Source organism: Hippopotamus amphibius, chromosome 17, assembly GCF_030028045.1.
Source record: "Hippopotamus amphibius kiboko isolate mHipAmp2 chromosome 17, mHipAmp2.hap2, whole genome shotgun sequence".
Taxonomy (NCBI): domain Eukaryota; kingdom Metazoa; phylum Chordata; class Mammalia; order Artiodactyla; family Hippopotamidae; genus Hippopotamus; species Hippopotamus amphibius.
The window spans coordinates 36,365,804-36,426,751 of NC_080202.1; the positions used below are offsets into that span (position 1 = coordinate 36,365,804).

General features: G+C 49.2%; 1 protein-coding gene across 5 annotated transcripts; it reads left to right on the forward strand.

The window, feature by feature from the left end:
• Positions 1-50,708: 50,708 nt before the first annotated feature.
• On the forward strand, positions 50,709-60,344 carry PHB1 (prohibitin 1). Of its 5 annotated transcripts, none has more exons than XM_057716888.1 (7): positions 50,709-50,791; positions 52,011-52,125; positions 53,420-53,581; positions 55,956-56,098; positions 56,240-56,356; positions 58,566-58,661; positions 59,989-60,344. In XM_057716888.1, exons 2-7 carry the CDS (start codon positions 52,038-52,040, stop codon positions 60,199-60,201), a joined length of 819 nt encoding a protein of 272 aa, XP_057572871.1. In that variant the 5' UTR covers positions 50,709-50,791; positions 52,011-52,037; the 3' UTR covers positions 60,202-60,344. The 5 variants fall into 5 exon arrangements, with proteins under 5 accessions (XP_057572871.1, XP_057572875.1, XP_057572872.1 ...); XM_057716889.1 differs by having other exon boundaries at positions 50,759-50,865; XM_057716890.1 differs by lacking the exon at positions 50,709-50,791 and adding an exon at positions 50,824-50,942.
• The last annotated feature ends 604 nt before the right edge of the window (positions 60,345-60,948 follow it).

Below are 60,948 nucleotides of genomic sequence, written 5' to 3' on the forward strand. Positions count from 1 at the left end.
TGAGAGGAGGGGCCGTGGCTTGCTCAAGTCTGCTCCCCTGACGGGGTCTAGGGCATTAGAGCTGTTCAATAAAGGCTTGAGAGAGGAATGCACGGCCCTTGTCTCACCTCTTTCTCCTGTCTCTAACGTCCTGTTCTTCTGGCCTTGCTGCCAACTTGAAACCATCCAGTTCAAGGAGTCTTGCTGGAAGGCAATCCTGGGAGTTGGCCATGGTCTGCATGACCTCTGGAAGTCAAGTACCTGATCTGTTTTTTTGTGGGTTTTTTTTTTTAAGAACTTTTATTGAGATACAGTTAACATACAAGAAACTGCATGTACTGAGAGTGTACAATTTGGTATCCCAATCTCCCAATTCATTCCCCCCCCAATCCTCCCCGCTTCCCCCACTTGGTGTCCACATGTTTGTTCTCTACATCTGTGTCTCTATTTCTGCCTTGCAAACCAGTTGATTTGTACCATTTTTCTAGAGTCCACATATATGTGTTAATATACGATATTTGTTTTTCTCTTTCTGACTCTCTTCACTCTGTATGACAGTCTCTAGGTCCATCCACAGCCTCTCCAGCATTTACTGTTTGTAGATTTTCTGATAATGCCCATTCTGACCGGTGTGAGGTGATACCTCATTGTAGTTTTAATTTGCATTTCTCTAATAATGAGTGATGTTGAGCAGTTTTTCATGTGCCTCTTGGCCATCCATATGTCTTCTTTGGAGAAATGCCTATTTAGGTCTTCTGCCCATTTTTGGATTGGGTTGTTTGTTTTTTTGATGTTGAGCTGGATGAACTGTTTATATGTTTTGGAGATTAATCCTTTGTCTGTTGATTGGTTTGCAAATATTTTCTCCCATTCTGAGGGTTGTCTTTTCGTCTTGCTTATAGTTTCCTTTGCTGTGCAGAAGCTTTGAAGTTTCATTAGGTCCCACTTATTTATTTTTGTTTTTATTTCCATTACTCTAGGGGGTGGATCAAAAAAGATCTTGCTGTTATTTACATCGAAGAGTGTTCTTCCTATGTTTTCCTCTAGGAGTTTTATAGTATCTGGCCTTACATTTAGGTCTTTAATCCATTTTGAGTTTATTTTTGTGTATGGTGTTAAGGAGTGTTCTAATTTCACCCTTTTACATGTAGCTGTCCAGTTTTCCCAGCACCGCTTATTGAAGAGGCTGTCTTTTCTCCATTGTATATCCTTGGCTCCTTTGTCATAGATTAGTTGACCGTAGTTTATCTCTGGGCTTTCTATCCTGTTCCATTGATCTATATTTTCAAATACTTGATCTGGACCAGAAAACAAATTGCAGTCAGGGAATCTGGATTTAGACCTGAACTACAAAACTTGAACATGTCATTTCTCTTCTGTGGGCCTCAGTATTCTTTTTGTTTCTTTTAATTTAATTTTAATTGAGGTCACATTGATTTATAACAGTATAACATTATATGAGCTTCATGAGTACAGCATTATATTTCTACTTCTCTGTACCCTGCAATGTACTCACCACTAAAAATTTATTTTCCATCTCTCACCATTCAGTTGATCCCTTTACCAATTTCGCCTTCCCCCTGCCCCTTCCACTCTAGGAACCACTACTCTTCTCTGTATCTACATGTTTCTTTTTGTTTGATTTGGTTTGTTCATTTATTTTGTTTTTGTTTGTTTGCTTATCAGTTTTTTATATTTCACGTATGCGTGAAATCATACCATATTTGTCTTTCTCCATTGGACATATTTCATTTAGCATAATACCCTCCAGGTCCACTCATGTTATTGCAAATGACAAGATTTCATCTTTTTACGGCTGAGTAGTGTTCCAGTGTGTTTGTGTGTGTATGTGTGTGTGTGCGCATGTATGCCACATTTTTTTATTGACTATAACATTGTTGATTTGCAGTGTCATATTAGTTTCAGGAGTACAACATAGTGATTCAATATTTTTATAGCTTATCCTCTGTTTACAGCAATTATAAAGTATTGGCTACATTCCCTGTGCTGGACATTACATCCTTGTATCTCGTTTATCTCATACCGAGTAGCTTGTGCCTCTTAATCCCTGACCCCTGTCTTGCCCCTGCCTTCATCTCTCCCCACTGGTAACCACTAGTTTGTTCTCTATATCTGTGAGTCTGTTTCTGCCTTATTATATTCATTCATTTGTTTTATTTCTTTAGATTCCACTTATAAGTGAAAACCTACAATGTTTGCCTTTCTCTGTCTGACTTATTTCACTAAGCCTAATAACCTCCTGGTCCATCCATGTTGTTGCAAATGGAAAATTTTTCTTATGACTGAGTAGTATTCCATCTTAGTATATACCACATTTTCCTTATCCATGCATCTTTTCTTTCCTTTTTCTTTAACTTCTTATCATACAATGCCATGCCAGTTGATTAACAACGCCATGTCAGTTTCAGGTGCACAGCAAAGTGATTCAGTTATACATATATGCATATCTATTCTTTTTCAAATTCTTTTCCCATTTAGGTTGTTACATAATATCGAGCAGAGTTCCCTGTACTATACAGTAGGTCCTTGTTGGTTATCCATTAAAAAAATTTTTTTTTGGCCATGCCACCCAGCATGTGAAATCTTACTTCCCTGACTAGGGATCGAACCCATGCTCCCCACAGTGGAAGCACGGTGTCTTAACCACGGGACCACCAGGGAAGACCCTGGTTATCCATTTTAAATATAGCAGTGTGTACATGTCAATCCCAAACTCCCTAACTATCCTTCCCCCTCCCCCACCGCCCCAGTAACCATAAGTTCATTCATGCATTTTTGATGGACACTTAGCTGCTTCCATATCTTGGCCATTGTAAATAATGCCAGGATGAACATAGGGGTCCAGCTATCTCTTCGGATTAGTGTTTTTGTATTCTTTGGATAAACATCCAGACGTGGGATAGCTGGATCCTATGGTACATCTATTGTTAGTTTTTTGAAGAAACTCCATACCGTTTTCCATAGTGGCTGCACCAATTTACACTCCCACCAACAGTGTTTGAGGGTTCCCTTTTCTCCACATCCTCGTCAACACTTGTTATTTCTTGCCTCCGTGATCTTATGTTAAGTGAGGGTATGAGTAGAGGGCGATGACATTTCTAAAGACCCTTCCAGCTCTGATGTCATATGAATTTATTGCTTTATGAATTTGTGGCTTGTGTAGGACCCTGAGCATTGGCATGGTGTGCGAATGAGGAGCAAGAGCTGTATCTTGGGGGTGGATCGTCCAGGGGGGTGGTGCCTAAGAGAAAGAGAGATCGGTTGGAGAGAAGGTCAGGGCAGACACACATTGAGAGGATGGCTCTAGCTCTTCTGATTCAGTTAACTGAGAAAATCAATGGTCTGGCGGGAGGCAGGAGCTGGGGAAAAGCCTGGGGGATGGAGACTCCCAGGGAATGAATGGATGGGGTGTGGCATCCTTTCTGCATCCTCTCCCAGGGCTGACCCAGGGGTTACTATAGACAGAGCAAGGTCGGGAAGGGCTGGAGTTCAGAGAAGGAGCAATGCAAGGGGAGAAGCCTGCTGTTAGAATTGGAGGGAGGCGGGGAGAACTAGGATGCAATAAAAATAGTCATCATATGCTAATTAAAGGGAATCTCATGGCCACACATTTAAATGGACACATGATGCTGGAGACAAGGCCTCCCCAGCCACCAACCCCAAATCCAGCCCTGGGATCTAGGCCTGGCTCTGCCACTGCCTTGTGGTTGTGGGACTTTGAGCAAGTTTCTATATGCCTTTGAGCCTCTGTTTCCTCAACTGTAAGATAATGGTGTGTTCTTCAAATGAACTTATGTACAAAATAGAGAGACTCACAGACATAGAGAACAGACTTGTGGTTGCCAAGGGGGTGGGGGGCGATGGGTGGAGGGGGAGGGATGGTTATCCACTTTAAATATAGCAGTGTGTACATGTCAATCCCAAACTCCCCAACTATCCTTCCCCACCCACCCCGGACCCATAAGTTCATTCACGCATCTTTTGATGGACACTTAGTTTGCTTCCATATCTTGGCCATTGTAAATCATGCCAGGATGAACGTAGGGATGCAGCTATCTCTTTGGATTATCTTTTTGGGATTAGCAGATGCAAACTATTATACATAGAACAGATAAACAACAAGGGAACTGTATTCAATATCCTGTGAGAAACCATAATAGAAAAGAATATGAAAAAAATATATATGTGTGTGTGTATAACTGAATCACTTTGCTGTACAGCAGAAATTAATACAACATAAATCAACTTTACTTCAATCAAATAAATTTAAAAAATAGTAATAATGGAGTGTTCTTGACCATCTCTGAGGGCCGTGGGCCTGGCACACGAACTACAGCATCCCACCAAGAATCCCGCCAGCCTCAGCCCCCAGGCCCACATGCTTTCCACCTCAGACCCCTCGAGCCCGGTGTCTACCACCAGGTCCTGGGTTCTTTCCATGCCTGGCTGGCTTTTCCGGGCTCCTCCCCAAAGCAGTCTCTGCCCTGCCCCCGCTTCCCTACTTCCTCCTTCTAAGCAGACTTTCTAGCCTCTCCAAGATCCTGGTTTTAAATCAGTCAGCCAGCACAGCCAACTGATTTTGATTTTCACAGTCAGGCTGGTGGAAGTGCAGGTTGTTATTGGCCAGTCTGACCTCCTACCTTTCCCCTCCTCATTTCCCCACTGATGGCACCCTGATCTTCTCTCACTCCGCAGGAGGAAAGGACAGCGCTGGGTGTCCTGGGGGAGTGGGGAGAGGTGACCCCTGGTGGTGGCGGGCGAGGAGGAGGAGTAAGGAGTGGAAACAAACCACTCTCCTTCGATGGGAAGCCTCAGGATGAGATACTCATTTGGTGGAGCAGAAAGGAGGTGCCAGTGATGACCCAGAACCTGGAAGGAGCCATTCCCCCCCGCAGGAAATCCCTGACCCACCACTTTGATCAACCCTCACCCGCTCCCTCAGAGGCTGTTAACATCCTTCTTTATGGGCCTGGGGATGTAGCCAAGACTCTCACCTCATCTGGGGCCCCCAGCGGCTGCCTTTGTACTTCTCCCCATGCCTGGCGCCTGCCAGGGTGAACCAACTTGGCCCCCCTCCACAAGGACTGCAAGTGAACAGCCCTCAAGCTTGGAGCAGTTAGGTGATCTGATGGGAGGAGGGAGCTCCCAGTCTGTTGGGGGCAGGCGGGACTCCCATCTCTGCTGACAGATGGAAGAGACAGTCCAGCAGGACAGAGCTGATGAGGGTTCAGGGTGGGCTTCCTGGAGGAGGTGGCAAGGAGTGGCCAGAGGAGCAAGGCCAAGGAAAAGAGGAAGGGTCGATGGTGAGACTGGGAGAGGGAAGAGGGGACGACCGGGGAGGTACGCGTGGTTTGTCCGTCTGGAGTGTGGAAGGGGCGGTGGGGCAGGAGGGTGGGCGATCTCAGGCGCTGAGGCGGCACTGCTGAGTCTCAGTTGACTCCTCTGTGAAAATGGGCCTAACACCTGCCTCCCCAGTTGCTGTGAGGATTGCCCGAGATCCTTTCTATAAAGGCCCTGGCTAGAGATCACGCTCCCTCCCCCCTCACTTCCTGTCCTTCCTTCACCCTCAAAGGGGCCAGGCCCCTCGCTGTTTCTCAGCATCTGGCCTCATCTGGAAACATCTGAGGTCCCAGTTAAGGCTCTGAAGGAAGAGCCAGCGGAGGCCGGGGCTGAGGTGAGGGCAGCAGCTCGAAAGAGCAGGAGGTGCATCTTCCTCACCCCCACTTCCCCGGGGGCTCATTCAACACAGATTTGCCCTTAATCTCCTGTTCCCTCGCTCGCTCCCGCTGCCCCCAACACACACCTGTTTTCTCTCTCAGCTCCTCCTGTGGCCCCTGGTAGGGCCTCCGCTTTGCTTCCTCCAGCTTTTCTTTCGGTGGCTGCCACGCGATGGATTCTGCAGTTTTGTTTCCAAAATTCTAGCCAGTTTTGTATTCTACTCCATAACATATCCATGTTGTTCTGAATGCAAATATTTTATTTTCAGTTAAATTACTAAACTTTCCCCTGAAAAATCTTTGACTAAGAAGCAGTGCATTCTTCACCCCTTGGTTTTGCCCACTCGAGGCACCTGACGAGGCCCCGTGCCCCCATTTGAGCCATGCTGCAGGGCTCCATGGGGGCACAAATGCCCAGACAAAGGCCCCTGTCCTGCCCCAGGAGAAGAAGGCAAGGACTCAGGGGGTGGGAGGGGTACCAGGAACAGCAGGACTTTAGCCTGATGGGGGGCGAGGGCGCTTTGGGGAGAGTCAGAGTTAACATTGCAGTGGGCGGGTGTCACCTGTGGCGGGAGAGGGAGGTGGTCCTCCCGTGGTCTGATCTCACTCCCTCCTGCTTCAGGGGCAGAATCTCAGGCTCATAAAATGTCCCCAAAGAGAACTTTAGGGATCCTGCAGTCCCATCCCCTGATTACAAATGGGACCACACAGGGGTCTCATTTGAGACTCCAAAGACCTTCCCTCTTCCCAAACTGATCCAATCTCAGTTTTCAGGGTGTGGTGGGCAGAATAATGCCCTCCCCTGAAGATGTCCATGTTCTAATCCCTGGGACCTGTGCATATGTTACCGTCCATGGCAAAAGGGACTTTGCAGGTGTGATTAAGTTAAGGATTTTGTGATTGGAATTATTGCAGATTATCCATCCAAGCTCAATATGATCACAAGGGTCCACATAAGGGAGAGAGGGAGGCAGGAGCGTCACAGACACGTGACGATAGAAGCAGAGGTGGGAGTGATGTGAGGAAGGGGCCATGAGCCAAGGAATGCAGGCAGCCTCTAGATGCTAGAAGCGGCAGGGAAACAGATTCTCCCTTCCGAAGGATGCAGTCCTGGTGACCATTTAGACGTCTAACCTCTGACCTGAATTTATACTTTTTAAGCAACTAAATGTGTGCTGATTAATTACAGCAGCACTCGGTAACATTGCTAATTAATTACTAATTACACAGGGCTTTGTTGGCTCAAGCAGGGACTCTGATGAGCCCTCCCCTTGAGTTCTTTCATCCTTCCTCCCTCGGCATTAATTGCACGCCTCTTTTGTGTCAGGCACATAACAAAGTCACTGTCCCAGCCCCTGCCTTTGAGCATCTTACAGTTTAATAGGACTACAGACAAGCAAGCACATGAGAGTCATTGGTGAAAGAGTGGAAACTTACAGCTACCAAAGGGGAGGCGCAGCGGGGAGGGACAAATTAGGAGCGTGGGGTTAACAGAGGCACACTGCTATACATGAAATAGATAAGCAACAAGGATTTACTGTACAGCACAGGGAATTATACCCAATATCTCATAATAACCGATAATGGAATATAATCTGCAAAAAACAAAAAACAGAAAACCAACAACAATCACTATGCTGTACACCTGAAAGTAACACAATACTGTAAATCAACCATACCGCAATTAAAATTTAAAACGAGTGGCTTTTAGGGAACAGGGGGGCGAACACAAGCTGCAACCCGCATGGGGACAGGAGCTGCAAGAGAGGAGGGAGCAAGTAAGTTCCAGGCCTGAGCGCTCAGCTTTGCGACCTGGGCAACCTGCTCGTCCTCGCTAAGCCTCAGCTTCCATATCTGCAAAGTAGGATCAATTATAACACTTACTCCTGGGATTGTGAAAATTAAATAGTGGTGGACAGAGAGCACTTGGCACAGAGCCCAGCACATACATAGTAAGTGCTCAGAAAAGGGAAGGCTTTACAGGAGAGTTAGAATTGAAGGCCAAGTAGGAATTTGTTGGGTAAGCCAGCTGGAGGAAGCTGTTCTGAGCAGAAAAATAGATGGTGGGGTGGGCCATGGAAATTTTGGGGGCAATTGCAATGAGATTTAGGAGGCTGGAACCTAAAGTGGCTGAGACACAGAAGAAATGCTTGGAGAGTAGGCAGGACCTGAATGGCCAAGGGCTCTTTATGCCATTTCTAAGGATGATTTCATCCTGAAGCCAATAGGAAGCCACTGAAGGTTGTTGAGGAGGGGAGTGACCCAATCAGATTTTATGGTGGAAAACAAACTTGTCTTCTGAGTTGGTTCTAAAGAAAGAAGAGAGATTGGAGGAGGGAATCCTGTTCAAATCCAGCCTTTGAGCACAGGAAAGAGAAGGAGTTTTCATTGCCCCCAACTGTGAACTCAGAGAACACCTCCTAGGAGGCTTCAAGATCTCAGCAAGTCAGAGGGCAAGACCCAAATACCCGTTGTCCTTGTGAGGTCCAAGGTACCCCTAACAGCCATGACAGCTGGACGACTATACAAGCTGGATGCAGAGACTTAGGTAGAACTGTCGGTCTCCCACATCAACTCTTCAGAGGGATGGTGAAGGGAATCTTTGTTCTTATCCAGTTTTTCTGGGGACCTGGTCACTGCCTGACCTGCCTGGGGAGGGGGGTGCTGCATTAGCCCATTTCCACATAACTGGAGCTGCAGAGCGGGTGCGGGACAGGGCAGAGGTGGGGAGAGAGGAGGATGCCAGTAGTACTATGTTCTGCCCCTGAGCCTGGGTGAATCTAGGCTGTCCTCAGTGCAAAGGGATTGGAACTTTGACAACATGATAGACTAAAAATAAACTAGGCATTGCAGCTTAAACCTTGGAACCAAGTGTCCTGACTTGAGCTTCAATGCCCCAGTAAGGTGGTAAGCTGATCCCATGTTACTTTTGGGGATGAATGCTGAGACCATTTTTCACCCATCAATGAGGGCAGAAAAACAACAAAGAACCACCTGACTTAATCTCAAATAATTTATTGATTCTTGAAAAGAGGAAGGAGAGGAAGCCAGCCAAAGCCAAGAGCTGCCATTTGAATAAGTCATCAGGACCCTTCTTGGACTGGAGATGTGGTTCACTTTGTGCACTTAGCATCTTCCGCCCTAGAGGAGAACTCCTGATGGGACCTCAACCTCCTGCACTTGACTGCAAGCTCACTGAGGACAGAGACCTTGGTTTGGCATGGTGCCTGGCTGGCAGGAGGGCTCTGCTCCTCTTTCACACACTGTTTATCCAACCTCCTAAATGCTTTCCCTGCTTCTATCTTGGCTCCTCTAGTGCACCTACCAGTCTTCCCTAAACACAGCTTAGATCCTCTGACTCTGCTTAAATGCCTACAGGGACTTTCCACAGCTATAGCAATAATTCCCAAAGTGTGCCCTGGGGCATATCAATCCCAAGTGATGCTCCTGAAGAAACAGTCTGGGAGCCAAATAAGTTTCGAAAATGCTCTTTACTGGAGCTTCCCACCCTTTCAAGATTCACATTCCACATGAGCATAATAAAGGCTCTGAGAAGTCCTGCAAAGTTAGCGTGTTTGACACAGCTTCACGCACAATATGTTTTGCAAGAAATACCTCTAAATAGCCCAAGAAACAGTTCCATACTTTGAGAAGCAGTGAACTGAATGGTAAGTCCATTTGGGGAGGGAAAGGGCAGCTGTGACATAAGTTCCTGCCCGAAGGAGTTGGGTCTGTAGGAGCATTTAGGGAGCAGAGCTGGCCCAGGATGACAAAGGGAAGGTGTGGCTGTGGGTGGGTGTGACAGACACCGTGGGTCAGGAAAGTCCATCAACAATTCTCTTCTCTAGGTTTTTTCCTCATCTGAACATGGATGTTCTGGGCACATGTGTCACCTGGCACATCCCAGATAAATCACGGCCTCTTGTTGGACCCAGAAGCCCCTGACCAGGGAGTCACTGAGATGGTATGCAATTATGAGATCTCTACTCAAAAGAATAGTCCAGCTTGTCAAGTAGATAGTCATAGGGGCCATGTCCCAGTGGATCCACTACTGCAGGAACCTTCTATGGAAGGAAAAGCACAGGATTTGGAGGCAGAATCCCAGCTTCCCAACCTTACTAGGAGCAGTGAGGGCATGGGTAAGTCACCCAATCTCTCTGAGCCTTTTTCATCATCTGTAAAATGGGAAATAGCTGCTTGCAGCAAGTTAAGATTCAAATGGAAATCTTGATGTCTCCAAAGCCAGTTTGGTTCATTGCCCTGTGGTTTAAGTCTCATCATCTCCAAAGTTCTAGACATTCCCAAGGGTAGGATTGAGTTTCATCATTCATTCATCCACCATTCACTCATCAGGTACCTCCATGGTGACTGGCACTGGACAAAGCACCAGGAAGAACAAGCCAGGTCTCTGCCTTCATGGAGCTCAGTCTGCTGGGGACGGAATCTCTCATGCATTTATTTCACACCGAGCCATCACCGTGGGCCAGGCGCTGCGCTGGGCTCGGTCCTGTTGACTGTGTTTATAGAGGACACTCACCGTCACCCTTTCGTTTGTTCCCCATGACAGCTTGATGACAAAGGAATTACAAGGATTACGACCCATTTTGCAGACAAGAACTACAGATTCAGGAAGACCAAGTGGAAACCCGAGCTGGGAACCAAAACCTCTTCTCTCCACAGGGATTCACTGAAGGCCCGCTCTGGGCCGGGCACTGTGTCACAGGGCACTGTGTCACAGGGCCGTGCAGATGTCCACTCTGGCTGCCTTTGTTTGCCTGTGTGTCGTCATGGTCCTTATTCCTCTTGAGACTCTGCCTCTCCCCTGCCAAGCCCTCAGCCGTGGACCTCCCACACAGCAGGGTACACACGAACCGACTCCTCGAACTGCAGCCCAGGAAATCCTTCTAGATCTTGAACATCCATATCTTACAGGCCAAGGCTGGTTCCTCCTGGGGGCCTCCTTAGAGTGGAGCAACGCTCAGGGAAGATCAGGATCTTCAGTTCCTTCCCAAATGCCAGCATGTGAGCCGAAGGCTGAGCAGACCCTGCACCGTCAGCCAAGTGGGTGCTCACTCAGGGGCCCCCTGCGGGGGGAGAAGAAGGGTGGGAGCAGGGAGCCAAGCGTGCAGATCTGCCAAAGCCAGTGGCACTAGCAATGGCAGTGGGAGAGAAGGAAAGCGTAATGGGGGAGGGGCGCAGAGTAATGAGCCCACCGCCATTTTACTGGGGGTCTAGAAACTGACAGCAAGATGGGATCCCGGAGGGAAGCACTGCATGGAGCGGGAGGCAATATCACCTGACACCCAACTCACTGTGAACTTAAATGAGTACATCCCAGCTGCACCAGAGAGGGCTGACAAATCCAGCTGTCCCAAAGCCCCTTCTGAGTGCCCCTCCTCCTCCTCCACATCCACCTCCTCCAAGAAGACCTATCGGATCATCTCCACCTCACCAGGGTGTTCCCTGTGTGTCTGCCCAGCTCCTATACCTACACGTTGCATCTCTCTATTTCCTGGGTGTGCTCTGCCTCCGCCAAACACAGGCGCCAGGCAGTGGGCTAATGTCCATGCCCAGTGAACCTGCGGAGGTTTCTGGAGAGCATCTCCCCTGCAGGTATAGAGTACAGGATCTCCTTTGAAGCTGTGTCCTGGGCCAGCGCCAGCTTCAGAAACCACCGCCTCATCTCCACCAGATCCTGACTGTTCTGCAGGTGTCCACAGCCTCTCTCCCATGCTCCTGGCACATAGCCCTCTGCCTGGATCCTGTCTCTTTTCATCCCCTGCCCCTGGTTCTTACCAACTTTCCTCTAATCTAAATCATGCTGACTGTGGTTTAAGGTGCACATTTTCTTATCTTCCAGGTTCTGAAGGATTGGGGCTGGACCCAAGGCACAACTGTCTTGTTGGAGGGAGTAAGCCATGCTATTCTCAGAGCTCACTCTAATGCCTTCCTGAGAAGGAGAATTTTGGTCTCCATTAATTCACTTATTACTGGGAGAAGGTAGAGCTGCTTCTTTCCTCTTCACAGGTGGAAAACCTTGCAGGCAGGAATCCAGGAGTCTTCCTTGTCACCACCCTCCTCCCCTTACTAATTCCCCACCAACTCCTAGTTCAAGCCGGCTGGACCACCTAGTTCAGCTCTTGCCTGGACCACTGCCAACACCTTCTAACAAGTCTCCCCACATCCATCCTCATTACCCCCAGTCTGCAGCCAACCTAATATGATTGTCTCACCCTCCAACACAGCCCCAAAGCGCTAAGTGGCTGCCACTGCTCTTCAATCAAGGCTTTAAACATGACCCAGAAGGCCTTGCATGGTCCGTTTCTGCCCACCTCTCCCTCTACCTGTCCCCCTTGCTCTTTGAAATCCAGCCACAACTACTTTCTCACAGCCCCTTTTACGTGCTCCCTCCCACCACAGGGCCTTTGCATATTCTGTTTTCTCTGCTTGGACTCTTCTCCCATTCCTTCAGTTTTCAGCTTGGGCATCACCTCCTTAGGGAAGCCCATGTTTTCCTGGCTGATCAAATGCTCCTTGTATATTCTCAGGGCATCGTGCTCTACCTTTTCTTTGCACTGCCCGCATTTGTCATCTGGATTGCCTCTGCATGGCTATTTAATGAATATCTGCTCCCCACTAGACTGCAGCCTCTGTGAGGGCTGGAGCCCGGTCGGCTTTGCTCTGTCTGTATCCCCACAGCTAGCACAGTGCCTGGCACATAGGAGGCTCTCAATATATAGTTGCTTTTTAAATGAGTGAGGCCTGGGCTTCCTAGGTGGCGCAGTGGTTAAGAATCCACCTGCCAATGCAGAGGTCACGGCTTTGATCCCAGCTCCAGGAAGATCCCACATGCCGCGGAGCAACTAAGCCCGTGTGCCAAAAAATAAATAAATAAATAAATGAGTGAGGCCTGGATGAATGATGCACCCAGCGGAAAGTCACCCAGGGAGGCCTTAACCAAGTCAGGACTAGGAACTCAGAGCCCTCAGGTTAACTTCTAGGGGCTCATTGGGGAAGCTACAGTGCAGTGCCCTACTGGAAAAGGACACCTCCAACTCTCTGCTTGGCCAGGAATTAGTTGCTATTTGAAAACAGAGTTGGCTACATAACTAGCAGTCTCCCAGGGACTGGTGCAGAGGAGGGTACCAATTACAGTAATGAATCCCACCACAGTCTCCTCTGCTGCTGCCCCTCTCGGTGCTCTGGTTCTTGGCCTTGGGAGCCCAGTGCTTGCTATACCTTTACCTTTGAAACAGTTATCTCAGGCCCATCCCAAAGCAGAGAAGTGGGGGGCTTTAGTGTCTTCCTTAAAGGGTGGAGACCTACTGGGAGGAAGAAGGATAAAGAAGGAAAGGGAAGACAGAGCATCCATGAAACACTCAAGGTGACAGGAGGAAGGCTCATGGGAGGCAGGATGTTGGCTGTTTGGGGAGACACTTTGGGAAAGTGACTCACCCTCTCTGGTCCTTGGGTTGCCCGAGGGGGAGCATCACAATCTTCCTCTTCAGCATCTCTCCCTTGAAAAGGGAAGAGACTGAGAAAAGGCCATCTACTGTATAGACAGAGCCAGGCAGGCTCCTCTGAGCAATCCTGGGGGGCTTCCTGGAGTAGAGGAGATTTATAGGAGCCATAGGCAGACTGGGAGGGTAGCTGAAAAGCAAGAGGCAGCAGACAAGGAAAGGCAGTGTGACCAGAGTGAAGGGGAGGGTGCGAGGGAGGCAAGAATCACTCCGTTGCATTAATATGTCTAGTCGTGTCACTCTTTGCTCAAAACCATTCAGAGGCTCCCATCACACTCAGGGAAAAGCCAAAGACCTTCCTTACTGCCCTCACCTCCTACTCCCCTCCCTCCCTGACTCTCACTGCTTAGCTAGGCTGGTCTCCTCCCTGCTCCTTGAACACATGGCCAGCCTCAGTAGGCTGCTTCCTCTTCCTGGAACCATTGCCTCAGCCCCACGGCTCACTTTTTGCTGGAGTGCCGTCTCCTCAGGGGAGCCTCCCCTGCTGGTGTTATTGAAAATCGCAGCCCTCCCCCAGCCCTGCCCCTGGCACTCCCCCCTCCCCCTACCTTGCGCTCTCCCCCTCCTCAGAGCACTTATAACCGTCTAACTGCCCCACCATTTACTTATTCTCTCTCATGAGAAAGTGAGCTCCATGGGGTAAGAAAAAAATGTTTTTTGGGCACAGGGAGGTGAGCTCGGTGCTTTGTGATGATCTGGAGGGGTGGGATAGGGAGGGTGGGAGGGAGGCTCCAGAGGGAGGGGATGTGAGGATATACGTACACATATAGCTGATTCGCTTCGTTGTACAGCAGAAACTAACACAACATTGTGAAGCAATTATACTCCAATAAAGATATGTATTAAAAAAATTGTCTGTTGGTTTGCTGACATATGATCAGCACCTGGGACAGTGCCTGGCACATAGTAGGTGCTCAGTACACATTAAGTAACGCACTAAGAATGTAAAAGTAGGGCTGGGGGCCTGAGAATGGAGTGAAGACACATTTTTCCAGGCTTCTCAGTCAGCTAGGGGTGAGGAGGCCCAGAGTGGGTGGCCAGCTCTGGAGTAGTCACCCAGTATACCAGGAACAGAACTGTCCCCCCCCCGCCCCCCCCCGCCCCGTTGTCACATCTGTCCTGGCTCTGCCTCCTCCCTCCCTTCAGGGTCTTCTCTGGGTGATTGTGCTCCTGGCACCTGGCATCCATCAGTCCCTTCCAGAAGCCTCTGTGAAACGAGAGGGTTGGCTAAAGTGATCCCAGACTGGGGACAGGCAGCCGTGTATAGGTGAGCCGTCCCTGTCCGCCCCAGCCCTGCCCAGAGCTGCCATCCCACTGGCTTCACCGCCCCTGACACCCCATGAGCCTGGAGGAGGTTTTTGCCAACCACACGCAACTCCTGGCTCCAGATTTGAGGGAGGAGGAGGGGAGCTGGCAGGAAGGAACAAGGGCAAGCAAATAGGACCTGACAGGGGCCGGGCACCTCGGGCAAAGAATGTAAATAAAAATCAGTAAATATTTAGGGGAAATGGAACAGGAAGTGGGAGAGGGAGGGTGGAGGGGATGTGTTGGATTTCCAACAACATCTGGAGGGCAGTCCCCTGCACCTCCTCCCCCACAACCCATCCCACCCCCCATGGGGGCCGCAACGTGAGAGAGGTGCTGGCTCTCGGGTGTGTATGTTTGCGCCCGACCATCTGGATTTGTGTATATGTGCGGGTGAGTTTGATGGTCTGGAGTGTTTTCTTGGCCAAGTGCACACAAGGCTGGCCTCATAAGTCCCAAAAGGAGTGCTTCCTTCTGGGTCACTCGTGTCTTGCCTTCCACAAGGCCCTGCTGTGAACCAGGCAATGGGCACTCTGGGATGAAAAGATAGTATCCCGGGGACTTCCCTGGCAGTCCAGTGCTTAAGGCTCCACTGCAGGGGGTGCAGGTTCAATTCCTGGTCAGGGAACTAAGATTCCACATGCTCGGGGCAACTAGCCTGCACACCTCAACTCCTGAGCCCGCACGCCACAACATAGAGTTCATGTGCTGCAAGGAAAGATCTTGTGTGCCGCAACTAAATAATAACAAATAAATAGAAGAAGAAGAAGGGGGAGGAGGAGGGGGAGGAGGAGGAGGAGGAGGAGGAGGAGGAGGAGGAGGAGGAGGAGAAGGAGAAGGAGAAGGAGAAGGAGAAGGAGAAGAAGAAGAAGAAGAAGAAGAAGAAGAATTAGCGTCCCTATGCTTAAGGAGCTTCTAAGTGAAAGAATGATGACAATACATGAAGAGGGCCTTGACAGACGTCAGCTCAGGGACAATGAACCCAGGCCAGGGCACAGTGACATGGAGATCAGGGAGGGCTTCCTGGAGGAGGGGGATTATGAAAGTGCAGAGAGACATGGGTGAGAAAGGAATGGGTGAATAGGAGGGGAGGTTTACCTTTAGGGAGAGGTAGGAATATGGAACATCTACGTCAAAGTGGCAAAGGATGATGGTGCAGGGGACAAAGAAAACTGGCCCAGCCCCAGGAAAAAATCCAAACCAAGGACCCAACTGTGCAGCCAAGGGCATGAGAGGGGACATTGCCAGGCTCCATCTCACCATCCTTCCCTTCCATAACTTCCAGATGAACCTTTCCCTGGGCAGGGATTTTGTCTCTCCCTTTCTCTGTAGCCTCCCCTGGCAACTGACCCCAGGCTCTGTCCCTGCCCCTGCGCGACCCTGGGAGCACAGCTCAGAGCCCCAGAGCCTGGAGTGTCTCATTAGTCCTATTCCATCCGTTTTGCAGGGGAGGAAACTGAGGCCCAGAGGAGGGAGGTGACGTGCCCAGAGGTGAATGACAGCAAGTGGCAGAATCGGGGCTAGAATCCTGGCTCACGGGGGAGGATGAGGTCAGGGTGGTCCTCATTGCTCTGCGCCACTTCAGGCTCTGCCTTGGGAACGCCATCTGTGTCCGGGCTGTTGGCAGATTCTGTGTGATGACTAGCGTGCAGCCCCCCTGCATGCTCTCCCCCGCTCTGCTTGCTACTTCAGCAGACACCATTGATGTCCCCCGCTGTGGCCCTTCTCACGTGGACACTGGATAATGCTGGCAGAATCAAGAGGGAGTCCCTGAACGGGGGACAGACATGCCAGGATACTGAGTATGCCTAGAGCAGGGGGAGGTGGGAGAGGCCCCAACCCAGGCCCTTAAGAGGATTGAGAACAAGATCTCATAGCCCATAAATGAGGGAATGGAGACATCCATTTACTTACTTAACAACTAGGTGTTAAGAACCTACGAAGACCTGGCTCCTGGATGCGCAGGGAACAGCATGGAGCAAAGAAGTCTAAAGCAGTGGTTTTCAAACCACGCTTTGTGGATGCCCCCACCCCCAAGATGCTGCCGTGTGGGGAAGGGAGATGGGAAAGGGGCTCGAGGAGGCCTCTGCTTCCCACCTCACCAGTCCCACCACTTCAACCCAAGTAGCTCCCACTGTCACCTTCTTTACTAATCACACGTCTAGGAAGATTTCATTTGAAGGCTCCCAATGCTATTGGAAAAGAAATATTGAAACCACTGTTCTCCCAGGGAATAGCAGACAAGATCCCACCTGCTTCCCCTCCCCCCAACAGAGGTCAGTGCTGGAACGAAAGAAAGCAGAGAATGTCTGCTTCTAAGTTCAGAGCAGTGACTCCAGTGTCCCAAGATTGAGACCCTAGGAGGGACTTCTTAACAGATATCGTAGGCTTTGCTCTTGCCATCCAAATTGGGTCAGCCTCGCTCCGCAGGGCCTGTCTCGCTGCACTGCTGAAGCAGCATCAGCTAAACGTGCAGGGTCTTTAAAAAGGGTCCAAGGATTGGAGTGTCATCCTCCCGCCTCCTGCTTCCGGGCCAAGGAACAATTGGGCCCTTTGTCCAACAGGAGGATGCCCAAAGGCTGAGGTCACCCCCAACATGGCTCTCTTTGTCCTAGAGCCAAGGAGGCACCAAGGCTAAATCCAGGCATCCTTCCCCTGTCCCCTGTCCCCAAACCCTTGGGTACCCCGCCCCCGAAGAAGGGCTTCCCCAGGGGCACAGGAAGGAGCACTAACAAGGAGAGAGGCTAGTGCAGCAGGCACTGGTAGAGGTGCAGAAGGTTCGGGGTAGGTACACCCAGGGAATGGAGCTGAGGAAAAGTTCCCAGCTTAGAGGATGACCTCTCCTCACAAGGATCTTCAGACTCTCGTGTGGCTTGGTCTACTAAGATCGTTCCAAACCCAAAAGGAAAACTGAGGGGTCTGATCCTAGAGGACCCAGTAGCTTGCCTCAACCTTTGACCAAGAGGCTTTTGGGAACGGGGTGAACTGGGAGTCACACAGGTACAGTCAGGGGAGGCTTTGAGTGGAGCAGAAGACGTCTGGAGCCCAGAGCATAGGAAGAGCTGGGGATGCAGAAGGCAGGGGAGAGTGTCCTCAGCCTGAAAGAGCAACAGAGCCAGAGTCTGAAGTACTGAGGTGAGAGCAGCTGAGGTGGGAGGCCTTTCAGAGGCTCTCCTGTCAGGATGGGGTGAAGACAGATAAGAGGGACAAGAAAGCAGGCCAGAGGAGGGGGTGGCCTAAGTGGAGTTTGGAGGAGGCGTCCTCGTGGTGTCACTGGGCACTAGACTGGCAGTCAGGGGCGCTGGGGTCTAGTCCTGGCTCTGCCTCTAACTCACCCAGGAGCTCTGGGCTGGTTTTCTTTTCTGGGTCAGTTTTCCCCATCTGTGCAATGAGATCCTTCCAGAGCCAAAATTCTAGTAATCCAGATTAAGAAGTTTCAGGAAGTGGGGTACAGATCTGGGGCTCAAGCCAAGGGAGCCCTTGTGGTCACTGGATGAGACATGGTGCAACCTGGCCGGGCAGGGAGGTGCCCCCAAGGGCTTCAGCTATGGGAGCGGCTGCCTTGGGAGGGAGCGGCAAGGCTCGGCAGGAGCCAGCCGTGACTGATGCTGGCCGGGAGCACCGTGGTGCCACTGGCGGAGAGGGTGGCTGTCCAAGGGCCACCAACGTTGGAGGCGTGGAGGGGTGGGCCCATCCACAGGGCTGAATGTGCAGCCAGGGAGGGCCAAGAGCAGGCTGGGTGCAGGAGCCAGTGACAGTACAAGGAAGGATTCTCAGGCTTCGGGAGCACCCTGCCTCCCTGCCCCTCCTCACCCGATTCATTCCAGTCCGGGCCCTACCCCATATTGGTGGAATGTTGTGTGAGCTGAGAATAGTCACTTCTGGGGTCAAGACAGGGAGGGTCACCAGGGACTAATTGCCCTAAATAAATGAGCAATTAAGGCTGTTACAGGAAGTATCCAAACCCCCCTCCACCCACCACCCTGAAAGATAACCATGGCAACCACTGCTGGCTCCACCCCAGGAAAGTCTGAGCCACTTGGTTGGCCCACATGGCTGTCATTCAGACAGGGGTAGAGAGGTGTGGCTTCAGCCAAGGAAAGCGCAAAGGGTAAAGGTAGAGAGTGCACTGGAAGGGAGGCAGAGGGGTGGCTGGGGTGACCTCTGGCTGAGGATTCTTGGTGCTTCCTCCTCTTCAGTGGGGAAGAGAGAAGTCTGGCGCACACTCCATGACAACAGCCTGCAGATCAGTTGCCCCTGTGGTAGAGGCAGGGAGTGAGATGGAGGGCGGTTGCCAGAAGTAGACCTTGGCCAGGCCCCCATCTCCTCTCAGCACCCTGGCCCCTCCCCCTACACTTCCTGTAATGGCGTCTCCAATGGGGAGGCCATTAGTCCTGCTCAGGGCAGCACCTAAGTACTGTGGCTGATAAATATAACATGAGCTCATCGATTAGAATGCTCTAGTCCTGCAGCAACTCAGCTCCCTAATGGCTCCCCCTCCCCTCCACACACTGACTACCCACCCCACCTCCACCTGGGGCTGCTTTTCTTGCTTACTCCGGGGCGGTGAGGCAGCTGACGCTAGAGGAGCAGAGTAGGTGATGGAGGCAACACCCAGGGCCCAGTCAGAGGGGCTGCTACTTGGAGACAGGCTGGACCAGTCTGGGCAAGTCTGGGCCCCAAGGCACTTTGGAAGCCCCTCTGTCAGTTGGGGGAGCAAGGAGAGGTGTGGCCCTGGCCCAGCACACAGGACACAGTGAGAAGGCAGAGGGCTCTGCCCTCTCTGGGGTAGATGGCACAGCTCTCCTGAGATGGGATCTCCTGGTGACCATTGAAAAAGGTCTGCAGTGAAACCAAATTACACCCTGTCACCATGCTCTCTTCTCCCTGGCATCTGCCACCACCACCACCCCTGTCACAACTGTCCCAACCCAGCCCAGCAGTCCCCTCCCTGTCTCCCCATCCTGATGTTCCCATCTTCATTTCACCCATCTCCAGAGGTGTCCATACTCCCTTATCAGATTGGGAGCCCTGAGCACAGGGGCTGTGTCTCCCCAATCAGTCTGGGACCCTCTGAGCAGCCGAGACTTTCTTCTCTAGGGTAGGGGGGTCTGGAAGTCTTGAGCTATGTCCCCAAACCCCCAAATCCAGACTGGGAACTGCAGATGGTCGGGTGCGCTCCGTAAGGTAGTCAGACCAATTAGACCTTTGGGCTTCGTTCAGCATAATTGCCAGGAGCTGAGACAGCAAAGCCAAGACAGTTCTGCACACCTCCCCCTACCCAAGACCCTTCAAGTCTCTGGCCGGCTGCTCAAAGACATCTGGAAGACCTTGGCAAGAGGCACAGGAACAGCTCCTGTCTGGGTGCCAAAAGGGGCTTTGGTGGGTGGGTGGGGGCCCAGGCCTGGGAGGGGGGCTGTGGTTTTGCAGAGCCACATCTCTGGGCAGAGGCTGCCCACAGAATCCTCTAACAGGAAGGCTGAGCCAGGCTGGCTGCAGCCAGGAAGTTAATCCTTAATGTGCCTCTGGCCTCACTGCTGTGCAAACTCACCACTTAAACACTCCAGGCTGATGGGGACGAGCCACAGAGCCCATACTCCTCCAGGTGGGGTTTGGTACCACAGCAATCTGAGCTCCAGGGATGCTGTGTGTGCTATAGAGGTGCCTGTCTGCTACAGTGGCTTTGTATGAGAGGAGTAGGTATGCAAGAGGCCAGGAGTGGGTTTGACCCATTCTCTGCTGTGTATGCCCCCCACCCCCAACCTCTGTGCCTCTATTAGGCTCTGGTAGACACTCCAACAAAGAAATGTGGGTTTTTTTGCAGGTTGGGTGTTTGAGCACCATTCTTCTCTACCACATGTCTAGTTGCAGCGGTAGAGATTGTGGCTAGATTGCAAGAAGAACTTCCTCATGCGTGTTGGTTGGGAGACCAGAGTAGGCATCCTTCAGGGAAGCAAGAGATTCCCCTTTGAATAAATTTCTGGAAGGGAAATTTACTCTGGGAGAAATGGGTGAAAGGATGGTAAGGGGATGAGCAAGTAGGTTATGCTTCCAAGATGTCTTAGCTCCAGCCACCATAGCAAAATACCATAGACTGAGGGGCTTAAACAACAGAAATTTATTTTCTCACAGTTCTGGAGGCTAGAAGTCCCAGATCAAGGTTCCAGCCACTTTGGTTTCTGGTGAGACCTCTCTTCCAGGCTTGCAGATGGCTTTTCTTTGGTGCATGCATGCAAGAGGCCAGAAAAGGGACAAATTCTCTGGTGTCTCTTTTTATAAGGACACTAATCCTATGAGATCAGGGCCCCACCCTTATGACCTCATTTACCCTTAATTACCTCCTTACAGGCCATACATATGTAATCTCCAAATACAATGACATTAGGAGTTAGGGCTTCAACATACGAATTTCCAAGCAGGACATAATACAGACCACAACTCAAGGTGAGGAATCTCTCTCCTTTTTTTTCCCACTTTGCACCCCCATTTTAAAATATTTATTTATTTATTTATTTAGCTGTGCTGGGTCTTAGCTGCGGCATGAGGGATCTTCGTTGCCACGTGCACAATCTTTGTTACAGCATGTGGGATCTTTAGTTGCAGCATGCAGGACCTTATTTGTGACATGCATGTGGGATCTAGTTCCCTGACCAGGGATCAAACCTGGGCCCTCTGCATTGGGAGTGTGGAATCTTAACCATTGGACCACCAGGGAAGTAAGTCCCTGCACCCCATTTTTGAGGATAATCTAGCTCAGATTTCCCCTTCAAATTCTCTCCCACCCCACCCCACCTCCTGGGAGGTCCATACACCAGATCCCACCCCTACTCCCTTCTTTCCCAGCCTCTTCTTCTGCAGCTCTCTGTGGCCTGGGTCTGAGGCAGAGCAGCCAACAGGCCTGTTCCTTCAATAGCCTGAATTCAGCCCCCAGCCCAGGCTATATTTAGCCTCGTGCCTCAAACACTGGACAAAGCCACTTTCCAAGGAGCTGGTGGGGACAGAGTTGAGAGGCGGCTGCCCTTCCTGCCCCTGCCCCTTCCTGATATATATACCCCTCCGTTGCCCTTCTAGAGGTACTAGGAATGCTGTTCACAGGGCCATGGGCTGGGACTTTGTGTGACTTGCATTCTATTTCTAGTTTCCGCCCTGAGACGGGAGTTCTGAATCCCCTGCTCCAGTCTGGGCATGTTCTGGAGCAGTTTTTCTTTCATGTCCTCCCCGTGCATCAGAATCATTCTGGGAGCTCTAAAACTGTGGATGCCCAGGCCCTCCCGCTAAAAATTCTGATTTAATTGGTCTAGGGTGAGTCCCTGACATACTTTTCTTCTTTTAAAAACCTCCTCAGGTGACTGTAAATGTGCAGCTGGAAGGCAAACCACCCTTCTAGATCCTGGCATCAGCACTAAGGGGGAGGGGAGGCTCATTAGAAATGCAAATTATTAGGCCCCGCCCCAGCCTGCTGAATCATAATCTGCATTTTAACAAGATCCCAGGGGATTCTAAAGCAGGCTGAAGTTTGAGAGTCACCATTCTGGAACCTTCCACTGTAAGTGGTCAGGACTTCAGATCTGTGCTTCTTGTTTGGGTAAACAAGGGTTTCATTCAGGCTGAGGAGCAAGACATTCTGGTGGGCATCCTCCCTGTCTCTGCTCTATTTTTAGGAGAGGATTCTGGTTTCTTGGGAGGGTCCACCTCTCCCAGGTCTAAATCATGATTCAGAATGGTATCTAGGTCTTGTCTTCACTCTCCCATGTGTCCTCACACTCACACATGCACGCGCACGTGCGCGCACACACACACACACCCCGGATCTCAGTCCACACCCTCAAGGCAGATAGGAGCTCCACTACCCACAGTCCATGCTCAGAGAGCCCCAGAAATGTGTCTTGACTCTCATTTCCACAAAAGAGCTGTCCACTTTCTCCTTCAACATCTCCCATATTTCCTGTGTAAGAAATTCCAGTGTCCCCAATCCTCAGAAATTCTGTCTCACGTCCAACATAAATTCTCAGGATCTACTTTACTAAGATTGTCTTATATGTAATTTGTATCTTCCCTTTACTTAAAATGCTTCACTGGTTACCCCTGTCTGTAAGAAAAAATATCAAGTCCTGGGAGGAGCGTCAAGGTCCTGCCTGTGTAAGAGCCTCACCTCCTGCTGCTAACCTACGCCACCCACACCCAACACTAAAGCCAGACCCAGCTCCTCCTGCCCGCAAAACACTCACTGCTCCCTTGACGATGCTCCCTTTGTACAAGAGCACTTTGCATTTGCTCTTCCATTGCTGGACTGGCTCTTATCTCTTCTTTGCTTATCTCCTTGACAGATTCCTATTTTATCCTTCAGGTCCCAGATAAGATCACCTCTCCTTGGAAGCCTTCCTTAATATTCCAGGCACAGTAAGTGGCTGTTTGTACAGACCCTTCTTGCTGCATCTATTACACTGTCTGTCAACCTCTATCTTTTCCACTAGTCTCTGCAAAAGAAGGAGCACTCCCATTCATCTTGGTAACTCTGGCATCTTAGCCCAGTGCCTGGCAAGGAGTAGAAGTAATAGCTAACATTTATTGAGTGTTCATTCTGTACTAGGCACCATACAAACCACTTCCTATCTGTTATGTCATGTATTATTCACAACAACCCTACAAAACAAGTGCTTTTATCATCTGTGTTTTATTGACGTGGAATCTGAGGCTCAGAGAGGCGAAGAAACTTGCCAAAGTCGCACAGTGACTCATGGCGGAGCACAGATTTGGACTCAGTGTGTCAGGCTCCGAGGCTCGTGTTCTCTACCGCTGCACTGTACACAGCTCCTTAGATGAATGATGGAATGTATGAATGAACAGCTTAATGACGCCCACGTAGGAAATTCCTAGAAATCCAACCTCTCCGTCCACACCGTCTTCTTCATTGGTACCAATCTCATCTTTCTATCCTCCCTGTTACCTTCATCAGCAAGAATCCTTTGTAGGAGTCCAGCAACCATTGGTCCTGGCACAGCTGGCCTGGTGCAGGGATTAGGGTGTCATTCCCAGGCTTCTGCTTCAAGTGAATGACTCCCAGGGGTCATACGGCTTGAGTGCAAATCCTGGCCATGCTACTTCCTACCTGCGTGACTTTGGGCAGGTTACTTCCCCTCTGTGGGACAGTAATGGCCCTAGGCTGTGAGAGGACTAAAAGATGATGTTGTGAAGGCCTGGGACGGCTCGTTCATGTGAGCTGATGAGCTGAGGCCCGAGGGAGACGGGGCTGCTGAGGAAGGTAGACTTCCTGGTCCAGACTCATCTTCATCCTGCCAGAGGTAAGGGAGGTGGCCATTTGGACACGGATCTTGATGAGGGGAGAGGGCTGTCACACGGTGTTGGAATTCCTCTCCTCACACTGAGTGGGGTTGAGTGAGGCCATCCCCTCTCCCCCATTAATCCAGGAATACCTGAGGGGAAGAGGGGAGTTTTGAGAATGATGGAGATGGTATCCAAGAGATGGCCCAGGGGGCTGAGGACTGAGGATGCAGCGAAGGCGTCAAGGGTGCCCCGGGGGCCACCACCCGCTCCAGCAAACTCTCTCCTTTGGGTGGCTGCCTGCTCAGCCTCCCCTCCCCCCACAGCACTGTGGGTGCTAGATGCAAACCTGGAGGTGACGGACCCCTACCCCATCCCAGCCTCGTGCCTTCCTTCTTGGCCCTGTTGGCACTATTCCCCACGTGGGCACCAGGAGGACAGAGAGCAGGAAGAGGGGACCTTTGTCCAAGCCCCCAGCAGCAACAGCTCCTCAGGTCAAGGCCAGGCCAAGGGGCTGATGCCCAGCCCCCTCCCCTCATCTTTCCCCGCCCCCTGAGGAATGTGTCCTCGGAGGCTCACCAGCTTGGCGGTCAGCTCCAGTTCACAGAGGGGGCTGTGTCCTGCCACCCGTCCCCTCTGAAGCCCCCATTGTCGGGCCGGAGGCGGGGGGGTTGGGGGCAGGCCGGGGGCATGTCTCAAAGGCCTCATGTTCTCAGAGGTGGGAAGGCCGAGGGGCCTCCCGGAAGTACCAGGCCATGGGACACCTGGCTCTTCTCCACCTCTGCCCTGAGCCCTGTCTGCCAGCAAGAAGGGTGTCCAGAGAGAGACAGTGGTGTGGGCATCTTCTGCCTTTGCCTGCCTTGTGCCAAGCTGTTCCCTAAGCCTGGCAGACAGGCTAGAGAGGATTAGACAACCAAAAAAACAAGCAGATGGTTAAAATAGTACAAGCTAACTTTATAAAGTCCTACTGAGGACCAGGCATCCTGCTGTGGGTTTTACAAACTTCACAGCCCACCTTGAAGTAGATGCGACTGTTGTCATCGTCCCTATACGGCAGATGAGGAATGAGGCATAGAGATGTCAGGCGGCTGCCCGAGGTTACCCAGGCAGTGAGGGCAGAGCCAGCTGAACCCAGACAGCTTCGTCGCAGAGCCCACATCTGCAACGACTGTGGGAACCAAGGCCAGAAAAGCACTTATGGGGGAGACTAAGGTAGATGATGCCCATCTGCACCCTGAGGCAGTCCCCGAGGCACCTCTAAGGATCCACAGGTCTCCCTATCACAGCTGAAAACACTGTTCTAAATCTTCTTCCAGGATCCTGCCCTCAGTGGGGTCTCCAACCCATGGCTCTTAGATTGCTTTAGTCTGGGACCCACTTGGGGGCAAAGGACAATGGGCTCATCTGCCCACCTGTCTGCCTTTACTACAGTTCCACCAGCTTCTACCAAAGGCCCCTCCAGGCCGGCTGGAAAGTGCTAGTGCATTGTTTCCTGGGGCTCGAGGCCAGCACTGCTGGAGGAAATCAGGGCCCTGAAAGGAAAGCACAAGATGTCACTGATTGTTTTGATAAAAGCACCAGGACTCACTCATCAAACCACGTGTGGTCCCTTTCAAAGCATCTTCCTAGGAATCCCTCTCAGGTTTTGGGAAACTTCTGCTCTGGACCAGCCTTACAGCCAGCAGCTCAGGCTTCTGGCTCTTTAGAACAAAGGCAAAGCTTCCTGCTGTGAGGGGTGAACATGAGTTTGGGGGCAACCGAGAGCCGCTTGAGTCCAGCGTGGCTGGTGAGAGGTGCTGCCTCCATCCGGGCAGATGAGCACCACGCAGCGCACAGCTGGTGCGCAGGCATTGACCCGGGGTGCAGTGCCAGGCCGGGTTAGGGGTGGGAGGCCAAAGGTGACCAAGGGATCCCGGACACCTGCTGCTCAGTGGGGAAGAAAAGACCCAAGCAGTCCGGGGCAGTGTGGACAACACACGTGGGGCCTGCTGCAGGGCAGGCCTTCCCTGCACAGGGGGCTCCAGGACAAAGGGAGGGTGGAAGAAGTGCTGCCATGAGGTTCAAAATTGAGTACACCTGAGAGATTATCTCCAGCATGTGGAGAGGGGCTTTCAAAATCCAGGATGGCTTCCTGGAGGAGGCAGGCTTTGTCCTCAGCTTAAAAGGATGAAAAAGATTTGGACAAAGTTAAATAGGAAGGGGATTCCAGGTAGAGGGGACAAGCTGGTTAGTGCCATTTTGACTAAATAAATTAAATAAATCTATTAATTTATTTAATCAACAGATAAAGCAAACCCCAGCCTAGCATAGTTGTCACAGGAGGGTGGAAGGTCCTCTAAAGGCACATTTAAAGTTCTGGCTGAGAACTTAGACCTGAGTTTACATTCAGCCTCAGTCATTTACTAGCTGTATGTCCTTCGGCAAGTGCCTTAATCTCTTCCAGCTTCGGTTCTGTCATTTGAAAAATGAAGTTAATAATAGTGGCTTCCAGCTAGGATTGTTTGAGCATGAAACAAGATAAGTTCTCAGAAGCGGGCACTCAATGGCCGGCCCGTGGTAAGGGCCCAGACAGTGTCAGTTCTTGTGACTATGGCAATATCTCCTTAAGAGGTCCCTAAAGAGACCAGAAGGGTTAGTTCTTAAAAATGGACCCCCCAGCTACTCTGAGCCATGGAAAACATGTGAGATCCACTTGCCCTGCTCCCTAACACGGCTATCGAGGGAGGGGATGACCGTTTGTGGGTTCCACCCTCAGCACATGGTCCACGTGGATGACTCCTGCTTCTTTTCTTTTTTTTTAAGAACTTTTATTGAGATATAATTGACATACAACAAACTGCATGTATTTAAAGTGTACAACTTGATATTTTTTTTCTTTTTAGTAATGTATATATGGCAATCCCAATCTCCCAATTCATCCCATCCCAACCCCCCGCCGCTTTCCCCACTTGGTGTCCATAAGTTTATTCTCTACATCTGTGTCTCTGCTTCTGCCTTGCAAACCGGTTGATCTGTACCATTTTTCTATATTTCGCAAATATGCGTTACTATATGATATTTGTTTTTCTCTTTGTGACTGACTTCACTCTGTATGACAGTCTCTAGGTCCATCCATGTCTAATGACTCCTGCTTCAAATTGGTCAACAAATCCTGTGGATTCCTCTCAAATGATTCTCCCACTCTTCCCTCTCTCTACCTCCAACACCAAAGCAGCAGCCACCTAAGCGGCTCTCCCGGTCCTGCTCTCTCCTCACCAAACCTCATCCTCCCCATGGCCCCCAGAGCAGAGCAGAGCAGGCCTCTCTCCAGCTCAAAAACCTTCCATGGCTCCCAGTGCCTGGAGAACAAAACCCAACTCCTTACCCTGGCACCCAAAGCCAGTCCTCCACAATCCCGTCCCTGTCTGCCTTTCTAGCTTCCTCTCCCACCACCCACACGCCAGGCCCTTCAGTCACACTGGGCCGAGCACCTCCAGGTCCGTGGACAGCCTTTGTACAACCCTGCCTTGGAGCCTTCTTTTACAAGCAGCCCTGCCTTCCCCTCTGCCTGGAATGTCCTTTCTCCCTTCTCTAATGGTTGAATCCTAGACATACTTCAAGGCCCATCTCAGACAGCTCATCCTCCCTGGAGCCTTCCCAGACTCTATTCCCAGCAGGAACCATGGCTCACTCCTGGCCTTCACCTTCTATAACTGGGTGTGGAACATGGTTGAAGGCTGGGGCCACACTCTGCAGCTGCCCAGAAGGACTGCTGGGGACCACTCACTCTCAGGGCAGAGATCACTGCTGAGAGATGCTCTGCCCTGCAGTCCCCTTGGAATCGAGCAGGGTGGGGCTGCAGAAACCTCCACGGAGCCTTGGCATGGACGCCAGCAGCCCAGATAGAGCCCAGGCAGCAGCCTTGGCACGGCTCCGCTGCCGGAGATGAGGGTGAGACAAACAGCAATTAGCCAAGCACAGGCTGGGCTCTCAAGGCTAATTACCAATTAGATGGGGCCGGCGATTAGCGACATGAAAGAGAGAGTCAGCAAATAGTCACTGGCGAGGCAAAGCGGAAGGTTGGGGGTGGTGTCTCTGTTCCTGCCAGCAGGTCTGGCCTCCTAGTGGTCAGTGCAGTCCTGTTCTAGGGGAGGAGAGGGTTTCTAGCAATGGAAGGGCCGAGCCTCCTAGGGGGGCTTGGGCAGATTTGCCTTCTTTTTTGTTTCCCAGAATCCTCTTCCAAGTGGGGCTCAGAGCCTGTGTTTCTAGGGGGTGTGGGGTGATCCGTGATGAGTGATTCGACACCCTTGGCCAGGTTTGCCCAGGAAGACCTCACAGCAGTTTGGAGCCTGGTGCCCAATGGGACGCATTTGTGTCTGGAGCTTGCCTGGCATGGCGGGGCTGGAGGAGGGAGGGAGCGGGAGGGAGGAAGGCCAATAGCTTCCTTCCTTCCTCCCATCTCTTGGCTCAGCACTTTGCTACCCTCTCGGTCTCCTCTCTCTCTCTCTCTCACACACACACACACACACACACACACACACACACCCCGCCACTTCCCTCTGCTCATTTTCTCTTTTCCTTTCTTTCCTCCTCCTTCTCAGCCCCATCTCTCCATCGCTCACCTCTCCGGCTTACTGTCACTGTCGCTGTCTCTGGCTCCCTGGGTCTCACCCTTCCTCCTCCCTGGACTCCACAGCCCACTGGCCGTGCTTCACCTGGGGTGGGGCCTCCACCACTGAGGAAGGACTGAGACCAGACAGATACGGTGACTTCCTGACCACCAAGGGCAGGCCAATCGGGGCTGAGCTGTCCAGAGTGGAGAGGGCAGGAATGGGGAATGGGCCTCCCTGACTTTAGGGAGCTTGGGGGGAAATGGTGATTTCTGTGAGTGCTCCTGGAAAGAGGCTGGATGGCAGAATCCCACATGGTACAGACTCAGAGCCAAAACCAAGTTCAACCTACCCTTTGGCCGTTCACTTGTTTTCAGTCCCTGGTCTGCTTGAAACCTGGTGGGCCCTGCTGGGCCAGGTGGCCCAACCTGCTGAAATGGCCGGGACCAAATCTGCCCACCTCATAGGCCCAGATGAGCATTCACAGGCTGGGCCTGCGTGGGGGTGATGGGCGCCCTGGGTGGGGGTGGGGTGGGGATTGGGCGTGGGCAGACAGACCGGTGCAAACGACTCAGCCACCATCTGTGGAGTCTGTGCTGTAGACCAGACCCTCTGAGGCCAGACCAGATTAGAAGGAGAGGATGCCGCTCTCCCGGAAAGGGGACTCAGATGGGGGCGGGAGAAGAAAGGAATTCAGTGAGGAAAGAGAATTCAGTGAGAGGAGGGAGTTTCCACAAGGTGAGGTGCTCAGTGAGGGCGAGAGGATTTTATTAGGGGAGGGGGCTGTGGAGGAAGATGGGGGCTCATCTAGAAACAGGCTAAGAACATAGGCCTGGCCAAAAGACCTAGTTTGTGCATTTCTGTTAACCTCAGCAGCACCCATCACAAGTGCACCCAGACAGGAGATCAAAGCACCTGGGGTCTCAGCCCAGTGTGGGTGGGGCTCCAGGAGCTACCCCTGCCCCCAGGGACAGGTGCCACAATCCTGCTTCCCCTTGTCGCTATGTCCGGACCCCCAGGAAGGTGGGGAGATTCTGCCTCGATAGCTCCCGGAAGGAAAGAGTAGAGCATCTGCTGGCAGGAATGTAGAAAGAGGGGAGGAAGGGCTGTTATTAATTCTGCTCGACTGTCCTGAGGGCAGGGGTGTGTGTGTGTGTGTGTGTGTGTGTGTGTTGGGGAGCTTGGGAGCGAGTGGACCTGTGTGGGTGAGGATGGCTCCGTGTGCACTGTTGTGTGTGCACAACTCCTTCCCCCAACAAGCAGCCCAGTGATTCTCCCTGACTCCCTCCTGCTGTGGTCAGAAAGCTGGTGACCAACCCAGTGGTCCACATCTCTAGGCTCTGAACTCACCCCTCAGCTATGCCCCTGGGACAATGGGGCTCTTTCTGCACAAGATGGGCATGAGGGACCCTGTCATAGACTTGTGACCTGAGGGACAGGGCTGCCCCAGGGCACATCCCAGCCTTGGTCACACTTATGGACACTGACTGGCCTTGAGCCAGGATGGACCAAAGAAAAAGAGAGGCTCTCCTGCCCGCCTGTCCCAAGAAGGCTCCCTGACACACTGATGTCTCAGGTTCTGGTGGGTGTGCCTGGGGGGTGTGCGTGCCTGGGACTCCCCTCAGTACAACCAGGATTCTGAACAGGCACCTGCCCTCGAGCTGACTGTGTTCCGGAGCGCCAGCCCCTGTGGGTCAACATCAAAGGGCTGAGAGACGCAGCCAGAGGAAGGAATCGAAGCTGGGTCTGGTGGGAGAGACACCACCCTGTGGGTCACTGCCCTGGGGAAAGGAGATGTGTCCCCAGCCTCCAGCCTCCAGGGAGCCTCTAATCCAGTGACAGACTTGGCCTCTGCCCTCTCCTTGCTGAGTCCCCTCCCTCTCTCAGAGCCCCCACCCCGCGCTGAAGGAAGGGTCAGTCTGATGGGGCAGTATGCCACACACCCCAGAACAGAGACCAAGACGACCCAGGGAGATGAGCGTGTGACTGGCCTTTGGGGCTGGGAGGGGCCCGATGAGGACCGGGCGCATCCCACCAACATCTCCAGGAGACTGGGAGGGCTTCCTGGGGGGTGGAGGTGGGCAGGGAATGTGGGCAGGGAATGTGTGAGCCTGCGGAGATACCTGGTTGGGGCTAAAAGGAGAATGAGGGGCAGGGAAGAGCTTCTGAGGTGACTCCCTTCCCATGATCAGGAGCACCCCAAGGCTGATGGAGTGGCCAGTCTCAGCCTCAAGGCAGCCCAGCCCAGGAGGAGGAAACACACTACGTTTTTGCCCAGGTTTCTGACTGGTGCCTAAAGCCCTTTCACATCCTCCTCCCCCTTCCCTTGCAGCCCACACCCCCGGGGCGGTCGGAGAGATCAGTGGGGGGCAGGAAGCGAGGTTCCAGCCCTCTGCGCCCTCAGCGGGACAGCTGTTCTGCGCAGCTGCTGGGGGCTCTGGGGGCTGCAGCGGATTTGATTTGATTCAGGCCCCAAAATAGCCCTCCTAACAGGAAGCAGCCCCCTCCCCCGACCCCTTCAGGACTCTCCATCCGGGGGCTGAATTGACACCTTAGAGGTTCTGCCCCGCCCTCCGCCTGCACTCACCCCCTCGTCTCCGGAGACCCACTTCATTTTTACTCCCCTTAGCCATCTCCCCTCCTCCAGGAAGCCTGCCTGGTCACCCCCTCCCCCCACCGTGCCTGCAGCAGCTCTTTGCCCACACATGATCCTCAGCCTAGCTCTTGTGGGGGGTAGTGGCGGGGGGGGGGGACGGGGGACGGGATGTCTAGGGCTGAGGGCCCGTGGCCAGGCACGGGCGGGCTGCGGAGGGCACACAAAGACGGGGGCTGCCCTGGCCTTTGATGAGTAATCGCCATTCCCTGGAGCCACGATTCCATTCGGCCCGCTACCCCCGCCCCCTCCAACTCCTCAAATAAGACTCGTTTTTGTTCTGAGGACACAATGCAAGAAAATGTCACCCAGGGGGCGTGCCCCCTGGCCCCAGCCCTGACAACCGGAGCTCTTAATCACCAGGCCTCCTTCCTCCCCAGCTTCTCTATCCAGCAGCTGGCTGAGCTGGGGGAGGGGGGGAGGGGAGGGGTAGGGGGACAGCTACCACCTTCTAGGGTTGAGACTTACTCCAGCTTGACGTCTGAGGCGTTTGTTTTCCTCCCTCTCTGGACGCAGCGACGGCACCAGCTCTTCACCAGCCCTGGACCTCTGCTCAGTTCTTAGCTTCCGTCAAATCTGACAAGGTGCCCAAAGCAGGAGAGATGGAGAGGAGTCTTGAAAGTGCACCAAAAGCTCTAAAAAGGAGCTGCATGCAAGAACTATGCCTACACTTTGATAAACTCTGAAAACAAAGTAAAAGAGCATGGATGGTGGGGGAGGAGGGCAGAGGTCCTTTCTCCAGCGAGGCTCCAGTAGAGCCTCCCATGCAAAGGCCCTGTAGCCTGTGATGGTGTTAAGAAGTGGTTTGGAGGGGCCAAACCCCGTCCTGCATTAGCCCCCAAGCATCCTTCTTCACCTGCCCCAAATAAATATGGTCTACATAAGAACAGTGTGCTTGCTATACACACAGCTTCTGGATGGTCCCTGGCCCCTTTTCCAACAACATGATTGCTCCCCAAATCCTTCTATATTGAAATTCTGGAACCTTCACTACCAAGGTCTTTTCTCTCTCTTTTTTTAAAATTTTCATTTTATATTGGAGTATAGTTGATTCACAAAGTTGTGTTAGTTTCAGGTGTACAGCAAAGTGATTCAGTTATGCATATACGTGTATCTGTTCTTTTTCAGATGCTTCTCCCATATAGTTTATTACAGAATATCAAGTAGAGTTCTCTGTACAGTAGGTACCTGTTGATTGCCTATTTTATGTTTAGTAGTATGTATATGTTAACCCCAAACTCCTGATATAACCCTCCCTCCTCTTTTTCTCTGTTGGTCCCTGCTCTCCCTCCAAAACCTACACCCACCTGCCCACTTTCTCTGTCTCCACTGCCACCCTCTAGCTAACACCGTCGCACATCTGTGCAGCTTCAATGGCCTCTATCTGGTGTCCCAGCTCCACTTTGTCCCCTATGATGCATTCTCCACAGAATAGACGGAGCAATCTTTATGAAATGAAGATCAGAGCACATCACGCTCTTGCTTAAAAACCTCTCAAGACTTACTGCTTTGAGCATGAAACTCAAATTCTTCTGTAAGCAGGAGTAGGGAGAATGAAAGATTCACATGAGATAAATGTTGGTGGGTTCTCACTGCGTGTGAGGGAAGAGACCAAGTCAGATGATAAGGACAAAGACAAGGATGATGACAGTACATCATTCTCCAAGGAGTAGGAGCTAACTGCTTACATTTGTGGACCTGAGATGCAGTAAAAAAAAAAAAAAAAATCCAAATTCATTATTTTGATCCACAGGCCCCGTCTGGAGTGGCCTCCCACACTTTCCCCACCTCGCCTTCTACCACTCTTGCCTTTCCTTTGCTCAGTGGGCTCCAGCAGAGAAAAAAAGGAAAATTTCACTCCGGCCTGCAGGTTCCCAGGCCATTCATATATTTATTCATTCATTCAAACTCTGGTATTGAATCGCTGCCACACATCAGGCATTGATCAGCCGTGGAGATACAGAGCTAAATAGGAGCTTACAGTGCAGTGGGGGAGGCAGACAGATAGCAGAGATATGCAAGATGTGTGATGGGAACCCTGCCTGGGACCCTTGGGAACGGCTTCACAGCCTTGAGCTCAAACTTCAATGAGGAGTCCAAGTTCACCAAGCAAAAATCAGGGTCAGCATTTTCGGTTGAGGGGATAATGTTTGCTAAGGCAATAACCTTGAAAGAACATGGCCTCCTTGGTGGGGAGAAGTGTGGTGTGGATGGATCGAGGAGCATGCTGGGAAACGCACTTGGCCGGGGAAGCAAGGGTCAGACCATGAATGGACTTGGAAGCTCATTAGGACTTTGGATTTATCTTTAGGCCACAAGGCTACAGCCAAGATTTTAAAGCAGAGATGTGCATAATCAGATTTGTGTTTTAGAAAGAGCTCTCTGGCAGCCGCATAGATGGATGATAGATTAGAGAGAGGACAGACTGGAGTCAGAGAGACCGACCGGTTCCGGAAAGAAATAACATAGCCCTGAACCCGGGCAGGGGTGGCGAGAGAGTGAGAGGTGGGCACATTCCAGGTAAGACTGTCTGGACGTTTGGCCACGTGAATATGAGAAAGGGAAACGTGAGAAGAAACAGGTTAATGCTGATACCCATGGCTTCAGGACACGGTGATGGGGAGGGTGGTGGGGCTGCCCCTGGGAGGGACAGCCCAAGAAGAAGAAGAGCAGCCTAGAATGGGTGTGGAGGGTTCAGCCTGGGTGCCTTTCAGATGCAGGCCGGGGGGGTCTGGCTGTCAGCTGGGAACCAGATGCAGGTTGAGAGAGAGGCCCAGGTGATGCTGAGAGCGTGGATCTCAGCGGAGGTTCCCCAGTCTCCCAGGGACTCTGCCTCTCACAACACCCCCCACCCCCAGAGGACTGCCCCTGAATTGGGGGCTGGGGAGGGGGAAGTAGGGGCAGGAAGCTCTGCAGGGCACACCTGCAGAAATCAGTGAAGGCCGGGAACCACGGAGGGTAGAATCCCCATGGTCACGGAATCCTTCCTTTAACCGTAGCAGAGGGCCTCAGAAGTCATCCAGCTGACCAAATCCTCACATCTTGCAGATGGGGAAACTGAGGCTCGGGGGGGTAGAATGGCCTGGCTAAAAGCCCCCCTGAGTCGCTCCTACTCTAGTTTGGGGAGGTGACTGTAGATTTGCTTTTGATTTATGTATGATCGGCCCATGACGTGTTTCGGGGAGACCTGCAGATCTCTGGGGCTCGCCCTCCCCACCCACTGAATGTCCCTCTCCCTAGAGAGCGCCACCCTGCTGTCCACTAGAGGACACCGGCTCCTCCTAGTGGTCACAAGGAGCATTGCTCTTGGTCCCAGGTCAGCTTGGCGTTCCAGTCCCTGGAGCATAGCGCCTCAGAGCCCTCTGACCCATCTCCAGAATGGGCCCCATCCCAGTTCCTAGTCCCCTCACCAGACACTCCGTCTGCAACTGTAGGAGACATTCACTCTCACCAGAGCTGAGGCCTGACCCCAGCAAGACGCTCCCTCTTCCAATGCAGACTCCTGGGTCATGACTGATATGTTTCCACAGCTATGATCCACATCCCGCCCTGTTATACCCATATGCTTTCACCAGGCTGAACCCTCGAGGTGAGAACCATGCTTACTTCACCTCTGTTTCCTTAGAGTCTGACACAGGGCCTCACGTGTACTAGGTGCTCAGTGAACACCCAGCCCCGCTCAGATTCCCTCCCCTGTCCACATACTCCCTGGACCAGCGTCCTCCTCTCAGTTTCAGCTCATCATGAAGCTCCCCCTTTTAAAAGACCCAGACTGCTCTGCGTGACTCATGCCAGGTCCCTCCAGGCTTCAGTGCAAATGGAGAGGCCCCTCCAAGACCCGCATCCAGCTGTCTGGGGGGGGTTATACCTAGCCCCCAGCCCTCCAGGCTTCAGCCCCCTCTCCGCCTCCTTCCTTGCCCCTCCACGCCACCTCAGAGAGTGAAGGTGAATCAGAGCCTTTGTCAGGGCTTTTTCAGCACTTCCCAGACCCTCTTTTCCACATGGTCTTTTTTTTTTTTTTTTTTTTGGCTGCATTGGGTCTTCATTGCTGCACATGGAGTTTTTCTAGTTGCAGCAAGTGGGGGCTACTCTTCGCTGGGCTGTGCAGGCTTCTTATTGCAGTGGCTTCTCTTGTTGCAGAGCAGGAGCTCTAGGCACGTGGGCACATGGTAGTTGTGGCACATGGGATCAGTAGTTGTGGCTCACAGGCTTCGTTGCTCAGAGACATGTGGGATCTTCCCAGACCAGGGATTGAACCCGTGTGCCCTGCATGGGCAGGCAGATTCTTAACCACTGTGCCACCAGGGAAGTCCCCCACATGGTCCTTTGAAAGACGAAGATTTTTGCTTATTCAACAATCCTGAAAAAAAAAGAAAAAAGAAAAGAATTTTAAAAGTTTTTTAAATCCTGGGGCAGGGGAGGTGGTGTAATTTTCATGATTTTTCCTTTCTTTTTTACGTAAAGAGTTAGTGGTATGTGGCATCAAATTAGGGTGAAGTGTTTTCATCACTCCTGGCCGTTACAGCATTTCTTTTTTTTTTTTTTTTAAGGTTATCAATATGCCTTCTTTTTGAAAAAATTTTTTTAATTAATTTATTTATTGGCTGTGTTGGGTCTTCATTGCTGTGCGCTGGCTTAGTTGCAGAGAGTGGGACTACTCTTCCTTGCTGTGTTCGGGCTTCTCATTGTGGTGTCTTCTCTTGTTGCAGAGCAGGGGCTCTACGCACTCAGGCTTCAGTAGTTGTGGCGCATGGGATCAGTAGTTGTGGCTCACAGCCTTCATTGCTCCAGGGCATGTGGGATCTTCCCAGACCAGGGATCAAACCCGTGTCCTGTGCATTGGCAGGCGGATTCTTAACCACTGCGCCACCAGGGAAGTTCCCCTACATGGTCTTTTGAAAGCTGAAGAGTTTTGCTTATTCAACAACACTGAAAAAAAAAGGAAAAAGAAAAGAATTTTAAAATGCTTTAATTCCTGGGGCAGAAGAGGTGGTGCAGTTTTCATGATTTTTCCTTTCTTTTTTATGTAAGGAGTTAGTGATGTGTGGCATCCAACTAGGGTGAAATATTTTCATCACTCCTGGCCATGACTGCATTTCCGAGGGAACAAGAAGAAAAGGTCCTGTGAGGCAGGCAACCTGCCCTGGAGACAGGGGTTGGATGTGATTATAACAGCAACAAATATTTGCACAAGTCCTGAGGTGCTTTTATGCAAGACTTTTTTTTTTTTTCCTTTTTTTTTTTATTAATTATTTTTTTTTGGGGGGGTACACCAGGTTCAATCAACTGTTTTTATACACATATCCCCATATTCCCTCCCTTCCTTGACACCCCCCCCTCGAGTCCCCCCCACCCTCCCTGCCCCAGTCCTCTAAGGCATCTTCCATCCTCGAGTTGGACTCCCTTTGTTATACAACAACTTCCCACTAACTATTTTACAGTTGGTAGTATATATATGTCTGTGCTACTCTCTCGCTTCTTCTCAGTTTCCCCTTCACCCCTCGCCCCCTCCCATACCTCGAGTTCTCCAGTCCATTCTCTGTATCTGCGTCCTTGTTCTTGTCACTGAGTTCATCAGTACCATTTTTAGATTCCGTATATGTGAGTTAGCATACAATATTTGTCCTTCTCTTTCTGACTTACTTCACTATGTATGACAGATTGTAGTTCTATCCACCTCATTACATATAGCTCCATCTCATCCCTTTTTATAGCTGAGTAATATTCCATTGTATATATATGCCACATCTTCTGTATCCATTCATTTGTTGATGGGCATTTAGGTTGCTTCCATGTCCTGGCTATTGTAAAGAGTTGTGCAAGACTTTTGAACATGAGAGGTGTGTTCTCTCATGTCCATTTAGCAGAGGTGGAAACTGAGACAAACGTGTTGCTCAAGGTCACAGAATTGGCAAGAGTGACAAAGCTGGGACCTAATTCTCATGTTCAATATCTTTTCCCTGCAACAGAGTTGCCCCCTTTCCACAATCTGTGACCTTTCAGAGACCTGTTAGGTATGACTGGAGGCTTGGGAACGTGGAGAGGGTGGATTCACAGACTGACTCGGACCCAAGGGTCCCGGGATGCTCAGGACAGTGTCTCCCCACTCTGGCTGAGTTGGGTGCTGGGTGGGAGAAGGGCACGGGGAGATTGTTACCAAAGTCCCTTGAGAGCTAGGACTGTAAGGAGGGGTTGGACCTATGTGGTAGTGATGCCACTGCCAGAGACACAGCCCAAAGCAAGGGAGGAACAAGGAAGAATTATTGCAACTTTTTTCCCACCCCGTTTCTACCAGTGCCTCCCATTTACCTAACCCACCTGGAAGCAGTGGGCAAGGGAGCTGGGTTGATGCAGGACCAAAGGACTGGCCTCCCCACCTACGGGGCAGGACAGAGAATGGATCTGGGGATTTGGGGTTAAGCTAAGATGAACCAGTGCTTTCATATACACTTAGCATTGCAGCAGTCTAACATAGCGTCTGATACACAGCGGGCACTCAAGAAATACTTAAGTGCATACATAGAATAGGATAGGTAATAATGTCCATCCAGTGAGGTGTTAGGGGGATTAAGTAATAACCCTTAACACTTGCTGAGTGCCAGTGCTCCGCTAGGGAAGCCACAAACGTGATTTAAAATGGTCTAACGTATGCCTGGATGCAGAAGGCGCTCATTAAACGTGCCTCCCTCCCCTCTCCCCTCCTGAATGAATTCAGTTTAATCAAGTACGGGCCTGGGGATCACCGCCTTGAGTACGGCGTGGCCTAAACACAGGGCGCTCAAAGGGAACTCAGCATGGCCTCCAGAGGTTTCAGGGCGAGGCAGACAGACAAGTCAAAATATAAGCAATCTAGGACTAAGGCAGCTCCCTTCCAGCACCTCCAGATTCTGCTGCAGCACAGAGGACAGGTGAGAGGAGGAAAAGGAGCAGGATACAGACTCTGGGCACCCCCATCAGCAGGATCTGAGAGCTGCTGCCAAGGAAGGCCAAGCCACTGAGGTAAGGAAGCATCCGGATGGGAAGAGACCCTGACCCACCCCCCTCCCAAACCCCCAGACCCATCTCCCCAGCCTCACTCCCTTTTCACCTCCAACCCCACCAGAAGCCACCCCAGGTCTTTCTGACTCTCATCCCTCTGCTTCCCTCCAATCTGACCCAAACCGCCATCCTGGCCCCCAGTCTTCCCAGCCCTCCCACAGGGCTCCCTGGTGCTCCCAGCCTGTGACTGGCAAACTCCCTTCTATCTTCCCCTCTGTCAGGAACACCCAGTTTCATGTGGCAGCCTCTCCAGAAGCCTGTTCAACTGAAGGCTTTCTTCTCTCACACCCTGAACACCTTGGGGTTTGGAGGGGAGATAAGAATCCTCCTTGCTTCCCATTTCTTTTTCCTCCTCCTTCCCTTCTTTAAAAATCCCAGGTCCTTTGAAGCTCCTGTGAGCCAAGTACCTTCTCCCCACTTTTTTTTTCGCCACTTTTTTACTCCCTGTTCCTCACCAGGAACTATACCTCCTCTGAAATCTCTAACTCCAGACACCACCTCCTAACCACCTCGTGTCCTTCCACCCTGCTTGCTTGGGTCCTCCTGTGGCCACACTTCTGCAAGCTCACCGAGACCTCCTTGTCGGGTACCACTTTCTCACTAGCCATCAGCCCTTCCTGACTTCTCCCTTCTTGCCCATCCTGGATTCTAAGGTCCAGCCCTTGTGATCCCTCTATCCATGCCCATCCTTCTCCTCTCTTTGTTGTCATATCCTACCTGGCAAAACCCCAACCCTGGACGCAGTCAACTATCACCTTCCCCAAGCCTGGCCTGAGTAGCTGGCCGTGGCCGGAGAAAATCACAGGGCTGAGCAGGTCACTGGATACTGGTGCTCACAGACTTCCCACGGACTCGACTCTGCCCAGCAATCCTGCTGTATTTCTCTGGTAGTTCTGTTTCCACTTCCCGAGACATCTCATGCCTCCTCCTCCGCCTGCCTCTCAACAGATGACCTTACGTGTACTTAACTGAGAAGCCATCTGACATGACTCTGCCATTTCCCACCACCAAACCCTGACTCTCCTGGATGGTGCGCTGCCCCTTCCTTCGCCTCCTCTCTGCTCGAGATGGTGATGCCTCCACTTACGCGCTTTACCTTTCCAAAGGCTTTGCTCCTTCAGTGAACCACCCTCTAGAGTCGTTATTCTCACCACACATAATTCCTAGCGGTCTACAAACAGGACGGAGTCTCTCCCGTGGCTGGGGGACCCTCTCGCTTCCCTGGGGGAGCCCCCCTTTCCCATGTCATCTTCCAGCTTCTACCTCATTTCTCTTCTCTGCTTCCCAAAAGAATTGTGGACACTCAGTTTCCACCTCCTCGCTCCCTATTCTAATTTTCTTCCCCCGTGCTTACAGAGAACAGTTAACGACAGGAAAATTCTCACAAGAGAATGTAGAGTGAAAATAGGCCGGATATAAAGCTGCATATTCAGTCTGATTCCAATTATTTATACATTAAATTAAAAATGCAGGAAAGAGCAAAATTCTAACAGTGATTAGAGTTGATTTTTGTTTGCTTTTGTATGCTTTTCTCTATTCCTATTTCCTGCAGTGAACACATTTTACATTTTTTATAATCCAAAAAATTAAAATATATACAACATACAAAATACATACAAAAAGAGAGAAATCTCTCTTTAGCTAAGTCTGTTGCATCTCTGCCTAAGAAGGATATATATCTTCTTGTACTGCCTAATTGTCATGGCCTTTATACTCTGTAATTATTTGTTTGGAGTTTAGGAAGAGAACTTTTGTCATATATTCTTGTGTATGCTTTCTCCTTTTTTACCATCTTTCTTTCTTCTTTTAATTTTTATTTTAATCAAAGATATATATGTACATCATTAAACAACTCAGAGTTCCAAAAGCCTTACAAAGGCAAACAGAAGTCCTTGCACCTTTTCTTTTGGTATTTCCCTTCATGTTTCCAAACCACACGCTTATACAACTATTTGCTGACTTTTTAGCTGTAAGTATGACTTTCAGAAGTTGGCGAGTTAGCTCATACACATACACATCATCTCCCTCCCTCATCTTCCCGATAGAGCTGCTGGCTCACCTTACATGAGATCATTAAATGCTTGTATTATTATGACTATGAAAATGTTACTCACAGCTGAGCCATGTGGTATACTATGATACTATTTCTTATCTTGAATAATTTTATTTTCTCTAGAATTAAGCTTGTCTCTCTTTTTTTAAAGTTTGTTTAGTTTCTATATACTTATTGCTAATCCCAACACTCTCTGACAGAAATTAAAATCTTCTCTCGGTATTTTCAAAGAAAATATTTTTTCTTCACGATATTCTCCATGGAGCCTCGCTTCCTCCTGCTTCCATCTGGTCTGGGTGCCTCCTGGGCTCCTGTAAGCTCCCTTGACCATCATTCTAGAGATCCCTTTGGCCTCTCTCCTTGTTGGATCTCCCATTTCCCGAATCCTGTAAAAAAAATTTTTTTCTCTTTCTTTTGCTGCAGCTCATCCTTAAGTAGCTTCCTGAGAAATGGTGCATGGGAGGTAACATTTTTGAGAACTTGTACTCTGAAAGCACCTTGATTTCTCACATGATCTGTATATAGAATACTAGGTAGCAAATTAGTTTCCCTTCGAATGTGAAAGCATTGCTCCATTGTATTCTAAGTTCCAGTGGGACTGGTAAGATATTTATGCCTTCCATTCCAGTTCTTTTCTCTCTGAGAGTGTTGAGAATCTCCTTTTTGTCCTCATTGTTCATGATGATGAGTCTTCCTGTCCAGTCTCTTTCATTTGTTATGCTCTGCTCAATGCGATCTTTTTATCTGAAACTCATATCCTTCAGCTCACTATATTATCTATTTCATCACATCTTCCTCCTCTGCTTTCTCTGTTCTTATTTTCTGCAAATCTTATTAGTAGATGTCAGGCCTGAATAGATTCTCTAATCTTTTCTCTCCTATTACCCATCTCTATCTTTTTGTTCTGTTTTCTGGGAGTAATTTTATCTCCAAGTTCCTCTATTGAGTTTTTTATTTTAAGTTTTATCTCAAAATTTTAATCTCCCAGAGCTTTTTAATGTCTTCAATAATTCATTCAACAAATATTTATGGAGAATCTACTGTATGCCAGTTACTTCTTCTAGGTAATAGGGATATAACAGTGAAGAAAGACAAAAACCTCTGTTTTGGGAGCTTATTTATACTCTACTTTTTTTTTTTTTTGAGGAAATATTTTTATTTATTTTGGGGGGGGGGGTACACCAAGTTCAATCATCTGTATTTATACACATATTCCCATATTCCCTCCCTCCCTCGACTCCCCCCCCCCCCGCCCCGTCCCCGTCCCAGTCCTCTAAGGCATCTTTCATCCTCCAGCTGAACTCCCTTTGTTATACAACAACTTCCCACTGGCTATCTGTTTTACAGTTGGTAGTACATATATGTCTGTGCTACTCTCTTGCTTCGTCTCAGCTTCCCCTTCACCCCCCGCCCCCCCAAACCTCGAGTTCTCCAGTCCATTCTCTGCATCTGCGTCCTTGTTCTTGCCACTGAGTTCATCAGTACCATTTTTAGATTCCGTATACGTGGGTTAGCATACAATATTTGTCTTTCTCTTTCTGACTTACTTCACTCTGTATGACAGACTCTAGGTTTATCCACCTCATTACATATAACTCCATCTCATCCCTTTTTATAGCTGAGTAATATTACATTGTATATATATGCCACATCTTCTTTATCCATTCCTTTGTTGATGGGCATTTAGGTAGCTTCCATGTCCTGGCTATTGTAAATAGTGCTGCAATAAACATTATGGTACATGTTTCTTTTCAGATTATGGTTTTCTTTGGGTATATGCCCAGGAGTGGGATTACTGGATCATATGGTAGTTCTATTTGAAGTTTTTTAAGGAACCTCCAAATTGTTTTCCATAGTGGCTGTACCAACTTACATTCCCACCAACAGTGCAGGAGAGTTCCCTTTTCTCCACATCCTCTCCAATGTTTGTTGTTTCCAGATTTTGTGATGGTGATCATTCTGATCAGTGTGAGGTGATACCTCATTGTGGCTTTGACTTGCATTTCTCTGATGATTAGTGATGTTGAGCATCTTTTCATGTGTTTGTTGGCCATCTGTATGTCTTCTTTGGAGAAATATCTATCTACTTTCTTAAAAAAAAAATCAACCCTATTGAGGTGTAGTTTACATGCAATAAAAGGAACCTATTTAAGTGTGATAAAATTTGATAAAATTTGGCAAATTAATAACCCATATTGGGGCTTCCCTGGTGGCACAGTGGTTAAGAATCCACCTGCCAAGGCAGGGGACACGGGTTCGATCCCTGGTCCAGGAAGATCCCACATGCCATGGAGCAACTAAGCCCGTACACCATGACTACTGAGCCTTCACTCTAGAGCCTGTGAGCCACAAGTACTGAGCCCACACGCTGCAACTGCTGAAGCCCGCGCACCTACAGCCTGTGCTCCACAACAAGAGAAGTCACCATAATAAGAAGCCTGCACACTGCAATGAAGAATAGCCCCCGCTCTCCACAACTACAGAAAGCCCTGCACAGCAATGAAGACCCAACACAGACAATTAAAAACAAACAAACAACATATAACCACCACCACAATCAAGATATAGAAAATTCTTACCAACCCAGAAAGTTCCCTTGAGCCCTTCTGCAGTCAATCACCCCCTTATCCTGGTCCCAAGCACCCACCAATCTGCTTTTTGACACTATAGATTAGACTTGTCCTTTCCTGAGTTTCACATAAATGGAATTTTACGATTTTCACTCGTTTGCACCTGGCTTCTTTCACTATGAATAATGGTTTTGAGACTTTCATATTGCTGCTGTATCCGTCATTTCTTCTCATTGCTGGATAGTATTCCGCGGCCCTTTCACCTCGTGACAGACAGTGGGATTGCTCCCAGTTTGCTGTTATTAGGAAGAAAGCTGATATGAACATTTGTACACAGCTCTTTATATGGACACAGGTTTTTGTTTCTTTGGGATAAATATCTAGGAATGAAATTGCTGAATTGTATAGTAAATATATGTTGAATTTTATAAGAAAATACCAGTTTTCCAAAGTGGTTGTGCTATTTTACAGTCCCACCAGCAGTGTTCCAATCACTCTACATTCTTACCAAGAGTTGATATTTTTAGGCTTTTTCATTTTAATCATGTTAGAGGATGTATAGTAGTAATTGCTATAGTTTTAATTTGCATTTCCTTCATGACTAATAATATTGAGCATCTTCTCATGAGTTTGCAAGCTTTCTGATGAACTATCTTTGATGAAGTGTCTATTCAAATCCTTTGTCTATTTTAAAAAATGTTTAAGTTGTCTTTGTATTCTTGTTCTTGAGTTGTAAGAGTTCTTTACATGTACTGGATACAAGTCCTTTGTCATATAAGTGCATTGCAGATATGTTCTCGCAGTTTGTAGCTTAAATTTTTTTTTCTTAACAGCCTGTTTCGAAGAACAGAAGTCTGAATTTTAATGGAGTCTAATTATCCATTTTTTGTCTTTTATGATTTGTGCTTTTTGTGTCCTATGTAAGAAATTCTTACCATGGTCATGAAGATTTTGTCCTGCTTTTATTCTAGAAGATTTATGGTTTTAACTTTTATGTTTGGGTCCATGATCCATTTCAGGTTAATTTTCGTGAATGGAGTAGGATAAGGCTCAAGTACTTTCATTTTTCCATATGGATAGCCACTTGCTCCTGTGCCATTTTTTGAAAAGACTATCCATTGGCCATTAAATAACACTGTCATCTTTGTAAAAACAAAACAAAATAAAAAACAAAACTGACCACAGATGTGTGGGTTTATTTCTGGATTCTCTATTCTGTTCTGTTGAGAATCAATACCACGCCTTCTAGATTACTGTAGCTTTATGGATGAATGGACACTATATCCTCTGTTTACACTGAATTTTCCAACCCTGTTCTCTTTTTCAAAATTGTTTTTGCCAATTCTAGGTCCTTTGCAATTCCATATAAATTTTATAATTAGCTTGTCAATTTTTACCAAAAAAAAAAGAAAAAAACTTGCTAGAAGTGATAGGAGTGGGCATCTTTTCCTTGTTCTTGATTTTAAGGAAAAACATTTCATCTCTACCTGTTTTTCTTAATAGCATCTTGTTCTAGTTTCATGCATGGTAGGATCTTTCTTTATTTGAGGATATCAATTATAGGGTTGGCTGGTTGATTTAGATTTTCCATGCTCTTTGCCTTGTCTCTGATTCTGCCAAGTTTTTTGTGTGTGCTACTTTTGTTTTATTTTTGTTTTGCTTAGTTGTTTGTTTTGTTTTCCTCTTTCATGTTATGGTTTTTCTCAAATGGACTTACATCACTTGTCTGTTCATTCTTGAAAGTGAGGTACTGCAGACTGCTGGTTAGCCCCCCAAATCCTTTCTTCCTGGATACTTGGCTGCCCAGCTAAGGAATACACTTTCTAACCTCTTCTGTGACTAGATGAGGTCATGCAACCAAGTTTTCACCAATAAAATGAGATGGAATTTATATGTGCTGCTTCTGCCTCATTTGCTTACAACAAAATTGCTGCCCTGACTTTCCTGTTTTTCCTTCCAGCAAACTGGAACACAGATGGCCCATGATTAAATGAACACAGTCTTCTAGGGGATGACAAACCAGTGAAAGGAAACGGGGTCTGTGAATGACCTGTGGAACAAAGAGGAACTAAACTCTATCTTCTTTAGTCCACCGTATTTTGGGGTGTCCTTGGTACAGCAAATCAAATTTTGCTCTAATATCCCAACTAACACAAGCCCTGAAAAGCTGGCTGGAAGCTTCACTGGTGTGAGTGTCCAGTGGCGGGGTTTCACTCCCAGGTCGTGACTCTCCAGATGTGGTCTACGTAACCCTGAGGATCCTTGAGGCCCTTTCGGGGGGTACTTGAAGTCAAAATTAGTTCCATGATAATACTAAACCATTATTTACCTTTTCCACTCTTATTTTCTCCTGAGTGTCAGTAGAGTTTTCCAGAGGCTACATAATCTGTGATAGCATAACAGAATGAATGAAGAACCTGAGATTTGCAAAAATGTAAAACAATGCCACTCTTCTCACTAAAAATTTTTATTTGGGAACTACAATTATTTTTTTATAAAAAATATATTAACACATAATGAGTTTACTGTTATTTTTAAGTGAGTAAGTAAATATTTAAAAATTTTTTCATTTTAATCTTGAATATATATAATCTATCTTTTTTTAATTGCAGTATAGTTGGTTTACAATGCTGTGTTAGTTTCAGTTGTACAGCATAGTGATTAACATTTCTGGAAAAGAATATATATAAGTAATATGTATATTCTTTTCCAAATTCTTTTCCCTTATAGGTTATTACAAAATACTGAGTATAGTTCCCTGTGCTATACAGTAGATCCTTGTTGGTTATCTATTCTATATATAGTAGTATGTATATGTTAATCCCAGACTCCTAATTTATCCCCCCCCCCATAATCCAACTTTTAAAAGCTCTTTGGGGTACTTAATAACTTTGAAGAACATAGAAGGGTCCTAAGATCAAAAAGTTTAAGAATCATTGTACAAGAATGACCTGACTGGGTACTTTCATTGCGGATTTCCAGCTGTCAGGATCTACAGGGTTTTCTCCCATAGGGTTTTCTCCTGCTTAGAAACTTTCAGGGACTTCTTACTGCACTTAAAAAGAAACTTTTTAGCAAAGCCTACATTTGGGGCTTGCTTATTTCACCATTGTCATCTTGGGTAACTCTCCCAGTCCCATTTACTCCTTATGTTTGAACCACATTCAGTTCCATCAGTGGACCAAGGTCCAGCCTGCGTGGAGGTCTTTGCACTGTAGGGAAATGGTTCCACCGTGGCACCCTGGCAACCTTACATGTCTCAACAAAGTGCATATAGGCAGTGCTGAAACGTCAATGGAATTTGTTTTGCAGAACACTGTGTGATCTTCCTGGGACAAAAGGGAGGCATGTGAGGAGCGGCTACAAGGCCATTTCTCACTCACTTCCCTACCTATGGAGAAAGCTGTCATGAGACAGTTTCTCACAGCCTCTGGGTTCTGGTGAGGTCTGAGGCTTTCTGTCTCACCACCACCCTGTCCACCAAGGATACAGCAGCAAACTCTAATCCTGTTTAGCTGCAACAGGGCACTGGCTCCTCAGAAACAGGGTGTCCTACATTTGGCCCCATTTGTTTCAGTGTTGCCCTACACGAGGGCCACAAGGAGCTGCCTCCTTTGGCTACTCTTCCTTTCAGTGTCTGTGTATTAAACTGTCTGAATCTAAAAAGGGCTTCTAATCTCTTTACCAGCCAAGTCTATTTGCACATTCTATTCTCTCTGCTTGAAGGCTCTCCTCCCATCCCATGCAATCTTTCACGTCTAACTTCTTTACATCTTGCCCTAAATGTCATGTCCTCATGGAGGCCTCCTTGATCAGCTCACTCAAAAGAGACCCTTTGTGCCAGACACGGTTGGTTGCAATTCCAATATCCATTCTCCCCTGTGTCCTGTTCCTTGCTAACAAGAACCCCCATTTTGATTTGCTAGCGTATGAGGCAGTCATGAGGGCTGGTTTAGGAGAAGCAGTCCTTGCCAGTCCCAGAGGTAGACTCTTGGCTTATCAATTCCAACGCTGCAATGCCATTCCTTTGCCAATGACTGGGCTAGAAATGGGCAGATGATAAAGTTCTGCCCAGTAACACACAGGTGAATGTCTGGTTGGGTGCTTCTGGGAAACTTTACTTGCTCTTATAAAGGGACCCAAAAACCTGACGTGCTTTTCCTGCCTCTGGCCTTTGGTTTTTGTTGTGTGGAAACATTAAGCTTTGACCTTCTACAGTCATCTTGTGACCTTGCGGGGACAAGCATGAAGACAAAAGTCAACACCTGAAGACGGCAAAGCTGAAAGATGGAAAGATTCTGCAGCATTGATGGCCTAGTTGAGCCACTAAATGAAGCAACCCAGACCTGCTCTCCCTTGGGATTTATTATCTGATACAATATATCTCTTTATTGTTTGTCAGTGGAGTCCACTTTTCTGTTACTTGCAATCAAAGCCTTCTTTACTGGCTCACCATATTCCTATTGTCTGTCATGAAGCTAGTCAAAATTCCGTATCATTTATTTCTTTGTGTACTTGTCTTTCTCTGCATACACCAGCCTGCCCTTAACCCAGAATGTAAACTCCATGAGGTCAGGGGCCCTCTCCAACTACTTCATCACTTATCCCCAATGTCTAGCATGACACGAGGCCTCCAAAATATGTGTTAGATGAAGAAAGAGAGATGTTCTTCTGTAATTATTTGCTTTAATTACCTCCCCTCCCATGTTGGCACTGAACCTGGAAGTAGAATCAACCTTTGTTTAGATATTATTTACAGATCACACATTCCCACAGCTTGAAAAAGCACAGGCTATGATATCAGACATATCTGCCATTTACCAGCTGTGTGACTGTAAGCAAGTTACTTGACATCTCTGAATCTCCATTTCTTCATTTCCAAGATGATACTATGAAAATAGGGTTAAATAAGATAATGTATTTATGAAGCAACTGGTGCACAGTCGGTGTGCAAGATGTATTTTTTCTTATCTTCAACCTGCACACCAGTCTGGGAAGAAGAGCTGAAGGGGAAAATGCTCTGTGTAGCAACAAATTGGATCCGCTCCTAAAACTGGTGCACCAGTGCTGCTCTGTCCCTAATTTTTGCCTCAGTGCAATTAAATTCTTCCCAGGTATCCTCTTCAGTATCCTTACCCTTCATCCTCCCCATCTCTTCACCTACAACTAGCCTAGGTCCACACGATGCCCTCATGTCACGTGAGCTTTCCTGTTGCCTTTGCTTCCCAGGACACAATGTGGGGAAGTGGAAAGAATATAGGGCTTAGACCTAGAAGACATGTGTTCCGGTCCAGTCTGGCTGTGACTAGGTGAGTGACCCTGAGGAAGCCATTTAACCTCTGAACTTCAACTTCCATATCTGTAGAGGGATAGTGGGTTGTAATGATGCTCAAGTGGGATGCTGTAGATACACAGACTTGAAAGTTATAAAATATACAAAAACTGGTTTCTTTTCATATCTTCAGCATTCCTGCTAGTGAGATTAGAATAGAAGCAGACAATACTGAGGCTATTCTTGCAGGATTCCGGAGCATCCTGCCTTGCATTTCCTGGCCACAGCCTGCCTACCCAGCCACTTCAACGCCCTTCATTATTCATTCATTCAGCAAATACTTATTGAGTGTCCACTGTGTGCCAAGCACTGTTGTATGTTCTGGGAATAGAACAATGAAGACAGCAGACTAAACATTCAGCTCTCATAGAGCTTGCATTCTGGTAGGCAGAGGAAAAGACTGAGGGCGGTTAGGGCAAACCCATACCACCTGAAGAGTGCTGCCATGCATATCTCTGGTCATTTGGCACCCCACCGCTGCCAAGTGGGCACAAAAAGGGGGACAGAGAGGAGAGGAATGCAGAAAAAAGAAGTTGAAAGAATTCAATCATACTAGAATCCAGAAAGGGGCCTGGTTTCATTAAAACTGAGTGTCCATACACCACTCAGCTACTCCAGCTAAGAATGCAAAACAACAAATCTAATTATGAGGGAATATCAGACAAACCCAAAATGAGAAACATTCTTTTTTTTTTTTTTCTATTTTAATATAATAAAAGGCAAGGGAGGCTGAGGACAAATTAAAGGAGGCTAAAGAGACATGAAAAATAAATATAGTACCTAATCTTAGACTATTTCCCGTATTGGGAGGAGGGGGCAGTGAGGGGGAGAAGATTGCTATAAAGTTCATTATTGGGTCAATGGGAAAAAAAGGAATGCAGAGGGTAGACTAAACTTATTCAAGTTATATAAGAGGATATCCTTATTCTTAGAAAATACAAAAAGAAAGAAGAAAGGAGAGAGGGTGATAAGCAGGGAACAAATGATAAGATGTGAAAATTAATAAACCGAAACCTCATTTTAAGTTAAGTTGGGAGACCAGAAAGGGGAACTCTCACACCCTACCAACAGGTAGAAACCCAACAAGGAGAGACAGCTTTGCATCTCCAACAGGAAGATGGTTACTACTTTACTATCCAGCAGGAAGAAGGAAAATTTTCTCCTTGCTTGAATTTCTCCTTGCCCAGCAACAGCCCAGCCAATAAGAGGCTGTCACAACTTAGTCAATGAAAAGCACTACACTTTCAAATTCCCAGTTTCCTCCAACTCTGTTTATGACAGGCCCTCCCAACTCCCCCTTACTCCACTATAAAAGAAAGGTCCTCTCTTTTGTTCTGCAGGCTTGCCTGTGGGTTGCCATAGATGACATGTTCAGAATTGCAATTCTTCGCTGTTCCCAAATAAACCCAATTTGCTGATAAAATAACTGGCTGTTTTATTGTTTTAGAATAAAAAAGCAAATGGTGCAAATTGTTAGCAATAGATGAATTTGAGTAAAGATTACACGTGTTGAGATGGAGCTATATGTAATGAGGTGGATAGAGCTACAGTCTGTCATGCGCAGTGAAGTGAGTCAGAAAGAGAAGGACAAATATTGTATGCTAACTCACATATACGGAGTCAAAAAGTGGTACTGATGAACTCAGTGACAGGAACGGGGATGCAGGTGCAGAGAATGGACTGGGGGGCTCGAGGTGTGGGAGGGGGCGGGGGGTGAGGGGGAAGCTGGGGCGAGGCGAGAGAGTAGCACAGACATATATATGCTGCCGACTGTAGGGTAGATAGTCAGTGGGAAGTTGTTGTATGGCAGGGGGAGTCCGACTCGAGGATGGAGGATGCCTTGGAGGGCTGGGGTGGGGAGGGTAGGGGGGACTCGGGGTGGGGGGAGTCGGGGAGGGGGGGGAGTATGGGGATATGTGTATAGAAGCAGATGATTGAACTTGGTGTACCCCCCAAAAAAATAAAATTAAAAAAAAAAGTTAGTAAAAAAAAAAAAAAAATTACACGTGTTCTTTGTACTATCCTTGCAACTTGTCCAAATAAGACCAAGAAAAAAAAAAAAGTGTCCATGGGACCCAGATCCTAAGCCCAACTCCTTTTTAAATTGGTGCATTACCCTGAGTGACTCCCTTCCTCTCTCTGGGCCTCATTTTCTACTCCAGATGGTTTCCAAGGTTCTCTCTGGCTCTGGCAATTAATGTCCCACAACTCAGGTCGTTTCTAGACAGGGCTTTGGGAAGAAGAGAGCGCCTCTATCTCTCGGTCCACAGATTACTTCACCCACGACTTTCTGTAGCGTGCTCTTCCGCCCGCTTTCGTCAGCCGTAAACTTGCCCTTGCCCATCCCTGCCCCCAGCCAGCAGGCCCAGCCACTCTTCCCGAGGGCAGGCTCTAAAATCGGTTCAGGACAGGCACGTGCATTTATCCCCCAAGAAACTACAGCCCCCAAAAGGCTTTGCGGCAACCTCTGGGACTTTAGTACCGCCAAAGAGAAAAGGCTTTTCACCGCAGACCAGCCCCTGCAAGGCTTTTCGGGAATTGTAGTTCATTTGCGAAGAGCCGGGGAACCGAGAGTAAGGCTGATACTCCCCCCTTCCCAGAACACACCGCGCTAGTCCCCACCAATCGGGGATGCAGATCTTGGAAGCGGGGCGGGGAACGGGGAGGAGCTGCCCGGCGCACGCGCAGTATGTGAGGCAGGGGAATTCATGTGGAGGTCAGAGTGGAAGCAGGTGAGAACGGAGGGGAGCGTCTCCGCCGCAGTCCGCGTCTGTACTCCCATTCGTCCGAAGTTTGGGCGAGCGGGGTGCGTGCGTGGGTCCTTCTCGTGTCGAGGGGGAAAGGGGGTGAGCCCGGGAGGAGCCAGGGGTTGCGTAGAATGAGGTAGGTGGGTATGGGGGCAGGGTGAGGAATAATCCAGAAGCTGTTGGGAATGGAAAAGCTGAGGGGTCACGTCTGTTCGTCCTGGTCTGGGGAAAAGAACATTTAAGTGCACGGGGAGAGATGAAGGTGCTCTCAAAAGTCGAGGTCTGGGGAGGAGGGCGGGAAGCTAAAGTGCACGACGGCGGCGGGGCGGGGTGGGGCGGGGCGAGACCACTTAGGTGCAGCAGTAGATTTTAGGGAGGGCAGCCGTGCTCGCGTCCACCCCGCCGCAGCCCCCCGTCCCCACCCGTTCCGGGGCTCTCCCTCGCAGTGCAGCTGTTTAGGGCTTTTCTGGCCCGATTGGTTCTTGTGATATGTTGGCCCCAGGACGTCGTCCAGCGCCTGCTTCCATAATAACAGATCATTCTTAATACTTGATGTTGAGAAGCCGCGTGGTGAGGAGTTAAGCCGTGCCTTCTAGAATGAGATCTCCAGGTTTTAATCCTGGTTGCCTCCCTCATAAATGCGTGATCTTAGGCTCCTCGTGTAACAACCTCTCTGTGTGCCTCAGTTTCCTCATCTGTAGTAATCTACTTCATAGGGGTTGGTGTGAGGGTTAAATACGCAAATTGGCGTTAGAAGATTGCCTAGTATAAACGTTAGGTATTATTGTTATTTTGTTGTTGGACTCACATTCTTTTCTGAACCAAAGTTGCACAGAGCCGACCACACACCCTCTCTCTTGGGGCCTGGCTGTCCAGGAAATGGGAGGGTGGTTTTGTGTGATGCTGAGTTCTCTGTGGGAATCAAGCCCATGCCTCCTTCCCATTTTGAACCAAGTACCCCAGACCCCTTAAGTAGTAGAAAAAGAAGAAAGAAGCAGAAAAAGAAAAGCAGAGGAATTGATTATATACACTTTTACAAGCTGTAGAGTTATTTATGAAATGTTCTTCAGTTGATGATTGAGGACTCTCAAGAGTGGGAAAATAATAGGCCAACTTGAGAAGTGCATGTGATGCCTCAGAGAGGGCTTTACTCTGAGGATTTGGGGATCGAGTTGTTTTGTTTGTTTTGTTTTTACCCCCTTAGGTGTGAGTGGGTCCAGCAGAAGGAGACATGGCTGCCAAAGTGTTTGAGTCCATCGGCAAGTTTGGCCTGGCCTTAGCTGTTGCAGGAGGCGTGGTGAACTCTGCCTTGTATAATGGTGAGGCACTGAGGGGTGGTGGGTCACTGCCCTTTGCTGGAGGATTTCTGTTGGTCTTCATAGCCCATGTGACACTCCTGTTGGCAGCCACTGTCCGTGAATGTGTTTGTGACCAAGAGGGCTCACCTGCTGCCACCCTGCACCATATGTTTGCATTGTCATCAGAGCCTCTGTCCTTGTACCATAGGTTCTCTCAGACCCTTTATGCACAAAGAGCCTCCTAGCCCAGTTGGATGTTTCCACCTGCTCTTGTGAATTTAAATTGATGCTGCAGCAGAGTGTCAGGATTTCACTGGCCAGCTGAAATAGAGAGCTTGTTTGTTCTCTTCTGACTGTGTGCGAAATAACTCAGCAAGGGCTTTAGACCTTTGGAGACCTTGTCCTGAGCAGGAGCTTTTGCTCTGCTGTGGTTGAGTCTTTCCAGAGAAAATACCTTTGATGTGCGTTGCCCAGCTTTTAACAGCATGGTGGGTTTTTAAGCCAGCTTTTCTTCCACTTTGCTTTGTGACCTTAGGCAAGTCACTTTCCCCTCTCCAGGCCTCAGCTTTCTCATTGGTCAAGCAGCAGGATTGAATTGGTTTCTGTCTGAGACCAGCTCCAACTCTGATATTCTCTAACTTTCACTGTTGGAAAAGCCTGACAAGAGGAGGATTACTTTCAAGGTGAAGATGTTTGGACCAACTATAACGTCCAAAAAGGCAGAGACAGAAATAAGCTGATCAGAAAAGCCTGCTCTCCTTCTGTGGGTCAGCTTTATACTCTGATCTTTTTGGCCATCCCTGCAAAGCTCAACAGTAATCACCATTACTGATTTCTCTCTGAATCAGCAAGACGGCTCTATAATCCCTTCAAACCTTATAGAAACCAGACTATTGGAAAGAAAAAGTGGGGTCTTGCACGTTTTAGGGTTGCCATAGGAAGGATGCTGCTTCCAGGAACGCTGAGTTGAATTGGAACCAGGATGGACTGTAGTGACAGTGAAGGTCTTGGTGGGTTTTAGAAGTCTGGGGAGGTGGTTGGTGAGAAGACAGCCGCCGGCTGTTTCAAGGAGAAAGGGTGCTGAGGAATAGGTCCTCTCACTGAGGTGCTGGGGAGGACACGTGGGGTGGGAAGTGGTTGCTTAGTTTTATTTTGCTGTTTAGAGGCCTCTAGAGACCAGAAGTGTAGGAATAAAGAGCAGGAGTGGGGAGATGTAATAAATGAGTGGAAAGCACCAGGGATCTTTCAGAAACATGATCCGTTTGGTTAAAGGATGAGGGGATTTTTCTGATCCATCATTATCCTTCATTCCTAGTGGATGCTGGGCACAGAGCTGTCATCTTTGACCGGTTCCGTGGAGTGCAGGACATTGTCGTAGGAGAAGGGACTCACTTCCTCATCCCTTGGGTACAGAAACCAATTATCTTTGACTGCCGCTCTCGACCACGTAATGTGCCAGTAATCACTGGTAGCAAAGGTGAGTCTTGTCTGTGGCTCAGGTAGAGAGTGCGGAAGGCGTGGGATCCAGAACGGGTTGAACTTCTCTTAATAAGAGTTCCTGGCATATTTTTCCTGGAGTTTTATGTGGCTACAGAGAAAGAAATATACAGACATAGCTCAGAGATGTTGTGAGTTCGGTTCCAGACCACCGCAACAAAGCACATCTTGTAATAAAGCGAGTCCCTCAAATGTTTTGGTTTCGCAGCGCATATAGAAGTTACGTATACGCCATACTCTAGCCTGTTATGGGTGTGACAGCTTTCTCTCTAAAGAAACAGTGTATATACAATACCTGAATTAAAAAATGCTGTATGGCTAAAAAATGCTGACCATCATCTGAACCTTCAGTGAATTGTAGTACTAATATCACAGATCACCATAACAAATATAATAATATTGGGAAAGTTTGAAATATTGCAAGAATTACCAAAATGTGACACAGACATGAAGGGAGCAGGTGCTGTTAGAAAAATGGTGCTGATAGACTTGCTTGACACAGAGGTGCCCCAAACCTGCAATTTGTAAAAAATGCAATGTCTACAAAGCACAGTAAAGCGATAAGATACACACACAGCTGTACAAATTTAGAGAAATGAACAAAGATGCACTTCAAGAGTTACACAGCGATCCAGTTTTAAAGAAATCTACATGTGCCTTTGCTCTCTCGGTTGACCCTTTCCCATCGGTTCTCCTTCCCCAGGGTGACTAAACTCACCTCCAGCCATTCTGTTTGCCTTCACAGCTGACTTACCCTTTGCCTTGCTTTCCAAGGCCTCTGTTTCCAGCAGTGCTGCCCTCACATTGTTATCCCACAAGCTGAGGCCCACATCCCTGAGAGCAGTCTGGTGTCTGACACGCCACTGGCTTCCCAGTTGGAGCCTAAAATGAATTGCTGTCATGGTTCTCCCCACATCGTACACACAGAGGTGACGGGCAGTAAATGGAATGGCAGATGCTGCCTTGGCCGTGACGTTCCTGTGCAGCAGGAGGAGAGGGTTGCGTGGATGTCGCTGTCCCGCAGCATGTGTTGGCTTTCTGTGATAGTGCCAGGCTTTGTGCTGGGTTGGAGGGTGGGGTAGTTCAAAGTTGACCAAAGCGGGAGCCTTTAGGAGCTCAGTCTAGCTAGGGAGATAGCCACGTGGACAGGTGTTAGAGTGGGGCACAGTGAGTATAGCATGTAGGGGGAGCAGAGAAGAATGCTCCTGTGAGGAACGTACCCCTGTGCTGACACTGGAGAACGAGGAGCAGCACGTCGGGCAGAGGAGGGGAAAGGGTACCTTGGTGCTGCCTCATCTGTTCTGTGGCTCCCAGCCAGAGAAAGGAGGAGCCTCTTGTAAAGGGTCTGGCCTGCCTACTGCATCAGAGGAAATCAGTGGTGGGGTGGGGTTAATTGAGAAACATCATATTTTAACTTAAAGGCCTAGTCCTGAACTTTCCACCTCTTCAGGATTTCTTTCTCTGCTGTTTTGCAGCTAAGGATACAGTATGCACCTATCTTCAAAACTTGATAAGAACTTGCAGAGATCAGGGACTGTTGTGTAACCATTTTGCACCCTGGTGCCTGGTCCAGAACTCATCTCATGGGCGCTTGGTCTGTATTGCTGATGAGTGCAAGCAGGCGGTGACGGTGCCTGAACTCCAAGCAGGACTAGATTGTCAGGGGCAGTCGTAATTCCCTCCCTGGGTCCTTTGACTGGGCCAAGTAATGAGAAGCACTCTCTAGATGAGTCTGATAACCTCTTACATCTGTTGTGCATTTGACAGAGTGCGTTTATATCTGTTTCCTCCTTCAGTTTCTCCCAACATGCCTGGAAGGCAGATGAAATCATCCCCATTCTTACAGACAGGAGATAAATTGAAACAGGCTAAGGCTTAGTGAGGCCATGTAATTAGTAAACAGCAGAGTTGAGGCTGCAGCCAGGCCTCGGACTGCTAGTCCGCTGGACCCACGGTCACCTCTCTGAGGCACGCTCCTGCCTTGGGCCACATTCACTGGGCCTTAGAGAGGCCTTACCCTGGAATTCTTGGCATTGGTCTCTCTGTGTTCTTAAAATAGTCAGTGTTCCAAACATTCCATGGCACCTGTTAGGCATATAATCTGAATTTGGTTATATCAAATGGTATTCAGGACACACCAAAAGCTGTCGTCACCAGAATCCTTTGAGAGATTTTTGATGCTGATGGTCTGCTGGGTTCTCTACCAAGGAAACTATGCATAGGTGCTCCTCACCCTCTAGAATCTGATCATCAGCAACTTTACTTAGAAATTATAGCAAATTTGGAGTAGGAGAGGTCATAGAAGGCCACCGCGGTTTTTATTTTTAACTCCCACATTCGTCCCCTACCCTAAGATTTACAGAATGTCAACATCACCCTACGCATCCTCTTCCGGCCGGTTGCTAGCCAGCTTCCCCGCATCTTCACCAGCATTGGAGAGGACTATGACGAGCGCGTGCTACCGTCCATCACTACAGAGATCCTCAAGTCCGTGGTGGTGAGTGAACAGGGCCTCACCTTGAGCCTGGAGCCCAGCCCCCAAGAGATCGCTGGGTGGCAGGAAGAGCTTGGCGGTGACTGGTTGGGATTCTGCTTCTTCGTTGTCCTGACCGGCTCCTCTACCCTCCCTTGGAACCAGGCTCGCTTTGATGCTGGAGAACTGATCACCCAGAGAGAGCTGGTCTCCAGACAGGTGAGCGATGACCTCACGGAGCGAGCAGCAACCTTCGGGCTCATCCTGGATGACGTATCCTTGGTAAGGGTCTTGGGTGCCTGCAGGGGAGGCTGCCTGGCTCCATTTCTGGATGGACACTGTGAGGGCCTACCTTCCACTTCCCTCAGTGAAGACTTGAAAACATGGAACCTTCTTGGTGGTATGAGGCAGTCTGCTTGGGTTTGTTTTCAGATGAGGGTTCTTTTACCTCCCCTGTGCCGCAGACGTTTTTCTTTTAATTTTTGGCCCTACCCAGATGGTCCCTAACCACTAGATTTTTCAGCTTCCCCAAACTGAGAGTGTTCCCCAGAGCTCCCCAGGAAGTGATGTTGTGTTAGCCCTGTTTGACACAGCAGAAACTGCCTAGTAGAGACTAGAGAACACCTTGGATGGTCTTTCTTCCTAGCACAGACTTCCCAGCCTGACCTCTGAGAATTTGCTAACACTTAGGGTCTGAAGCACAGCAGTGAGCTCTTGGGGACTCCGCATGAAAGGTGATAGAGTGTAAATGAATGGTTCTGTTCCCCAAAGCGTGATGTGGGGGGCGGGGGGCATCTCTGAGGCATAAGCTGTCCTCTTGAGACTATGTGGTCTGTGTGTTTATATGACACCGGAATGCGACAACGCAGACGGGAAGCAGTACAGGCAGGATAGCATTTCAGATGGAGGACGGTGAGGGGAAGGGGTCGTGTTTCTGATTCTCTGGGAAAAATCACTTGGGTGATTTGTTCAGGTAGTGAGGTAGAGTGTTTCCTGTTCTGTTCTCCTGTGCCTCGCTGGGGGAAGGCACCACTTTCCCCTCAGCATCTGTGCAGCTGTTCAGACAGTCACACTTTACACACCCAGTGCTCACCCCAGGGCACTGCTCCACTTGCAGCAACTGCTTTCCAGCTGTGGAAGGGCTTGTGGGCTCCCTCTACTGGCCAGACGCCAGGCTGCAGCCATTTGGCTCCTTGGACCAGAGCAGTTCCTCAGGCTCTCCCACTTAGTGTTAAACTAAACACCTTGGCCGTGAGAACACACTAAGTAAAAACCTAAGGAGAAGCTTGGCATTTTGCTAGACTTTAACCACATACTGCATTCTGGGGAGATGCTGGTTGACCACAGGAAACCGTATCCAAGAGGTATGAGAAGAAAATTAGGTTTCACGGGGAATTTGCTGCCCTCAGCTGGTCCTTTTAGAAAGAAATTTTATTCCTTAATTATTCATTTCATTTTCATTTCTCAGGATTGTCTTTTCTTTCCCAAACTTTGAACAAGAGTCCAGAAATGGAGCAGGCAAGATAGAGCAGCTGCAGTTTAAGAGTTAGGAGTGTTAGAAATTCTGGAAGACAGTGTACTGGGATTTACTCTTCAGGAGAAGTTTTGAGCTGCTTATATTTTTTTTTAAAGCAGAGGTGGGGAGAGTGGGGGAGGAAATGAAACAAGTAGAACTTGATAGCAAACCAATGCTGTTCTCCCCTTTATTATTCCCTTTTAAGAAAAAGTTGGATAAGTAGATAAATTAGACTAGGCACTAGGAGTGCTGAGACCGTTCCCATTGTTTGCACTGTCATTACAGATAATCACTTCAGCGAAGTCTTGGTCCCTCGTGCTCTTAGCGAAGACCTACGCATAATCGGAACATTAAACCTTCACCTTAAGCAGTATTTTTACCTCCCTTCTCTTTCTTTTAAACCCATTACCAGGAGCTTTCACATATTGGGAATGCTATGATTTGCAAAATCATGATTTGGAAATCATCTTTCCCGTCCTCTTCCTGTTTTGTGGTGGAGATGCTGTGAGAAAGCAGTGGACGGGTTGGGCCATAAGCAGAAAGCATCACGCTCTTGAATCCCTGAGAACCAGCTGCATCCCTCGCTCTCAGGGGCTCAGTTTTCCATCTGGCCTCTCTGGGGGCTTCAAACAGGCCATCAAAGGACCTTGAAAGAGCACTAGTCAGTGGTGGGAGTCCTGGAACCCACAGGTCTCCTCCCCTAGGGAGGTGGTCAGTTGAGTAGATAGTGCCTGTGGGTTGTTTTCTACCTGAGGGTGACAGAATGATGTACAGGAGCACTTTAGGCAGCCGAGGATTCTGGGGTGTGAACTCAGTTTGGACACGGGTGTGGGGGTGGAAGGGTGTTCTGGCCTCATGTTGTCTCCAGCTGCTAGAGCCATTCCTGGCCTCTTCCTCCGGCGGCCATGGGGGCCCTGCAGCAGCGCTGTCTAAGCAATTACGCTGCCTCCTCTCACGCTCACTCTCTCCCCATAGACGCATCTGACCTTCGGGAAGGAGTTCACAGAAGCAGTAGAAGCCAAACAGGTGGCTCAGCAGGAAGCGGAGAGGGCCAGATTTGTGGTGGAAAAGGTGAGCGCTCAACCAGATGGCAGGAGCCTCTCTCCCCTTTCTCCTATGCTCAGCCTCCCCGTTTGCTGGGTGGCCTGGAAATTCATCATCTGTCATCTCTTTTTCCGGGATCATCGGAAGAGGATTGAAGGGACTGTACTCCTGCAATTGGTTGCAGAGTCTTCAGGGTCTAGTCAGGGATATGTGAAGTTATGTTCCTAAATCACTGAAGGGTAATTTTTTTCCCACATCCCTAAGATCAAAAACACTCTCCCACAAATAAAAATGTTTCTCCTGGAATATGTTCAGCTTCACTGAGAAGTCGTTTTTAACCGTGGTTACACAGTGAAAGCTGACAGCAAAAAGGATCAAACGTTGCACCAGATGCGTTTATAGTCACTGGATTTTTTTCAAGCACTAAATCCATCCAGATGTGCCAGAGAGTGCTGAGACGCAACATATTTGCATAGGGTCTGGTCTTTTGGTCTTTGCAAAGGTGTGTTTATTTCACGTACCCCCTTCTTCCCACCACTGATTCTCTTGGGTTTTAATCCAAAACACCTTAATCGTTAGAATCAGGCAAAAGAGAGATATATGGGTAGACATTTAACTTTAGAGAATATAAACTCCATGTGGATGGAGACTTTTCTTTTTCCCCTTTTTTCTGCCTCTCTCCAGCACCTAGAACACATCCAAAAACATGCCTGGGGTAGATGTTAGGTATCAGTAAACATTTGTTGAGTGAATAGTCCCAGAGCCTCAGTTGGACAGCTGTGTGTCCATCTCAGAGAAGCTCAGTACTGTGCTGTCCTCCCGCACTTCTGAAGGTCAGGCATTGCAGATAGACGCCATCCTGTTGACAAGCACAGGGAGAGCCAGGAGGTCTTGTTCTGGGTGCCCACGTTCCTGCTCGGGAACAGCTTTAGGGAGGGTCCCGTGCCTGCTCCTCGTTAGCTGCACTGGTTTTGATGAAAGGTGCTTTGACTTGGGGCTGGATGGAAAGATGAGGATTGATTCCACCTTTCTTTCTCTCCTGCTTTCCTTGGCCTGGAATCCTCATGGGTCAGAGTAGGTGGCTGGATTGGGTTGCTGTTAATATTATTGAGGACTTTTAAATAAGACAGCTATTTATACAGCCAACAGAAATGTCCCTACAGTGGTGAGCAGCGGGCATGACAGGAGAGAGGAAGATTGGGTGGACAGGGCTTGTTGACCCCGTCTGGAGAGGGAGGTCAAGTTCCAGAGTTCTTTGGGACCTGGTGAGGGTGCCTGACGTCCTTTTGAGGCTGTAGCCCGCCATCCAGCGCCCCGAGGTGTGATCCTGGTGTCTCTGCCTCCACCCCTGTAGGCTGAGCAGCAGAAGAAAGCAGCCATCATCTCCGCGGAGGGCGACTCCAAGGCAGCGGAGCTGATTGCCAACTCGCTTGCCACTGCCGGCGACGGCCTGATCGAGCTGCGCAAGCTGGAAGCCGCGGAGGACATCGCGTACCAGCTGTCGCGCTCCCGGAACATCACCTACCTGCCCGCTGGGCAGTCGGTGCTCCTCCAGCTGCCCCAGTGAGCCCCGCACCTCCTGGGGCCATCTGGACCACAGCCCCCATGACGCTCACCACAGCCTTTCTTCTCCTGCCCCAGAAATCACTGTGAAACTTCATGATTGGCTTAGAATGAAGGAAATAAAGTCAAATCACTTCAGATCTCTAATTACTTGATCAGGTAATTCTCATTTCCATCCTCTTTTTTTGGGTCCACCTCCCTACCCGAAATTGCCAAGTGCCTACACAGACCAGCTTGGCTTCCATCTTCAGGGCCTGCTGGAGCTCCAGCCTAGGCACTGGCAGTTGGCAGAAGAAAGGCAGGGCCATGTATGGGACAAGCTAGGAGTCAGTGGGCGGCCTGAGTAAACTTGTAGCCTCCAGCCTATCCTTCAGTCACGATTTGAAGAAGATGGCACACACAGGCCTCAGTTTTTTCCAGTGTTTCCTGCACAGACCCAGCTGAAGAGGTGCTGGGGAGAGTCAGAGAGGAAGTGATCTGTCTCTTACCATAGGCTGATTCTCTTTAACTGCGGGGCTAGGGGAAGCAGGTGTGTACAGACAGCACAGATTGAAGACTCTGCGCCTGCGAAGGTGGGTGGGCCTGATGTGCTGCCCCCCAGGGTCCTAAAACTGAAATAGACTTGGATAGTGAGAGCAGGCCTGGACCGAGATGTGAGTCCTGTGGCCTTCCTCTCCACCTCCCACCTTGGTGTCTCAAATACCCGGCGGATTTCCAGCTTGAAGGATTTCATCCGGTCAGGGCTGCACGG

What these genes read in the sequence shown, in the direction of transcription:
- PHB1 (XM_057716888.1), top strand. Translation starts at nt 52,038, where the DNA reads ATGGCTGCCAAAGTGTTTGAGTCCATCGGCAAGTTTGGCCTGGCCTTA. An exon ending in AGTAATCACTGGTAGCAAAG is followed by an intron (nt 53,582 to 55,955) that starts GTGAGTCTTGTC and finishes CCCTACCCTAAG; the next exon opens with ATTTACAGAATGTCAACATC. An exon ending in AGATCCTCAAGTCCGTGGTG is followed by an intron (nt 56,099 to 56,239) that starts GTGAGTGAACAG and finishes CCTTGGAACCAG; the next exon opens with GCTCGCTTTGATGCTGGAGA.